This window comes from Triturus cristatus, chromosome 12, assembly GCF_964204655.1.
Source record: "Triturus cristatus chromosome 12, aTriCri1.1, whole genome shotgun sequence".
NCBI lineage: Eukaryota > Metazoa > Chordata > Amphibia > Caudata > Salamandridae > Triturus > Triturus cristatus.
The window spans coordinates 424,316,667-424,388,755 of record NC_140595.1 but is presented as its reverse complement, the minus strand read 5'-3'; positions in this window follow the sequence as shown (position 1 = coordinate 424,388,755).

The window sequence follows — 72,089 nt, the reverse complement described above, 5'->3', positions numbered from 1 at the left end:
AACGTTCTAGTATGGTGCTGTAGGTTGTCTGTGGGGTCTGGCAGCAGTGAGTCTGTTGCAAAGGCTCATGGTTTGTGTGTGTGGGCCCTTTTTATTGGTCCATTGGTGGGTGTGGCTGTGTTTGAAGTTTGGGTGGGTGTGTTATAAGGAGTGGTTGTGTTTTGGGCCTCTGTTTGGGATTTTGGCAGTTGCAGGTCAGTAAATGTGTTGTTTTTGTGCTTGTTGGACAAGTTTTGTGGCATTGTGCCATTCGAATGGTGTATTCTTGTGTTGTTTTGCTTTGTCCTGGTTGTGTACGTGCGTTTTTAACGTGTGTACGGTGTGTACTTCGGCCATTTTGTTGTACAGTGCTGTCCTTGTGTCTGGCTTGGTACGACTCGTACAAGCGCAATGTTGTGTGAAGGTGGTGGTGTTGGGGCCTGGGGTGCGCTCCGTACTTAGAATGTTGGGGTGGGGGTACGCTCCATACGTACGCGGGTGAGGGTACGGGTCGTACATACACGGTTGGGGTGGGGGTACGGTACGTACATACACGGTTGGGGTGGGGGTACGCTCCATACGTATGCGGGTGAGGGTACGGGTCGTACATACATGGTTGGGGTGGGGGTACAGTACGTACATACACAGTTGGGGTGGGGGTACGCTCCATACATACGTGGGTGAGGGTACGGGTCGTGCATACACGGTTGGGGTGGGGGTACGGGTCGTACATACACTGTTGGGGTGGGGGTACGCTCCATACGTACGCGGGTGAGGGTACGGGTCGTACTTACACTGTTGGGGTGGGGGGTACGCTCCATACGTACGCAGGTGAGGGTACGGGTTGTACATACACGGTTGGGGTGGGGGTACGGTACGTACATACACGGTTGGGGTGGGGGTATGCTCCATACGTACGCGGGTGAGGGTACGGGTCGTACATACACGGTTGGGGTGGGGGTACGGGTCGTACATACACTGTTGGGGTGGGGGTACGCTCCATACGTATGCGGGTGAGGGTACGGGTCGTACTTACACTGTTGGGGTGGGGGGTATGCTCCATACGTATGCGGGTGAGGGTACGGGTCGTACATACATGGTTGGGGTAGGGGTACGGTACGTACATACACGGTTGGGGTGGGGGTACGCTCCATATGTACGCGGGTGAGGGTAAGGGTCGTACATACACGGTTGGGGTGGGGGTACGCTCCATACGTACGCGGGTGAGGGTAGGGGTCGTACATACACGGTTGGGGTGGGGGTACGGGTCGTACATACACTGTTGGGGTGGGGGTACGCTCCATACGTACGCGGGTGAGGGTACGGGTCATACATACACGGTTGGGGTGGGGGTACGGTCCGTACATACACGGTTGGGGTGGGGGTATGCTCCATATGTACGCGGGTGAGGGTACGGGTCGTACATACACGGTTGGGGTGGGGGTATGCTCCATGCATACGCAGGTGAGGGTACGGGTCGTACATACACGGTTGGGGTGGGGGTACGCTCCATGCATACGTGGGTGAGGGTACGGGTCGTACATACACGGTTGGGGTGGGGGTACGCTCCATACATTCACGGGTGGGGGTACGTCTCGTACATACACAGAGGGCTGGGGGGGTGTTGGGCGCGTATGCGGGTAAATGTCTCCATGGTTGCTATGGGAGTTCAGTGCGGACGGTGTTTTTTCCATACGGTTGTAACATCGGACGCACGGGATGGATCGTGATTCCGCGGTCTGACTTCACTTTTCACATTTGTACGGTAAATCGTCCGAGGACGTGTCGGACACAATTTCCGACCCGAGGACGTGTGGGGAATAATTCCCAATGCGGTTCGTATGGACTTTTTACCATGCGAATCGTGATTGGCAGTTTGTACGCCACTTGTACGATTCGTACGATAAAAAGACCGGATACGAGTCGTACGGGGAAATTTTTTACCGGATCGTGATCGGCACCTTGGTGTCCCTGTGTATAGTCCAGTTCAAATCGGTTGCAGGGGCTACCTGCCCCTGCTCTGGCGTGAAACTGGACAAAGGAAATGGGTGCAACCACCCTTCTTTCCAAACCCACCCATAGGTGGGGCCTTAGAGTTAGTTCATCCCCTAAACTTAGTATAAGTATAGGAATCCAGTCCCTAAGACTTTAGATTACCCTGGACGAAACTCTGCATCATATATCCTGGACCTTCGATGTTATATCCTGACTAGAAGACTGAAGAAATCTCCCTTGGGGTCAAGGAGTGACTCCCCTGCTTGGCAGGCACCAAAGAAACACCTGACAGGTCTGCATCGCTGAAGCTCCCTACGGATGCCAAAGCGTTTGCATCACTAGAGGTGGATGTCCAGACATCCCCGAGGCTACCCTGAGTCCACAGGAAAGCTGAGGCCCGTGGGTGACGTGGAACTGTGACCCCGGGACACCGTGAACTTTTGCAGCATCACTATCTTCCTGGTCCTCCTTGAAGTTGTGCTTTGGGCTCCGAGTAGCCCCAGCCTTGAGAACCTCCTGCACCAAAGATTGCTAGCCTCCACTCCACGAGTGACCCGTGGGCCAGTTTCAAGTGTCGACCGTTCGAGGCTCCTTCGCGATCGCTAGCCCATTGGCTAGTAGGTCTCCACGAAAGCAACTCCTCTTCTAAGTGGGCTTTCCTGGTTGCTCCAGACGTGCCCTGACTTTCCCTCACTGGGTGAGTCCCTCAGACCTTGCTGGTCTGCACCGCAGTCCTTTCTCTGAATTCCTGAGACTTGCCATTGCCAAGGCTTGTTGGGTCCAATCTGGTCGCCGACGCAGCAGCATAAGACAAACTTCGTGGGACTGCTCGAATCCGGCTCGTGGACTTCGTTGACGCCTCCTGGACCTCGTGGCTGAAGAGTCAAAACACCCATCAACTCACCTGAAGCACCCGACATCTGTGGGCATTGGTCCATCCTGCCTTCGGTCACTGGCTAGTGACCCAGACTCTGTCCCCTCTGCTTTCAGGTTCCTTACATCCTAGATCCAGGCTTGGATCTCTTCGGACACTTCTCCTCTTCACGGCAGCAGCAGTTCTTTGCAGGCTTCCATTGCAATCGACGACGCAACCTGACACCAAAAGACACCTATGCACCCGGCTTCCCTGGGTGAGGTAACTCGAGTACTCCAGTGCTCCCGTGGGTGCTAGCCCTAGAACTTCTTAAGTCCAAAAGAGTTTGGTCCTGACTCGATTCTAAGTGTCCCTAATCTTTAAATTTCCAACCGCGACATTGCCCATACAAGATAACGGGAACCAATGGTTGTGTTTACGCACTGCATGCAGTACCCGTGGGTCCTCTGTGTCACTACCTTGGGTGGTTCCTTGGGGTCCCAGCGATTCTACAGGCTCTAGGCCTTGTGTCTAGTTCAGTTGTGGTTCTTATACCACTTTTTTGGTATGTGGTTTGGTACGCCTGAGGAAATATGAATTTTATGATCAATTGTGTCCCCTATCTTAGACCCCAACGGCTCCATGTACATGCTACAAGTACATGTATGTTCCCTCCACATCCAGCTATGAAGACGCAAATACATGTGCGTCCAACGTTAACATGTCCTCTTTCAGATCCGCCATGAATGGGTTGGATATTCCGTTCCTAAGTATGCTTGGCCACCGACTTTTTATGGTGCACCTTTCTTATTTCACAGCTCTGGCGAGTAGGCCCTGAATTCTGCCATCGAGCCTTTTTCTGCTTTCTGCCTCTGAAAGCTCCAGCCTGGACTCGCATCTGTATCCATGACCTTTGTTTTACTCCCTGCACGGCTAACGGTGCCCGGCTCAGCCTGTTGCCTGCCAAGACTCTATTCAGCCTTCAAGTTATCTGCTCCGCTCCTCATCCAATACATTCCTGTCTAGTAGTTTAGGTAAACATCTTTCCAGCTACAGAGCAAAGGGCCCGGCCTCACTGTCTCCGTGCAAGTAATTCATAGCTCCTGTTACCATGGAAGGCCCATGCCCCACGCATCTCATGTAGACACATAGACGCTTGTACACGCACTAGCAGTCAGTATAGAATAGACTCTGTCCGAGAGACCTTTCCTTCCCGATAGTATAGTTCTTTAAACACAAGATATTAGATACGATTTAGGATTAGGTTGTCCTGACATCCCAGACTTCTGTCTCCTCATGAAGGGCTCAATGTCAAGTCCCTTTCACCCTCTAGTTACACGTCAATCACACGTCATGCGGCTGCGCGCGCATCTCTGCCAAGTATTTCTGCTGACATTGCAGGATTCTCTTATGGATCCACCCACTTATGATATCATCTTAATGACGTCTCTAGTATACGCCTTTATGCACGCCTATTGTAACGCCTTTTCATTACGTATGTGTATTCTTATCTTTCTTATCAGCTGTTACGCCTACTGCATCTGTCTTTACTGTAAATGCATTTTACTATATTTATGATTGCCTGTCAATAATGTATTGCCTATCCCTTCCTGAACCTTCGTGGTGATGGGATACGATTGCCATGGTTCGAACCATAATTCCTTGTAAGGAATAAAGCCTTTTTAGAACCTCAAATACCACGGATTCTGCTTCTTATTTTTCTGAGTTATTCTTATAGACTTTACCGCATAAAAATAGTACAGGTAATTTAAATATTTACCACATAATTGGTGCCCGAATAGGGACACCTTCCCCATCTCACGCGCCGGAGGTGCGTTGCAGGCCCGGTCTCCTGTCACAGCTGGACGGACAACTACGCGTACCCGCAGGATTTCTTGTATCTCCCTCCGGCCAAGCGGGAGTGACTGAGGCTGCGATCAACACCCAGACGAGGCGGTGAGGAGTGCGAAGGATCCCGACCAGAGCCTAGCTGAGAGAGCAAGATCCGAGGTATACAGAGGCCCACCAGGTTCCGAAGTTTCCGAAGTACCTATGTCACGAGTCGAGTCGAGTCCAGTCCGATCCAGTCCAGTCCAGTTTCCGAGGCCTTCCGTTCCGTGCTTCCCGGTGAGTACCGTTGCTGGGGACGCATTTAGACGTGCACATTAGTTTGTGCCGGGCAAGACGGGTTTGGGTACACAGATCCGGTCTGCACTGTTTTAGCAGTGTATCTGTACTGTTTAGCAGTACATCTGTTATGTTTAGCAGTACATCTAGTACATTCAGTATTATCTAGTACCTCTAGTATTATGTCAGTAACTAGTTTTATTTTAATTATCGTTGTTCGTTCTAAATGTTAAATGTTTTAATATGTTTTAAAAAAAATGTCGTGGTATGAATGATTGTTCAATTTTCATTATTGTGTTTACTGTACTAATTATGTTCAAGTCCAAGTGTTAAAAGTTCGAGTAAGAATCAAGCAGCAAGGTTTTAAGATGCCGTTCTTTTCAAAATTAAGACAGATAAAAACTAGAAAAGGGATACTCGAAGAAGCCGTTCCCATTCCACCTAGGGACACTCCAGGGTACTTTATGTACCACAAGCATGGCCTAGATGCCATATTATATCTTGATTTATGGGTGGACTACACCAAAGATTTAGCAGAGAATCAGAGATGGCCCGTCGCTGGGACCTGGGATGCAGATTGCATCATGAGAATAGAAGAATTATTATGGAAAAAGAAAGCCAGACAGTCACAGAAAGATGCCATCGAATTATGGAGCAAAGAATCGCATAGACGCACAGAGAAAGAGTTCAGAAAGGAAGAGAAAAGTAGGGGGAAGTCAGACAAAGCCCGAGAAAACATATTAATTGAGGAAGGTATCAGAGTAAAAACAGAACAAGTAGACAGACAACGAAACACTCTTATGAATGGTATGTATCCTCTTCTGGCCGAGGGTTCACCTAAGGCCACCCCGGAGGTACCAAAAGATCTGCCACCTCCATTACTCCCGATTAAAGCACATCCCAAGACCGCAAAGGACATTTTCCTTTCTTCTTATTTAGACGATGCAGCACCCGAATATGTTAATATTGCGCATCAACGCGCATCACCTGTTGACAACGTTCAACGTCAAGATCATCCGCCTCCACCTCCGCAGCAACAAACTCCTCCTCACATTTCAAGTGTTCCATCCGTTTCTACAGTCCTTCCTGCATCCACACTCTCTAATTTACATCCAACAAATCCTTTTGGACTAGGCACCTCAGGAGGTGCGACAGGAGGTTTTACCACGCCGCCGCCAGTACCTAGATTGACTTATAGGGATTTAGCACTCCAACGTACACCTCAAGCTAATCACAAAATATTTAATGAGACTCTTCCAGATTGTAGATATGATCCAGTGCCCGGTAAACACGACAGAATGTTGCTGTCATCACTACGTATACGACGAGCTTCGATCTATTTAATGACACTACCAGGAATGGTTGCTCATCTAGACAACATATATCGCTTTGTCCAAACAGGGCAAGGTCCTGAAAGTATTGGCGAGGCCATGGAATACCAGAAAGTGGATATACAGAAACTACTGTTACGTTTCTTCATAAATTGCTTGATCAGAAATAGAGATAGGCCTGAGGTAGATCAGGAGGAAATACAAGTACTTACCAGATGGGGCCAGAATATATCAGAGGGAAAACATGATAAACAGAAGAGTATAGAAGTTATGTGCCGAAAGATCAGAAAAGAAGTAGAACGAATACATGAAAGAAGAATAGAGGAAGATAAAACTGAATCAGAGGGAGAGGAGGAGGAACAGTCAGAAATAACTACAGGACAATTAGAATTACCAGCTAGAGAAACGATAGCTTATGTAGGTAGAGGAAGATCTTTTAATAATGCGATACGTCCGACACATCCAGGATGTAACAGAATTTTTCAAACAGCTATATCAAATGCTAGGACCCCTGAACACTTATTCCAGGCCACTGATAAATTACTTCGAGAGCGAAGGGGGTACCATGTGCTTGATTCTATGGATGAACAAGAATTAGCCAGGTCAGCAGTACAATGGGCTGACAGTTCTGAGAAATACAGTGATGATGCGTTAGCACACACGTTTCTGAATCTTACACCAGACGAACAGCGTTTAACTGGTATATACATGATACAACACCTCCTTATACTATATAAAAGCCAACACTCCGATCCTGGTCCCCTACCTGATATACTGATAGAATTACTCACGAATAAATGGAGAGGTATGGGTACCGATCTAATTAAAGAAATTCTAGAACATCGGCACAGATACAGTGCCTTCTTATGTCCAGAGCATGATTCAGCTCCCTCCATGGAAAGAAAAATGTATTACATAGACAGACAGAATCCCTTACGAGAAGTACACCCAGTTAAAAATACGGATGATTCTTTTTCACGCGTGTTTGTGTACACGCCCATAACTAAAATAGAACTATTGGAAATGAAAAAATTAGTACCGAGCCATGATAAAGATCCAGCAGGTTTTCACCGTGAAATCAAAGACATGTTGCTCATGGGTGATTACACCTATCCTGACATTATGAAAATATTAAAAGTATTATTGCCTGCCGGTATTTATGAGAAACTCAAAGAAAAAGAGTGGGAGGTGGGAGACCAAAAGATTGATTGGACCGCATTAGAAAACGAAGAGACTGCCCGAACTGCAGGACGAGGGCTTGGGGACAAAACTAAAGCATTACCAGGATTGTTAGTGCAAGTACTGCCACGTTTATTAACTACAAAAAAGGAAGACTGGGGTGCAATTTCAGCCAGTAAACAGAAACCCGATGAAGACACTAGTGATTTTTATTCCCGATTTGAAAAATGTTTTGGTATTAATAGTGGCATAAAGGCAAATAGCGAGTCATATCCACATCTTTTTGTAACGAAACTAGTCGAGAATTCCCTGCCCCAAGTTAAGAATAGAGTATTAAAAGTCGAGAGCACTTGGCAAGCTAACACTCCTTCACAGATGTTACAAATGTTACAGTATCACCAGAATAGAATTAGAGAAGAACAAGAACACGAACACAGACGTATGAAAGACACGAAAATGAAAATGCTCGTTGCTCAGTCAGTTCCAGCTGACAGCAATAAAAAGGGTACAACACAGTCCAGTAATTCAGCAGTTCCTGTAAAAGGGACATGCAACTATTGTAAACAGCCAGGTCATTATATAAACGATTGTGCAGTTCTGAAACACAATATCTCTACGGGTAAAACCAAGGAGAGACCGCATCCAACGAGACAGGATCAGATCCAACAACCAGTACCTCAGAATGTACAACCTATGCCAGTTTCACAACAGACTGTACCAGTATCACAGTCACAGCCTATTGCCGCAACACAAAACACGACACAACAGATGTACCAGTATGCACAAACTGACTATCCAGATTATCAGCGATACACATGAAACAGCCTAGAGAGGAAAGTTGGCTTACCCCTTATTGAGGTACCTGTAGATCAAGAGGGACCTTATGTACATAGTCACGTATTAGGGAAAGATAGAAAGTTTTTAGTTGATACAGGGGCAAGCAGAACGACTATAAGTCACAACGAAGTTCCAGGGGCACCCCTCTCAGGCTCACAGAATATTTCCCTTGGTTTTTCAGGAAAGCCTATTATTAATGAAGTGTCGCAACCACTTCCACTTACAGTTGGTCCGCTAACACGGACTACAGACTTATTGCTTACTAAATCATGTCCAGAAAATTTGTTAGGTATAAAGACACTGAAAGCTCTAGGAGCTGTAATATGTTGTTCTCCGGAAAGAGTACGATTATTTTTGCGTGACTTTAAAGGTCACTACGTGTCAAAAGATATGGATCACCGGTTACAGAATCTACCTGCACACTTATGGGCACAAGGCCCCACTGATGTAGGTTGTATGCACATTACACCATATCGAGTCACACTCAAAACAGGAGTGGTATTACCACGAATTCGACAATACAAGTTACCTCCAGATGCCGCAGTGGCTTTGCTGCAAATCATTGACGAGCTCATTGCACAAGGAATGGTTGTGGAAACTGACTCCAATGTATGTAATTCTCCGATTATTCCGATTCTTAAAAGAACTGACCCGAAAGCACCCCCAGTATATCGATTAGTTATTGACCTGCGCGAAATAAATAAATGCAGTGTACCACAATACCCCGTGGTCCCAGATATCTCTTCATTACTAACAGCTATTGATTCCGAAGCAACTTTCTTTACTGTAATTGACCTCAAGAACGCCTTCTTTAGCGTCCCAATCGATCCGGAAAGCCAATATTTGTTTGGATTCTGTTTAAATGGACGAAGCTTCAAATTTACACGCGCACCTCAAGGATTCACAGAAAGCCCCAGCATCTATAGCCAAGCACTGAAAAGACAACTTGACAGTATCCACATGCCAGTTAACACTGCCCTGCTTCAGTATGTCGATGATCTGTTGATCACCGCGCGAAGCGAACCCGAATGTGAAAAAGCATCACTGACGGTTTTACATTTTTTGGCCGACAAGGGACACAAGGTGTCCCCTTCGAAGCTACAATTCTGTGTCCAGCAAGTTGTGTACCTTGGGCACTTGCTGTCCAAGGGCTGGAGACAGCTCACACCTGACCGCATCCAGTTAATTATAAACATGCCAACACCTAAGACACAAAAGGAGGTACGGGCCTTCATAGGCCTCACTTCATACTGTAGGCAGTGGATCCCCCAATATGCATTTTTAGCAAAACCACTCATTCAGTTGACAACCCAGGAGGCAGCGACATCGACTGTCCTCCCTTGGACTCAGGAACATACACAAGCTTTTGAAAGCTTAAAGAAAGCCTTATGTCAAGCACCTGTTTTAGCGACACCATGTTACAGTAAGCCGTTTACACTTTTTGTTACAGAACGTGAAGGTACTGCCTTATCAGTACTCACTCAGGAACAAGCAGGTTCACACAAACCGTGTGCTTACTTTTCTTGCACATTAGATCCGGTAGCTCAGGCTCTGCCTGCGTGCCTAAAATCAGTTGCAGCGACAGCTTTAGCGATCAGACAAAGTGATGCCATAGTATTGGGACATCAATTAACAGTACAAGTACCACACGCAGTAGAGGTTCTCTTGAACCGGACACAAACACAACACTTGACTATAGCACGACTGACCGGTTACGAACTAACATTGTTCCAGCCACACATAGAAATTAGACGTTGTAGTACATTAAATCCTGCCACACTTTTACCAGTAAGTGGAACAGACCCATTGACACATGATTGTATTGAAGTCATTACTATTACGACGAAACCCAGACAAGACCTGACAGACATTCCATTATCAGATCCAGACCTGACATTCTATGTAGATGGTTCATGCATGAGAACAAGTACAGGAGAGTTAGTGGCCGCTTATGCAGTCACAACAGACACTGAAGTTATTGAGACAAACTGTATTGACACTTTGTCAGCTCAAGCAGCAGAGCTCATCGCTCTGACACAAGCCTGTATTCAAGCCAAAAATAGGAAAGTTAACATATATACAGATTCACGTTATGCATTCGGAGTCGTTCATGACTTCGGCGTCCTTTGGCGAGAGAGAGGTTATTTGAATTCTCATGGTGCCAACATTCAACACGGTCCCCTCATTCAAGCTCTATTAGATGCAATACATCTACCTACTGCGATATCTATTATGAAGTGCAAAGCCCATACTAAAGTTACCGACATTATTTCCCAGGGTAACGACCTAGCAGACCGAACAGCTAAACAGACAGCTCAGAATCGGACTCATGCAACTGACATGACAAAGAAAATAGTTCCGACATCGACACACTGCATGACAGTTAAGGATCCCGCCCTTGATGTAATCGACATACAGACACATGCTACACCAGAGGAAATCAAGAAATGGACTGAACTAGGAGGGATCCAAACAGATCAGGGATGGATGACGAAGGGAAAATCTATATGGTTTCTCCCCGATTCCATGGTTCAAGTTATCATTAACACAATACATAGTCCAGCGCACCTAGGAGAAAAAGCTATGCTAGATAGTATTCAACACATTTGGTTCAACAAACACTTACGAGCAGCAGCCAAACAGAAAGTGCGTACTTGCATGATTTGTTGTCAGTTCAACCCAGGTAAAAGCATTCCCGTAGAACAAGGTGGATTTCAACCTCCCGACCACCCTTTTGAAGTCCTCCAGATGGATTATATCCAGATGGAACGTTGTCGAGGATTCAAATATGTCCTCGTAGTTGTGTGTGCGCTCTCCCGTTGGACAGAAGCCTACCCAGTCTCAGATTACACTGCTCCGACCACTGCCAAGCAGCTGGTTCGTGAATTCTTCCCACGGTATGGTTTGCCCCGTGCTGTGTATTCAGATAACGGTCAGCCGTTCTCATCCGAGCTAATGAAACACGTTTCACTCTTGTTAGGCTATCAATGGAAATTCCACTGTGTCCGGCATCCCGAGGCAGCAGGTCTCGTGGAGCGTCATAATCAGACTCTGAAAATACGACTTTCGAAAATCTGTAGAGAAAAAGGTGTCGACTGGATAGTAGCTTTACCAGTTGCTCTCTTTTACATGAGAATGGTAGCACATTCTCGAACAGGGCTATCCCCGTACGAGGTGATCTTTGGTAGGCCACCAAATATGTGGGGGACGCCTATACCTCGTAAAATCAATGATGTTGATTGTAATATGCTGACAGATTACCTGGCTTCCTTGATGTCTGCACTAAAATCTTGTCGTTCACAGGTAGCTGCAGCTTTTCCCGATAACACTGAGGTGAAGCCCCATGAAGTGATTCCAGGGGATCTGGTCCTTGTAAGAAACTTCGACAGGAGGAGCCCGCTGGAGCCTCGCTGGCAACAACCAAAACTTGTTTTACTAACCACAAGGACAGCAGTGAAGATTGAGGGTCGCAAGGGTTGGCTACATTCGAGCCATATCAAGAAATTTCATGGACCACTACCTGAACTGAACTCTCAGCCCTGCCTTCCCTCACAGACTGATTCAAAACTCCCCCTGGTTGAAACTACCAAACAACAAGAATATAAACTGAAACTAAGGTCTAGCAAGTCAGACAATTTGATTGTTTAAGTCCTCTCCAAGGTGAATCGGTTGAATTAGTCTCTGACATGTATCCACTAGACCGAAATAGAGAGAGAAATAGACAGAAACAGCTCAAGAAACATGAATACTGTAAATCACTTCGTAGTCACTGTGTGGTGACATTGTTGATTATGTTATTTCTAAGCTTTTTGATTATTGCTGCTAGTATACTGTTGCACATATACTACCCTATTTCTAAGCGTGCTTTCAATGTTACTGCCGAACATTCTTTTAGTGAATTGCCTCCACATGAGTTGTCCTACAGATTTGCGCTGCGTAATAACACATTCATTAGTATGTTACATCATTCCCATCAGACCAGTAACGCTACAAACTGTTGGATATGTGGCCGACTCCCTCCCTATCAGAAATACAAGGGAGTTCTGCCTCTCTTTCCGTATCCGTTCACACACAATGGCTCCTGTGGAGCATGGTTTAGTTTGATTAACTCTTTAGGTTCAAATGCCGTAGTTTACCAAGACAACAGGGTATGGGGAAACCTGAACTCAGTTTTACTTAAAGTCTGCTACCCTAACAAGGAGGGACTTCCCAAAAGAACAGGAACTGATCTAGAAAATGAAGTATATGGATTAGGTAACTTTACACTTAACCTCATGATTCTGAATGTTGAATCTGAAGCTACACCAGTCTTGCCTGCTATGTCAGTATTTCCAGTTAAAGGTGAATTATGTGTAAGAAAGAATGGTTCAGTATACATGGGTCATAGTAAATGCACTACTGTGATCGAATTCAGTGATCAAGGCAAGTCTACATTTAGAGCTTCCCGTCATTCCTACTTCATATGTGGTCATACCGCATATATACGTTTACTTCCAGATTGGGATGGTACCTGTTACATTGCATTCCTTTTGCCACCTGTTTTCCTAGCCCCTCCTGATTATCATAGGAATACCCATTTAGTACATAATAGACCGCAGAGAGATCTCCCGATTGTCGACTACACTGAAACGGCATGGGAGCAATACACAGATTTCAATAAAGGTTTCTTTCCCTACATAGGTGTTGTCACTAATAGTAAACTGATACGTAGATTAACCAGAACCCTTGAAGCAGTAGTGAATGAAACTACTTCCGCCCTAGGCAACTTAACAGAGGAGCAGTCTGCGATGCGGATTGTTGTTCTTCAAAATCGTCTTGTCCTTGACGTCATCCTAGCCGATAGGGGCGGAGCCTGTAGAGTCATCGGATCGAGTTGTTGTATTTTCATTCCACAAAACGCGCCATCAGTATATAAAGCCATAACTCGTCTCCATAAGATTGTAAGCCAGATACACCAGAATCCAGGCACCTGGACTTGGTCCGGTTGGCTTTGGAGCGTGTTGTCAGCCTGGGGATGGAGGATCCTATCCTTCCTAGGTATTGGCTTTCTCATAATATTCAGTTGTTGCCTGTGTCTCCAATGTGGGCCAGCGATTTGCGGCCTGTGTGCCACATCGTGTATTCCACATTCAAGTTTTCATTCAAGATCTTGTAAGAAGAAAGAAGAGCAAATGATGCTATATGAACAGATTGATGGATTAATGAAGATCGATATTTCATGAAGGGTCCGTAGGGGACAAGGAGGGAATGAGGAAATATGAATTTTATGATCAATTGTGTCCCCTATCTTAGACCCCAACGGCTCCATGTACATGCTACAAGTACATGTATGTTCCCTCCACATCCAGCTATGAAGACGCAAATACATGTGCGTCCAACGTTAACATGTCCTCTTTCAGATCCGCCATGAATGGGTCGGATATTCCGTTCCTAAGTATGCTTGGCCACCGACTTTTTATGGTGCACCTTTCTTATTTCACAGCTCTGGCGAGTAGGCCCTGAATTCTGCCATCGATCCTTTTTCTGCTTTCTGCCTCTGAAAGCTCCAGCCTGGACTCGCATCTGTATCCATGACCTTTGTTTTACTCCCTGCACGGCTAACGGTGCCCGGCTCAGCCTGTTGCCTGCCAAGACTCTATTCAGCCTTCAAGTTATCTGCTCCGCTCCTCATCCAATACATTCCTGTCTAGTAGTTTAGGTAAACATCTTTCCAGCTACAGAGCAAAGGGCCCGGCCTCACTGTCTCCGTGCAAGTAATTCATAGCTCCTGTTACCATGGAAGGCCCATGCCCCACGCATCTCATGTAGACACATAGACGCTTGTACACGCACTAGCAGTCAGCATAGAATAGACTCTGTCCGAGAGACCTTTCCTTCCCGATAGTATAGTTCTTTAAACACAAGATATTAGATACGATTTAGGATTAGGTTGTCCTGACATCCCAGACTTCTGTCTCCTCATGAAGGGCTCAATGTCAAGTCCCTTTCACCCTCTAGTTACACGTCAATCACACGTCATGCGGCTGCGCGCGCATCTCTGCCAAGTATTTCTGCTGACATTGCAGGATTCTCTTATGGATCCACCCACTTATGATATCATCTTAATGACGTCTCTAGTATACGCCTTTATGCACGCCTATTGTAACGCCTTTTCATTACGTATGTGTATTCTTATCTTTCTTATCAGCTGTTACGCCTAATGCATCTGTCTTTACTGTAAATGCATTTTACTATATATATGATTGCCTGTCAATAATGTATTGCCTATCCCTTCCTGAACCTTCGTGGTGATGGAATACGATTGCCATGGTTCGAACCATAATTCCTTGTAAGGAATAAAGCCTTTTTAGAACCTCAAATACCACGGATTCTGCCTCTTATTTTTCTGAGTTATTCTTATAGACTTTACCGCATAAAAATAGTACAGGTAATTTAAATATTTACCACACGCTCCTAGGGCCCAAACGTGTATTTGTGCTATTACTGATGATTGCTCACTTGTAACTTAAGTACTTCGAACTCCAGTCTCATAAAGAGACTAGAGGAGTGTATGTTAACCTAAATACATATATTTTAAATATATACCTGGTGTGGTTCTCCATTCATTTGGTCATGCAGGGGGTTATAGAGTGGTAAAACAAGCTGCTTTACATTCCTTTGAGACTTATCCTGAAGGCTGCTCTCCACAGCTACCACTAGGATAGCTTTCTTTAAAGGTTGTTTTTGACCTAATCATCAATAAGGGTCGTTTGGACTGGTGGAAGATGCCCACTCTAACTAGTGGACAGCATATACTAGACCAACTTCTCACAACTCTCTTGTGGAGGGCACAGCCACGGTTCCTCGTCCTCCTAAACATGGCATGAAATGTTCTCGAGAGGATCCCAATGTGCCAGGGACTTCTGACAGATCCTCTCAGGATGGAGCACTCGTTGATTCTAACAGGACAACTGAGCCTCGTGGCTTGGAGAGTTTCAGGGAGCACTGGTGTCTGCCAGGCTTTTTCCACAAGCTCACTTATATATTCAACAAGCCTGGTCATCAAATGCTTTAAAACAATATTCTTCAGCATGGCGCAAATGGATTAGTTGGTGTATTGAACGGGAAACTGATCCCAAGGAGGAGGAATTAAGCATGATAGTTAATGTTCTGCCGCAATTGGCGGACCCTGGTCTGGCGTATAGGTCGGTGAATAATTAGCGATCAGCTATTTCAGTAGGGCATTCTCCACTGGAAGATATGCCAGTTGGAGATCACCCTTTTGTTTGTAAACTGATGAGAGGGATTCAGATAAATTTTCCCCCCGAACCTAGATATTTCGTTTTGTTGGATGTGAATAAGGTCCTTAAATGTTTGAAAAATTGGCCTTGTAATGAGGACCTGTCCCGTAAATAATTGTCAGCAAAGTTGACGATGTTAGTCTGTTTGAGCTCTTGCAAAAGGCTTTCGAATGTCTTGGCATGTAGAGTATTTTCTCCTTCTTGGATGTCTTTCCCTATTTCTAAACAAACCAAGACTAATAATAGATATGTTTTGTATCCTTCTTTCCCGCATATCCACAATCTTTGCATGGTAAGATGTCTGAAGGAATATGAAGACCGTACAAGGGAGTTTCGTCAACACCTGAGTAGGCAATTGTCAATTGCCTTACACAGACAATTTGGCCAAGTTTCTGCGGGCACCTTAGCTATTTGAATACAATGTTTATTCACTGAGCCTTTGGTGCCCATTCTCTGAGGGGCGCTATGGCCTTAAAATCATTGGGTTACAGATTGGAGGATATCATATCGATGGTGGGTTGATCGTCCTTGTCCACATCGAGAAATTTCTACCATAAGCCTACTGTGGATATAACATCTGTTGTGGGACAGCTTGGAACAAAAATAATCAGAGCCTCCGGTCCTGATATAGAATGTAAAATGTTCTAGCTTACGCATCAAGAATTTTCAATTCTGATAAGGACACAGAGGTGAGGATTATCCCACTTAAAGATTCATGTTGATGTTTTTTGTGATAATGTTATGTTGTTATGTTATAGGTATTTCTAAGCGCTGCAATTACCCGAGGGTGTCCTGGCGCTAACCACTATTCTCTGAGCATTTAAAATAGGAGGCAATGTTACAGGTTAAAAAGCCAGGTTTTCAATCCCCTCCTAAATGTATGGAGGTTGGTGGCATTTCTCAAATATAGGGGAAGGTCATTCCAGGCCTTTGCTGCATAAACAAAGCTTCTCCCCCCCATGAGGCGCTTTTAATGGATGGTACTATCACCAACTTGCCTCCACAGGAGCGAAGGTTTCTTCTGGGTGAGTACCACCTCATTTGCCGTTTCAAGTAGTCTGGGCCTGTGCCTTGAAGTGCCTTGTAAACAGTGCATAGAGCTTTAAAACGCACTAGTTTCCTAACCGGCAACCAATTAATTATTTTGATTTCCTTAGTAATAGGGGCAAATTTGGGTGTGCCAGTAAGCAACCTTGCTGCCGCATTGTGCAAAAGTTGCAATTTATTCAAAAAACGTTCCTGTATGTTTAAATAAAGGCTGTTACAATAATCAAGCCTGGACAGAATGAGTGCAGTAACTACAGTCCGCTGCCTATCAGCCAACAAAAAGGGGAGAATTTTCTTAATCATTCTGAATGCATAGGAGGTAGTTGATGCTAATAAATATATATATATATATATATATATATATATATATATATATATATATATATATATATATATATATATATTACCTACTGGCGGTCGCCAGTAGGTAGTTATAGTTAGGACCACGTTTCCATAGGAAAACCTCAACATTCTATTTTGAATAACTTTGGCGCCGGTCGACGAATCCTCGCGAATTTCTCAAAATAGGTGGGGCGCTACGCTCCGCTCCTACCCTGAAAGTCTCGGGGGGATCCGTCAAGCGGGGGCTGAGATAAAAGGGGGGTCCCAAAACGCGTTTTTCCCATGCATTTTTCCATAGGACCTTTAGAACGAGCTACAGCCCGAACGGCTGAACAGAATTACTCAAAATTTGGCAGAGAGGTAGTCCCTAGGTCAAGGAAGTGCCTTTTGTAGGTTTGGTGTAAATCTGTTCAGTAGATTCTGAGAAAATAGCCTTTAAATCAATATATATATCTGAGCCCGCTTACGGTACGCTTACCGTACGCTTACGGTAAGCGTACGGTGGCGTGCGCGAGCGCGATTCTGATTGGCTCTTAGATCTTAGTAAACATTCGAATCGGCCGAAACCAGGAAGCGGCGGCCGCCATTTTGTGTATTTCACTCTGAAAAAAAAGAGTGAAAACAAGGAAAGGGGGCAATGAGGAGAGTTACAGACCCCCTAACAATTGTAAGGGGGTCAAAAAAGGACAGAAAAGTACAAAAAAAACATTTATTGATTTTAAAAAAAATCACGGGGTACGCGTACGGTAAGCTTACGGTAAGCGTACGGTAAAAAAAATAAAAAAAAATAAATGAAAAGCAGATTTAAGAGTTTAGAAATTAGGGAGCTCTAAAAAGAGCTGTTGTGTTTATGAAGTCATTTTTTTAGTGGTACCTACAAGTAAGTACCGATGCAGAGTCTAAGGTTCAAGAGGAAGACTCTGTTCCCTTCATCATTGAAGTGCACACCATCTCCTCTATAAATGTCTTGCATGTCATAACGCAAGTTGTTGTGGTAAATGGCACCCATACCATAGTCACGGAGGAAAGCAGAAACAGATTTGTTGACGTGCTTTCTTGCTTTGTCAATCTGTGGACAGAAATGATTGGACCAGTTCCATTTTTGCCTTTGGCATATGTTGGAAAACACAAAGGCAGTTTTAGGGAAAAGTGTAAACAGTTGTGCAAAGGTGTCCTTCATAAGCATTTCCAGACCTACCCCAGTCAAAGTGCCTAGGTCATTGCCACCACAGTGCACTATTATGAGGTCAGGGTGTTGGATTTGAATGAAGGATTTCACCAATGGCATCAATTGGTGCCACTTTAACCCTCTCTGACCAATCCATTTAATGTCTACATTTGGCAAAGCAAGGTCTCTCACCATATCTGTTTTCTCTGCAAACTTTTCACTCCAGAAGACATAGCTGTGCCCTACAATCCACACTGTGAACATCTTCAAAGGAGAACTGGATGCACTCAGGAGGTGTCTTTCAGTAGAATGGCAATATGAAAAGAAAGACAGTTTGGAAATGGAGGCATACATATTTTTTTAAAACAAAAAGAACTGATTGGCTGTTTCATACCATTCCAGAATAAAAACTAGGCTGTATGTGAAAATTAATAGAAGCATGTTTTGTATTGGTACAAAAAAATGTGTAACCAAAGAACAGTACTATTGATTTGCTGTTAGGTTTGAAAAGTCAAGCACTCTTGCTCTGTGGAATTGAAACATTGTGTGTCGAACTTCTGACCTAACTGCACACAGCAGTGTTGCATGAGCTGTTGCTATGGTAGCAGGCAGAAGTCAAGTTGGGGGAAGGGTACTAGGCAGAAGTCAAGTTGGGGGAAGGGTACTTTTGGAAAAGGGTTCGTTTTCAACCAATAGAAATGTGTGAATACATGTGAAAAAAAGGGGGAAGCACTGAGATTTGAAACTTACATGTATATGTGTGGAAAAATAGAGGGAAAGTTTGCCATTATCTGGTTCTGCTGAGAGGAGAGAGGTGAACACAACAGTGATCCTGGCTCTGATAATCTGCTGTTTGAGTGTCACATTTCTTTCACAACTAACTAATTTTAAAGGTGAGTTTACAGTTTGAGAGGGGATGTATGTGGTAACTTAAGAAATGAATAATAGAAATGGGAATTGTTTTTGTTGTAGTTACACATGGTGGTTTCATAATGTGTCAGTGTGTAAAAGTGATTTACACTTGCCCCGAAAAAAAAAAAGAGCAGTAAGTGTGCTTTCAAATTGGCAAAGAAATTTCGTTTTGGGACTAATGTGAAAACATGACTCTGTGTGCATAGAAGAATTATAGGCAGAGATTTATTGCGTCTTGCTCTGGTGATTTCACAGTTGCATTAGATGGAAAGGGGGAGCGAATTATTGGGGGAAGAAGCAGAGGCTTCGCACACACCCATGTCCTTGCCGTGTATAGTCATGCACAGTATTTACAAGCCAGTGGGGTTTTCAGGTTTAAGTCTGTAATGCAAATACATTCAGCATCACTAAGGCTGGTTGCCCTTGCTGGAGTGTAGGCAGTCACAGAGAATGCACATGGTGGTGGTCTGAAAAAAAAACAGCTTGGACACGTGCAATTAAATAAATCAAAAATAGTGGTTTCATAATGTGTCAGTCTGTAAAAGTGATTTCAAATTGTAAAAAGAGATTTTCACTTGGCCCAAAAAAAAAAGAGCAGTAAGTGTGCTTTGAAATTGGCAAAGAAATTTCGTTTTGGCACTAATGTGAAAACATGACTCTGTGTGCATAGAAGAATTATAGGCATAGATTTATTGCGTCTTGCTCTGGTGATTTCACAGTTGCATTAGATGGAAAGGGGGAGCGAATTATTGGGGGAAGAAGCAGAGGCTTAGCACACACCCATGTCCTTGCCGTGTATAGTCATGCACAGTATTTACAAGCCAGTGGGGTTTTCAGGTTTAAGTCTGTAATGCAAATACATTCAGCATCACTAAGGCTGGTTGCCCTTGGTGGAGTGTAGGCAGTCACAGAGAATGCACATGGTGGTGGTCTGAAAAAAAAACAGCTTGGACACGTGCAATTAAATAAATCAAAAATAGTGGTTTCATAATGTGTCAGTCTGTAAAAGTGATTTCAAATTGTAAAAAGAGATTTTCACTTGGCCCGAAAAAAAAAGAGCAGTAAGTGTGCTTTCAAATTGGCAAAGAAATTTCGTTTTGGGACTAATGTGAAAACATGACTCTGTGTGCATAGAAGAATTATAGGCAGAGATTTATTGCGTCTTGCTCTGGTGATTTCACAGTTGCATTAGATGGAAAGGGGGAGCGAATTTTTGGGGGAAGAAGCAGAGGCTTAGCACACACCCATGTCCTTGCCGTGTATAGTCATGCACAGTATTTACAAGCCAGTGGGGTTTTCAGGTTTAAGTCTGTAATGCAAATACATTCAGCATCACTAAGGCTGGTTGCCCTTGCTGGAGTGTAGGCAGTCACAGAGAATGCACATGGTGGTGGTCTGAAAAAAAAACAGCTTGGACACGTGCAATTAAATAAATCAAAAATAGTGGTTTCATAATGTGTCAGTCTGTAAAAGTGATTTCAAATTGTAAAAAGAGATTTTCACTTGGCCCGAAAAAAAAAAGAGCAGTAAGTGTGCTTTCAAATTGGCAAAGAAATTTCGTTGTGGGACTAATGTGAAAACATGACTCTGTGTGCATAGAAGAATTATAGGCAGAGATTTATTGCGTCTTGCTCTGGTGATTTCACAGTTGCATTAGATGGAAAGGGGGAGCGAATTATTGGGGGAAGAAGCAGAGGCTTAGCACACACCCATGTCCTTGCCGTGTATAGTCATGCACAGTATTTACAAGCCAGTGGGGTTTTCAGGTTTAAGTCTGTAATGCAAATACATTCAGCATCACTAAGGCTGGTTGCCCTTGGTGGAGTGTAGGCAGTCACAGAGAATGCACATGGTGGTGGTCTGAAAAAAAAACAGCTTGAAAAAAATGTAAATATGTATACTGTATTATAAATTGTTAAAAAAATATTAATACTTTTTTCTTTTTTTTCAGATCGATATAGAAAATTTTCGAAAACTACAACCATTTTTAAAACTATTTTTAAAAAAAACAAATGAATAAATATTTTTTTGAGTGAGTATGGTAAGTCAATAATAATAATTGTAGTCTCTCAAGGACCTTGTAATATGATAATTGATTTTTAGTGTTTTTTTTAAAAAATAAAAAAAAGGTACGCGCACCGTACGCGTACGGTAAAAAAAAAAAAAAAAAGGTTTTAAAAAACATATGTAAAAAAAAGATGAAAGATAAGGTTGGCTCTTAAAAGAACCGTTGTGTTCATGCAGGGACAAAGGAAAGGAAGCATGGGAAAATCATTCAAAGCTACAAATGTGCTGATCTATTTTGTTGTTCACTAGGGAAACACTGGTCTCCCTATGACAAATTAGACCTTTACAAAATGTGCAATGAATATCAACCTTCCGAAATCGAGGGTTCATTTCCAGAGGGCCAGCAAAAGGAGATTCTCCCCCCACAGATGAAGGGCTCACCTGACCTGCAGAAGAAGGAGTAAGCCCTGCAGGTGATGGTCCAGGCTGAGCTGCTGTGGATGTACTGGCTCGTCTTTCTGAAGAGTTACCTCCAAAAAGATGACCATGTGTCCTTCTGTGTACATCCTGGAGGTGTCTCTTCATGGTGTGATTCCCAAAGGAATACTTCCTGTTAGGATTACCTCTAGAAAGTACACGCTGACACAGCTTGCAAGTAACTAAGGGTGCATTCACCTTTTGCTGGCCTTCTGGAAAAGTAAAATAATCCCAAACATAAGAAGGCTTTACTTTCCTCGCTCTCTGCCTCAAGACAGTGCTGCTGGTGCTAGCCTCACTCTCAGAAGAGCTCTGCTGTTCTGCCATCGTATCCCAAAGACAAACCAGCTCCTTCTCCCAAGGGATCACAAGCAGAAATGAGGGGAATGGGTGTGGTGTAGGAGAGTTCTAGAACTGAAAGTACTTTCAACCAATCAAAAGTTGTGTTTCAAGATCACATGACCTACCGTACGCTTACGGTACGCTTACGGTACGCTTACGGCAAAAAGTACGCATGCGCGTAAAAAAGACACGCGCTTGCGCGCATGCGCATAACAGTCACTCCCCGGCACTTCCGCGTAACGTGCGCGTGTGGCGTAAGCGCGCACGCGACCCACGCGCAGTACGCGCGGCTACGCAAAGTACGTAACTATACGCAAGCAGCGTAGATAGATTACGGACGTTGCGTAAACCGTACGCTTACCGTGAGCTTACGGTACGCGTACTATAAAAAAAAAAAAAAAAAAAAAAAAATCTGGAAATAAATTTTACATGTTTATTTTAAAAAATATATATAAAAAAAATATTTAAGGATTTTCAAAATTTAAGCATAGTCTTTATAAAAGGTAAGAAAATTAAATTAAAAATATGTTTGAAAAAAATGAAGAATAAAAAAAAAAAAAAACATTTAAAAAACCTTGCAAATTCACTGAAAAAACCATGGGTTTCACACACGTTATAGTTAGGAATTAGCATTTAAAAAACCTGGCAAATTCACTGAAAAAACCATGGGTTTCACACACGTTATAGTTAGGAATTAGCATTTAAAAAACCTTAGAAATTCACTGAAAAAACCATAGGTTTCACACACGTTATAGTTAGGAATTAGCATTTAAAAAACCTTAGAAATTCAGTGAAAAAACCATAGGTTTCACACATGTTATAGTTAGCTGGACATTTTACTCGTAAAAAACCAATGAAATTGCCCCGTTATAGTTAGTTCAGCTAACTATAACTCGCGCGCCCGCAATGCACTGCTGATGACGTCACATATTACATCACTCATGACATGGTCAGTGACATCACTCATGACATCACTGATGACATCTCAAATGACATCACTGATGACATCACTGATGACATCATCCTTGTGATAGAGTGGCAGACCTCCTCTCACCTTAATATAAGCTTTGATACACACATTCAAAAATAGAGACTAAAAATTTCAAAACAATGGACATACCAATACCAGTTACAACAACCTCTTCAGTAATTCTAAGATCCACATACACATCCACTCATTCACCAACAGTCCTATACAGTCACTCATACATGTACTCACTCATCATATGTACTCATACACCTATACATCCTGTTACATAATGCCACTCATCCATAGAGTTACTCACACACATAGTCACTCATGCTAATAAAGAATCAAACATACATTCACCTGCATATACAGTTATACACACACCACCACACTTACTTCTACGGAAACTTACACATACTTAGTCTTTTAAACAATCACTTATAGAAACACATACTTATTCATACAGGAACTCTTTCAATCTCTCCCTCTCACATATACTCACATATATACACCAATAGTCACATATACTAGTTTAAAACATATGTAGTTACTCCTGAAGACACTATTGGGACAGTCATTCACTCACTAACACACCCATACACACACTCATCCACCCATACAGTCCTGCACACATGCTGTCTTCAACACATACAAACAGTGAGTCACTCATTCATGCACCTATGCACTACGTAATACCCCCCACCGAACCATACAGACACTCAGACTGATACTCAAAAAAACAACTAATAACCTATATAGACACCCATGTAGCTACTCACCAACCCATGCAGCCACTTATACACAAAGTGAGAGATACACTTAATCAGTCAGTTACACAATCAATTTTTCAAAAACAAATCATCCATTTAGACACTTATATACCCATTTATTCTTCCATCGACCTTGAGATATACATATATAAAACATATTTAATTTTCAGAAAAACACACATTCACTGGATGATGTCATCAGTGATGTCATCAGTGATGTCATTTGAGATGTCATCAGTGATGTCATGAGTGATGTCACTGACCATGTCATGAGTGATGTAATATGTGACGTCATCAGCAGTGCATTGCGGGCGCGCGAGTTATAGTTAGCTGAACTAACTATAACGGGGCAATTTCATTGGTTTTTTACGAGTAAAATGTCCAGCTAACTATAACATGTGTGAAACCTATGGTTTTTTCACTGAATTTCTAAGGTTTTTTAAATGCTAATTCCTAACTATAACGTGTGTGAAACCTATGGTTTTTTCAGTGAATTTCTAAGGTTTTTTAAATGCTAATTCCTAACTATAACGTGTGTGAAACCCATGGTTTTTTCAGTGAATATATATATATATATATATATATATATATGACGAGGATTCCGCCTGGAGCACTCCTGCACACCAACTATCCTGAAGGAGAGCGGGAACAAACGGAAACCGACCCCGATAGCGAGTGAGTAGATTGTTTTATTAAATTCACAGCACCGCCTGCATGACGCGTTTCAGCCTCACCAGAGGCCTTGATCACATGACGCCATGGGAGTTGTGATCCCGCTTTTTAAAGTGCAAAATGCTAATTAATAGAATGACACAATTGGCTGATTCAAACCCTGCATGAATAGACATAGAAAAGTTTCTTAAACATTGGATAACATCACAACAGTGCAGTAATGTCAAAAGCATCTGCGTCAAACAGTGAAATTACTGAAAAACAAATTTCATATGATAAAATTATTATATGATAAAATTATTTCATCATTACTGGCAAGTAACTCATGTTAAAATAACTTGAAACAACATTTTTTGTTGTTTTTTGATTTCGTGCAAGTGTAACAGAAAGCGATAAAGTTGTTTATAACAGAATTGAATATTGATGCTTTCCTAAATATACAAAGCGAACAAACAATTTGCAATATTAAGCAGATTACATCAAACCCAAGTGGGTATAATCTAACAAATTTGAGTTAGACGCACCCTGGCAATTTGAACACTGATTTGTCAACCAGCACATCTTGCACAATTACTCATACTTGCCTTAGAGACGCAGTGCAGCCTACAAGCCCTAAAGTAACATGTGAGGTTACTGTGAAGTGCATATATAGGAGCCCTTGTTCTAATCCATGTTTTAACCAATATTCTGACAAGTGTCGAAATATGTCTAGATGCAGAGAAGACATAAAATACAAAGTATATCAAAAAGATGTGTCATCTAAAATTATTAAAACCAACAGTGGGTGGAGGAGGTGTGACCGACAACGCAATGCAGCTTAACACATAGGGAGTCAAATTTGATACAACCCAATTTAAAGGCAAGTAAAGAGGTCTTCACTAGAATTAAGGCCCTGCGGTGTCTTCGTGTCTAGTTCAAGGATATACCTCGTTTCTAGGGCACGAAGCAATGCTTCTCTGTTGCCACCACGTCTTAAAGGGAGCACTGCATCAATGACAAAGAACTTTAATAGTTCACTTTTGTTATTGTGTAGTTCTTTGAAGTGGCGTGCCACCGGATAAGATGCATCACTACCATTGATTGCCCGTATATGCTGGAGTATCCGTTTGTGGACCTGCAACTTGGTACTGCCCACATATTGCAGGCCACACGGACACTCCAGCACATACACCGCGTACTCGGTCTTGCAAGTGAGTGGTTTTATGATGGGACGAGGAATCTTGCAGAACGGGATCGTGAACTGCGTCTTGTTAACTCCCTGTCTACACGCTTTGCAGCTGGGGCATCTTTTGAAGCCTTTACAAGACTGCAACCAGGTTGTATTGGAACCTAACTCAGGACTAGATTTAACTAAAGCATCGCTCATAGAGCGAGATTTCCTGAAGGTGATGTTTGGACTAGCTGCCATTAGATCCCCAATGACAGGGTCATTACAAACCAAGCTCCAATTTTTCTTCAGAATTTTTCTGAGTGCTTGGTGTTGACGATTGTATGTCCAGATCAATCTAACTGGTTCCCTGGTGTGAATAGGTGTAGCAATTGATCCCTTGTTGATCAGGGTCTCCTCTCTAGACAAGCAGTTAGCCTTGCGTATGGCATTGTCAATCGTTGAAACAGAGTAGCCCCTCGCTAGGAAACGTGATTTACTCAAATTCTGTGCCGCTAGGCAATCAGACTCTGTGCTACAGATGCGCCTGATACGCAGCATCTCCCTGTAGGGAATGCTGCGAATAAGATGCACAGGATGGTGACTTGTGGCATGGGGAACCGTATTACCCGCGGTGGGTTTCCTAAAGAGGCGTGTATTGAGTTTGCCATAATCAATAAAGATTTCAACATCCAAGAAGAACACTCTATCTTGACTAATATCTGAGGTAAAGCTAAGATTAAGGGTGTTAGAATTGATAACCTCGATAAAGTCAAGGATCTGCTGTTTTGTGCCTTGCCAAACCATGAAAATATCATCTATAAAACGATACCAATGGATTACATGTTTTGACAGGATATCATGATGTTGACCATAGAGGACCAGCTCCTCCCAGTAGCCCATATGGAGACAGGCATAACTGGGAGAAAAGCTGGCCCCCATGGCAACACCTCTGACCTGCTGAAAGAATTGATTGCCAAACATAAAGAAATTGTTGTGCAGGCAAAAGGAAATCATAGCTAACAACATTTTGTTGTGATTGACCATATGTAGAGGTCGGGTCCCCAGATAGTGCTGGACAGCTTTTACACCATCAGAATGATGGATACTGGTGTAGAGGGAGGTTACATCCAGTGTAACCAACCAAAACGTGGGGTCCCACTTAAACCCGGCTATTTTCCTTAAAAAATCGCTTGTATCCTGCACATATGATGGCAAAGTCTTAACATGTTCCTGCAAAAAGGCATCAATATATACAGAGGTATTCTCACAAAGTCCACCTCGTGCCGAGATGATTGGCCTGCCTGGTGGCTTCTCAGAGTTCTTATGTATCTTAGGAATAAAATACATGACAGGAATTACTGGAAAGTCATTTTTAAGAAATTTCAGTTCATCTTGACTTAGTAATCCTGTGCTCCTCCAGGCAACAAGATGGGAATAGAATTCAGTTCTGGCTACCTTCACTGTAGCTGCATCACAGCGTCTGTAACAAAGGGAATCATTAAGTTGACTATGGGCTTCCTCCAGATATAGGTCCCTAGGCCAAAGCACTGCATTACCCCCCTTGTCAGATTGACGTATGATGATGTTATTATCGGCTTGCAATTTGCTGACAAGTTGGAAGTAGCAATTGTTCCGTGCTGTGTATTTAAATTTTTCACGCAGGGTAGATGAGTATAGTTTTTTGATCCCTGAGACAGAAAGTTCGTGAAAAATATCGATGTTATCATGCAGCATCAAAGGCGTGAAGGTAGATTAAGGTTTGAATTTGGTATGACCAGGCACATTCAGGGTTAGGTGTTCTTCCGTGAAATCAGAACTAGAGCCCTCATACCTCAACTGCTGAAGGTCTTGCATTAGATCCAAATCGTTATCAATCAATCCTTGTTGCACATCCAACATAGGTGTAAGACATGGTCTCTGAATGTTAGGATTGAGCAGAAAGTGCTTCTGCAGCATTAACTTACGGATCAATTTATATAAATCGATCCGGGTTTTAGAGTAGTTAAAGTTGCTACCTGGGCTGAACGAGAGACCAAGATGTAAAATGTTGATCTCAGCTGGACTAAGTTGCGTGCTAGTAAGGTTAACAACAGATGATGATTCTATGGACTCTGTAACTTGATGTGGTACTATAGTTACTTGTTCCATCTCTTGTTGTTTTTCCTTTTTGGCCTGGTGTTTGCGGTGTGCTTGTCGTCGCAATCTGCGCTTTTGGTTGAGTCTTTGGCGCTGTTGGGATTTTGCCTTCTGGGTCTCAAGGAAAAAAACATAGGTTTCAGGGGTGTTATAGTTAGCTGGACTTTTCACTTGTACATTTGAGATGTCATCAGTGATGTCATGAGTGATGTCACTGACCATGTCATGAGTGATGTAATATGTGACGTCATCAGCAGTGCATTGCGGGCGGGCGAGTTATAGTTAGCTGCACTAACTATAACGGGGGAATTTCAATGGTTTTGTACAAGTGAAAAGTCCAGCTAACTATAACACCCCTGAAACCTATGTTTTTTTCAGTGAATTTCTGAGGTTTTTTAAATGCTAATTCCTAACTATAACATTGCCTGAAACCTATGGTTTTTTCTGTGAATTTCAAAGGTTTTTTAAATGCTAATTTCTAACTATGCCTACAGAGATAGGACATGTGAAGAAAGAAGAAAAAATGCACAGAAAGAAAAAAAAGAAGTGCAGAAAGAAGCAACAAAAGTCCTCAAAGACGAAGAAAAGTGCAGGAAGAAGGATAACGTGCAGAAAGAACAAAAAGAAGAGCAGAAAGAAGCCTTGTTGCAAACTCATCCTGTACCCTCAACTTTTTCAGATGGATACTGGTGGTAACTGAGTCTGACTAACCAGTCCTAGAGCCAGTGCTATGTTAAAAGACACTTAGAATACAGTGAAAACACCTACATACACTAGGGAACATTATGCGTTGGGGTCCCCCTGTGATTAGCATGACCTCCTCTGTAAGTCCCTAGTATATAATAGGGCATGGGGATTAAAACTACCTCTTAAAACAGGCCACAGGGCGTTTTTGCACACGTTACCTCAGGCCCCGTCCCCTCCCTTCACCACTGTGTAAACACGCCCTGTGTCCGTTTTTAGTTGGGAGATTAAGTTCATTTGAATCCTGAGGGTCCCTAGGGTCCAACTAGCCCACTAGGTACCTCCAGTAAGTGCCACAGAGCTGCGTTGCAGAGAGGTGTAAAAAGGGGCTTGGCCTGGACCACCTCTCTGCAATGCAGCTCAGTGGCGCTTACTGGAAGCACTTGGTGGGCTAGTTAGCCCCCAGGGGCCCTCAGTATTGAAGGGAAATTATATCCCCAATTTAAAACGTGCCATAGTGCGTGTTTGCACACGTCACCTCAGGCCCCGTCCCCTCCCTTCACCACTGTGTAAACGCGCCCTGTGGCTGTTCTAAGTTGAGAGATTAAGTCCCCTTGAATCCTAAGGGTCCCTAGGGTCAAACTAGACCACTAGGTACCTCCAGTAAGCGCCACAGAGCTGCGTTGCAGAGAGGTGTAAAAAGGGGCTTGGCCTCAGAACACCTGTCTGCAGCGCAGCTCCCTGGCGCATACTGGAGATGCCTGTTGGGGGCGCGTTTGCAGAGTGCTGCACGGAGGGGGCATGGCCTCCGGCACGATGCCAGTCTTTTATTTATTTTAATTTTTTAAGAAGGGGGGCTGTGTGGTTCCCCTTCTAATTCTAATTTATTGGCCCTGATGACCCCTTCCCCCAGGGCCTGTCTCCTAATTATATTTTTTTGACCCCAATCCCCAGGGCCGGCCACTGTTTTTTATTATTTTAAAAAAATATATATTTATAGACACACCTAGGACATGCTGGACAAACCGTACGTACCTATCACCATGACGATTTGCGTGATATTCATTAAAAGGTGACTATGCATACAATGAATCCACGTGGAATGTACTTACACCACTAGTGAAGCTCTGACATGTCTGATGCCCTACCGTGCCTAATCCCGGTAGACACCCTTGTCGTTTATTTATACAAACATGGGTAGCTATTGACGGGCACATTTAATACACATGCACACCAAGCCATTCAAAGGGGATTCGACAAACATTCGATCAAAACTATGCAATAAACCCCCTTCACGGTTAATAAAACACACATCCACTGCCGGATGTGTAATACTTTTTATTTTACTCTCTGGAAAGGGGACAAACATCACTTGAGAGTCACAGCGCGCTCCTGACAGAGCCCAATGCTGTGTTACACCCACCATTGCCTGCTGAGTGCCACACACCTCTGTGTTGTATTCCACTAGCTAGTGCATATGCTATGACACTCTCTAGCCCATGTGCACTGTAACACCACCCCGTGAAGATGTCATGCCACACTTGTCTTCGCACGGGTTATATTGCCCCATCTAACGTGCCTTCCTCGATGCCTATGTTATAACGCACAGTGCCATGCCATACATATTACAATCTGGGATCCATATCTTTGTCACAGTGCATATGCAACGTTACACTCCCCAGCACATATTTTATATGACAACTTTAGAGACTAGTTAGGTTACACAACACTGCCCTGTGCATATTACACTCCAAGGCGCATATCGCATAGCACGCGCTAGTGCCTGTGCTATCTCGCGCTCTCCAATGAATCTGTCATTGCGCACAATGTATTGCATATTATATTTCACGTCCGGTTCATCTTATATCACACTTTTTGGTGCATAGTTTATACCATACACTATATCTAGTTTTCATTTTCAATCGTGCTCTCAGGACTATGTTCTATATAACACTGTGTTCACCTACCCTTTTCACGGGCATTATATTTTGCGATAGGGCGTGGAGGGTCTGTGGGTGTTTCTGCCAAGTGAGCCCGGAGTCACAGTCACAAACGTCCTCTTCTTCCTGAATAAAAGTGAGATTATGCTGCATACTTGTTCATATTTTAAGTAGTTCGCACAGACACAATGTTTTAAAAACAATAAAATTCCTAATACCCGCCTTCTCTGAACAGTTAGCTTGCTGCTCCACCCCCCTCCTCCCTATCCTCTGTTGTGTGAATCCATGGACTAGCCTCCTCCCTCCTGCCATGCATGGTCTGATGTGCTGCCACTGCCCTCAATTTAGTATGATGCACCAGTCCACTACTCCTGCCCTTCATTGCCCAATTCTATGCCCCATCATTGACCTCCTGCTTAAACTCTGTGCTTAGCTTGCCTCCCCTATTCTCCTTCCCCCTGCCCTCCGATGTCTTTGTGCATGCCCCTGCTCCATCCTTTTTGCCCACCATGTTCCATGGACCTGGCACTATCTATCTACTCTGAGTGTTCTGTTGAGCTGCCACTCCCTTCCCACCTGCCTAGCATTGTCAGATGACTGTAACCTGTCCCTGCCACCTCCACCCTGCCTGTCCAAATGCCATGCCCCTATCCTCTTCCTCCTGTCCTACATGGTCCATTGTACTGCCACACCCTTCTGCCCTCCCTGGTCTGTTGTGCTGCAACTGCTCCTCCTGCCTGCCCCGTGTGGTCTGTTGTGAGGCCCCTTCCCCTGAACTTTCTTGTCTGTGCACAGGTCCTGACCCTCCCTTCTATCCTCCATCGTCCTTTGTGCATGCCCCTGCACCCTCCTTCTTGCCCATCATAGCCATTGTGCTGCCACTAACCCTCCCACTTGCCATGCATGGTCTTCTGTGCTCCATGGCCCCTCCCACCTTCCCTGTGTGGTCAGTTAGCTGCCCCTGACCCCCTCCCACCTTCCCTCCATGGTCTGTGAATATGCCATCACAGTCTCACTGTTGCTCTTCATGGTGTGTCTTGCTTCTAGTGCCCATCCTGCCTGACCTCCATGGCTATCTTGCTGCTCCTGCCCTGCCCCCTTGCCCCCAGCCCTCTGTTTACATGTGCAGACCCCTACTCCCTCCCTCCTGGCTTGTCTGTTCCATTGTAATGCCCCTGATCCATCCCTCCTGCCCTATATGGTCTGTTATGCTGCAGCTTTCTCTCCTGTCTGTCCATTATGGTCAGCTAGCTACCATTGCCTCTTGCCCCTCTGTTCTCTGTTGTCCATATGCATGGTCCTGTCCCCTCCCTCTTGCTTTCTATGGATTGTTGTGCTGCACTCCCGTCCTGCATGCCCTGTGTGGTGTATTGTGCTGCTGCAAACCCTGATGCCTGCCCTGGAGGATCAGTTTGGTGCACCTCTCCATGTCCCTTCTGTCCTCTGTTATCCAAGTCCATGTCCCTACCCCATTTCCTTTCATGATCCAATGTACCATACTTGCGAACATTTTGAACTTGGTAAGAGGGAGATTTTGAAAAAAAACTAGGGTATTGATTTTCCCCTTTGAGTTACATTGAAAAAGAGGAGATTGTAGACAGGAGACAGATCAAATAAAGCCCATTTGAGCTTAAAAACATTGGACGTTTCCTGGCTGAATCGGGTCTGTTGGCATGTATGGTTGTACTACCATTGCCTCTTCCTTCTGCCCACAATGGTCTATTACATTGCCACAGCCTCTCTTGCAAGTCCTGTATTGTTGGTTTGTTGCCACTGCCCCCCTTTCCACTGCCCTCCATAGTCTGTTGTGCTTCCACGGCCCTTCCTGCCTGCTCAGTGTGGTTAAATTTTTGCCTTTGCACCCTCCTACCTGCCTTCAATTTTCAGAGTCCGTGCCCCTGGCCTCTGCCTCTCAACAGTATCCTAATGAACAACTAGATTGCTAACATTCAATATTTATTACAAAAGTGTGGAACGCCTGACATCATCTTGATGTAATCAAAACTGTAATACCTAGAGCATTTCCTTTAGAAATTACATATATGAGAGGGTCTTATTGGCATCAAAATTATGGTTAGTGCTCTAAAAGACTAAAATAAGGACATATTTTATGAGTTTTCAAATAGCGACAAAGCACTTTTAAATTATTTGTTATCTTTATGTTTTTTTATCCAGTTGACCACTTGATTAAATGTTGCACTTAGGGGAGAGGATGTGGTGTTACTTCCAGAACTGCAGACTTTGCAACTGGGGAACCAGGTTGAAATTTCTGCTTCAGCTCGACATTCTGTGATTCTGGTCAAATCACTTAGTCTCCCCATGTCTACAACCAAAATTAATTTGTTCTTGTGTGATGTAACCAATGCTCATGTAAAGCACTCCAATACCTGACAAGTCTGCACTATATAACACTGCAAAATCACAAAATAATAAGTGTTTGCACACTTCTGTCATTGGGCTATATTTGGGCTACATCTGGGTGATTTTGGGCTACATTTGGGCTCTTTTGTCTCCGGTGGCCATCTTGGGAGATTTATTTGTTATGAAGTTTCCTAATTTCCTCATGTACTGCAGTCTCCTCAGTAGGAAATGCTTTCAGCTTTTTACTTTGATTCCATCATGAAGGTATTCAGATATGTCACACATTTGCCATAAATTCTCAATGTTTCGCGAGGAATCGTCAACCGGCGCCAAAGATATTCAAAATAGAATTTTGAGATTTCCTATGGAAACTAGGTTGTAACTATAACTGTCTACTGGCGACCGCCAGTAGATAATATATATATGTATGTATATATATATATATATATATATATATTCACTGAAAAAACCATAGGTTTCACACACGTTATAGTTAGGAATTACCATTTAAAAAACCTTGCAAATTCACTGAAAAAACCATAGGTTTCACACATGTTATAGTTAGCTGGACATTTCACTCGTAAAAAACCATTGAAATTCCCCCGTTATAGTTAGTGCAGGCAACTATAACTCACGCGACCGCAATTCTCTGCTGATGCTAATACTGTATTTAGACACTTATTTGCCCATGTCTTCTTCCATTAAATTTTAGCTATACATATATTGCAAATATTTTTTTTTCATAAAGACACATATGTCATCAGCAGAGGATTGCGGTCGCGTGAGTTATAGTTGCCTGCACTAACTATAACGGGGGAATTTCAATGGTTTTTTACGAGTGAAATGTCCAGCTAACTATAACATGTGTGAAACCTATGGTTTTTTCAGTGAATTTGCAAGGTTTTTTAAATGGTAATTCCTAACTTTAACGTGTGTGAAACCTATGGTTTTTTCAGTGAATTTGTATGGTTTTTTAAATGCTAAGTTACTTTACGCCGTTCGTGGCATGCGCGCCCACTTCACGCAGTTCGTTCCGTGCGCGCACGGTGCGCTTCGCACACAGTGAGCATGCGGTGCGCTAAGCGCACCGCGCGCCCACTTTACGCAGTTAGTGCCGTGGGCCATGCCTTGGGCCATGTACGCACGATGCGCATCGCGCATCGTCCACACACGGAGGACATATTATGCGCTTCGTTGTGAAAGGTTATCTATTAGATGATCAAATTAGCTCTATGCCATGCACAAAAGGTGCACTTCGGGCACCTTTTGCACACGGGGTAAGGAAAATGTGGATAGTTTTTTTTTTAACAGTTAGCTTGCTGCTCCACCCCCCACCTCCCTATCCTCTGTTGTGTGAATCCATGGACTATCCTCCTCCCTCCTGCCATGCATGGTCTGATGTGCTGCCACTGCCCTCAATTTAGTATGATGTACCAGTCCACTCCTCCTGCCCTACATTGCCCAATTCTATGCCCCATCATTGACCTCCTGCTTAGCCTCTGTGCTTAGCTTGCTGCCCCTATTCTCCCTCCCCCTGCCCTCCGATGCATTTGTGCATGCCCCTGCTCCATCATTTTTGCCCACCATGTTCCATGGTCCTGCCACTTCTATCTACTCTGTTTTTTTATTTTTTTTATTTAATATTTTTATTAAGAAGCTTGGAACAAACAACATTGTTTAACAATAAAAAAGAACAAAAACATGGTCTCATTACAATACATAATACATTCCTCCACAGTTAACTTCAAAAGCAAATACAAGGGATGGTAAGGTCAAGCACAAGAAAAAGAAATTAAAGCATAATACAATAGGTAAATTCGTGTTTAGCCAACCCAATTTTGACTATTCCTTAGTCCATTTTTCCAAGGGGTCCCAAATGCGTTGCCCCATCTCACGCCTTCTTCTACCCCATCTTAAAAAATAGCTGATTCTAAATTATATAGAGCCAGAATCCTTGCTCTCCAATTTAAGAAAGTAGGGGCATCCGGGCTTATCCACTCCGATGTTATGGACAGCCTTACCACAGACATAGCTGTAAACTAAAAAGCAATTTCATACCTAGTTCTCTGCTTCAAACGGTTGCTCTCACAACCAAATATAACAAGCTCTGCCGAGAGAACAACTGAGATATTGAGTTTGGAATTTAAAAAAACTTTTATATCATGGAGAAATATATACAGTTTGGGACAAGAAAAAAACATATGTAAATCATTAGCAGCTGCCAGCCCACATCTCGAGCAATGATGACCTCCTCTACCTCCCCATTTAGCAATTTTGGCCGGGGTATAGTACAAGTCAAACAGTGCCATTTAGCTTTGGGACCGTAAGCTTCCTGATATAAAGATGCTGTTTGAAAGTTCTAAAGCCTGAGAAATATCTAGATCTGTTTTACCTAACTTCGTTTCCCATTTAGCATTCATTTAATTTCAATAGTCTTTATTTTCGATCAATTTCATCATAAAAAGACATTACAATGTAAAAATAAGCATTACATACAAGATAAAAGATAAAAACGGTTCCAAAATGACACAAAAGAAATAAGATCATGATTAAACACAACACTGGTATCTAGTGATTCCTATTTCTAATAATCCAAACCCAACCCAAGAATTTGGCCACGGCGACTACGATACATTCACCAGTATCAGATCTTAAGATTCTTAAAGCCTCAAGCCCCAGTCTAGTGCCCAAAGTGCGACGTATAGGTTTGAGCCATTTAGCCCGGGGGCTGCATAGTCCGGGCAGACAAAAAATATATGACCCACAGATTCAGCACAGTCTTTACACCAGCGACAGGAGTCACATACCTCACCCTTCCATTTTTTAGTAAACAGTTTGGTGGGTAGGGTGCCAACCCTCAGTTGATGATAAAGTTTCCTGTCACTGGGCCTGGTAATAATGTCCCAATAGGCTTCTAAGAGTGGGACTTTTTTCCTCACAAGAAACCTGCCTGTCAAAGACTCTGCTGGAACAAGGGATAGTTGTTTCTGAAGTACCATAGACCAGTAAAGGCTTTTAAAGAGTTTTTTAGGAGGAAAAGTGTTATTAGCAGGGTCAGTCCCAGGCCCATGGATTCCAATAGCAGACTAACTTGCTTGAACCACACAATGTTACCGGAGCCCAGAATAGAGCAAACATCCAAAAATGCCTTTGCATAGGGGCCTAATTCCGGTACGGTCCATAGTCTCCTCCAAAAAGCCAATGGTTTAAACCTGGCAATATCTTCAAAAGAATAACAACCAAGATCCAGCAGGAGCGGTTTCACTGGACTTGAACAGGGGAGACCAGTGAGGATCCTCAAAAATTTGTGTTGTGCCTTGACCAAAGGGGAAAGATCAGCAAAACCCCAGAGTTCTGCACCATAAAGGATCGCAGAATTAATCCTGGCATTATAGATTTTATTAGCAGGACCTATCATTTTCATCGGGGACTGTTTCTGTTCTTTAACCAAGCACCCAGAGAGCTGGGCAAATTTGAGAGATAGGACATCTATTTGTGGCCTCCAATTCAACTTGTTTTCGAAAACAACCCCCAGATAAGTCATAACTTTGGCACGTTCGAGTAAATCATTGTTCATGGTAACATGACCGTTCACACTTTTCCCTTTGTTAAAGACCATGTACTTAGTTTTTGAGACGTTAACTAGCAGGTCGAAGTCAGAACAAAAGTTGGCAAATACGTTCAAAGCCGCCTGTAACCCAGACTGAGTCTGGGATAGTAGTAGGGTGTCGTCGGCAAACATGAATAGTGGGATTTTTATACCGCCCAGCGTGGGGGCGTCAGTGGATGTAGATGAAAAGTACTGCACAACTCTATTAATGAATAACAGAAAAAGAGTAGGCGCAAGGACGCACCCTTGCCTAACACCCCTATTAACTTTGAATCTGTCAGTGACCTGCCCTTGATTCCCCCATCGTACTTGTGCAAAGTTATTGTCATGCAACCTAATGACAATATTCAAAAGGTCAGCAGGCATCCCTAACTCTGCTAGAGCCCCCCAAAGTTTAGTCCTATTGACTAAGTCAAAGGCTGACCGGAGGTCAACAAAAGCGGCGTACAGAGTACCGCCACAAAGATAGACCGTTTTCCAGACGATCAGTTGGAACTTGAACGCCTGGTCGATGGTACTGGTACAGGGTCTAAACCCGGCCTGCAGAGGTGAGATGATATCCTCCTGCTCAATCCATGACTGAATTCTTGCCAGGATCATCCTGGCAATAATTTTTTGAACGGAATCAATTGAACTAATCGGGCGGTAATTCCCCGGGCACGAGCGATCACCCTTCTTAAAGATGGGCAGTATCTCGGCGCCCTTCCAGGATTCAGGGATGACAGCCCCTTTGGCTATAGCAGTTGCCATGAATGCAATATAGGGCACCCAATTACTATGGTCAAATTTAAAAAGATCCACGGAGACACAATCTATGCCCGGTGCCTTGCTACTAGGAACCTTGGTTAAAGCCATCTCGACCTCTTTACAATCGAATGTAAGGTTCTGGAGGGTGGACATGTCCTGTAAGATGGGAGGAACAGTCTCTTCAACCAGATTAGTATCCGAGAACTGGCACTCAAAATGCGACACCCAAGATTCGGGGAGAACATGGTTTGAGGGAGCCTGCGAACTCGGAGAGTTGCCCCACTTCACAATATGCCAAAACATGGTCAGATTTCTTTGTTTACTAGCGACCAAAAGGTCGTTCCAATGTTCGTTGTCCCAATCTTGTTTAGCCGAGACTTTAGCCTTACTGTAGTCTTTCCTGGCTAATCTGATATTGGCCTGATTTTTAGATTTAATGGTGGATTTCGGTTTGCCATAAGACTCACGGCATGCTTTGTTATACCAAGGATTTTGCTTTGGTAAAAACAATTTCTTAACCTTACAGGGTTTAGAAAAAAGAGCCTTGAAGCCTAAAAATAGGTTTTCGTGAATATGAGTAGACTCGCCAACGACAGCCTCTTGGCTCTGGAGAGAATGAAGGGCTTCCAACGCACATTAAACTTTCGAGCTAATTTCGGTGAGTACTGCACTATCGATAGCAACCTTTTCCCAGCGCACTCTCCGTTGATTATTAGTTAGGAGGGCGTCAGCAGTAACTATCTCGGATGGTTCACTTCTATGGGCTGGGCAAAACAGAAAACTCAGAACTAAAGGATTGTGGTCGCTCTCGGGGCGATCAAGAATCACCATATCATTTAAAGTGGACCAAAACTCCACTTTAATTAGGGCATAATCGATTCTACTACAACGACGACCATCGGCAAAGGTATCCTTGCCATTTTTGTCAGAGAGGGTCCGTCCGTTGGCTGCCCTAAAGCCACGCCCCATACACAAGCTCATCCACTGAATAGCAGATTCAGTCCACCTCTTGATGGGGGGGAAGGTCAAGAGGTGGAATATTCCAATTTGCGTCCACTTCCAGTGTAAGTGAGTCCCAAGCAGTGTACAAAGGTTCGAAACAGCAATTTAGATCACCCACTATTATCACATTTGTGCAGGGGTTGACTGTTTCCAAGAACCCGTCTAATTGTAGAAAAGTATTAGTACCTCACCCGCCTGGTAGGCCCCTATTATATACATTTATAATCAAGATATCAGGATCATCATTAAGTTGCAACGAGATGATCAAAATGTCGGGGCTATCAATGGCCAGTTCGGTGAGACTATACTTAAGGATTTGCCTCACCCATATGCAGAGACCACCCGAAGGATGACCCCTTATCCCACTAGAGGCCCCTTTATAAAAATTAACATAACCAGAAAAGTAAATCGGGTCCACAGCCCACGTTTCCTGAAAGACCAGGATATCGAGGTTATTCGCCCAGGCAGACCACTCCTCCATTACAATTTTACTTCTTAGACCGGCAATGTTCCACGAGGCCAATGTAAGAAGGGGGGAAATAGTTGTAACAGCTGGCAAATGGGCAAGTAAAGAACCCTGTGCGGCAGAATGGTTTACAGTGTTGCCAGGTTCCAAACACTCGTGCTCGTTGGGACAAGGATCTATGTGTGAAATTAATGATCTATCATTGTGCAACGCGCGAGTAAGAGGTACCGTCTCGGTTTCGATGGGTGTGGGGTTAACAAAGTGTTTGCCCTGGGGATTATCTAAACACTCCAGTGCTGGTAGAAAGGAATCAAAATTGCTAGGGGGCACAATGAGAGAAACATATGCAGTGTTGGAATACGTGTCACCCATACCCAGGTGTACCACCCTGGGCCCGCTACAACTTACGGTCCCCGTACTGGCAGAACATCCAGGGCCAATAGCAATTTTACTCACACAACCCAAATTAGTAAAATTAGTTGACAGTCAATCAACCCCTTCCATACTACTCAACGGGGCAAAATGATTAGACAATGGGAGATGGAAATCCAATCTGGATGGACAGCGAAAAAAGCCCCTGTTGACCCTTTCCCAACCAGTAGACAAATCGCAACGTGTGTCGCGAAAGTCAAAAGAAAAGAAATAGGACAAATCCAAGGTGTGTATTCCAGTAACGCTCGAGGTATTAGGATGGGAATATATATGACTCACCACTCTAGGGTCCCGAAAGTTAATGATTATACAATCTCCCTCCACTTTCTTTACTTTGATACCCAACCAACTCACCCTACGTACAGACAAAATTTCCGCACTTAGTCTAGGTGGCAAAGGCCTATTCACATTTAGCCAGTGAATCACCTTATTCTTCAACTCGCTGTGGGACTCAATCTTTACCTGAGGGAGCCTTGGAACACCAGCCAATATAACAGTATAGGGTGAGGACTCAGGAGGAAGATTGATACATGGAAGTTTTAAAAACGGACCTTCACCCTGGGAAGAAGTCTGCCCTGTTGTATTGTTGCTCTTATTGATAACAACATTACTAGCTAGTTTATTGGACATAACAGCGCCAACAGGTGTATGAGTAACTTCCACGACATGATCTTTGTGGGCAGGTGGGTAGGAAGATACACTAGCCGGGGAAGTAGGACCATTAGAAACAAACCCTGTTTTGACGGCTGAACCAGGAGGTGGTAAAATCTCGGAACCTGGCGGAGTCGCTAAAGTTTTCTCCGAAAGAGTCGTGTTTGTGAGCACAGTACTCTCCAGTTTCCCAATGGAAGTGGAGAGTTGCTTGACTCTCTCGTATAGTGGTAAGAAGAAAGATTTAAGCAATCGGTCCAGAGACTCAAAAAAGCCGGTAGGCAGAGAATTGACGTTAGGCATAATAGGGGAGGGCTGACTGGGCATAAGACTCCCAACAACGGGAGGGGTACTACGAGACATATGGGATTGGGGATCGTTACATGGGTTGGCAGGTTTAAACGCTTTGGGCACTTTGGCACGTCTGCCCTTGGATGGCACTCCCACACGTTTTCTTTTCCCATTGGTAGACTGGGGCCTGCTACCCATACTCGAAATAACTTTACGTGGCTGCTCAATAGGAGGCAAAGAGGGAATAACACTAGAATTGACAGATAAGCGACTGGGTTCTAAAATGTTTATAGTATCAGGAATGATTTCCAAAGTGCTATGTGTTGTGTCCAACATCCCTTGCACAGTACTAGGCAGCAGATCAGAAACGGGTTGAGGCTGCCTGCATTCAGGAGAGACGGCTGCCATGATGTTACCAAGAGACGATCTCTTCGCTGATATTTCTAAAGACAGTCTTTTTTATGTTAAAATGATCTCGTGTTCAAGGACACGGACTGCTCTAGTGATGAAATTATCGAGAGTCCCTGATACACAGCCCCCTGTACTGCCCTGCACAATCTTCCTTCCAGACCTTAAGGAAGTCATCTTCGTACGTGACAAGCGTACAATAGGGCAGCCAGTGGCAATAACAAAGGTCCTTAGGATACAATATATTACAGATACCAATATTCACTTTGGGTTTAGGAACATTAATGAAACATAACAACTAATGCACACAACTAATAAGGGACATGGGTACAACAAGAACTCACAACTATACGGGCACTTGTACCACACAGAGAGTGCCGAGGTTAGAGGGATTGCCCGTCCCGTCCACTACTGGCCACGAACGGCCACAAACGGTCCCGCCCTTGTCCCGGGCTTCTCGTGTAGAGAGTCATCTGGGGTTAGTCCTGAGGAGGGGCGGAGTCACGGCGGAAGAGGCTGCAGCTGAGGTCCGAAGGGCTGCTGGTCCTCGCAGTCCGTAGCGCTCACAATCCCCCTGAAGCAGCAAGTGGCTGTGAGAGTCCTGTGAGTGGCTCCCGCGGAGCGGGGGCCACGAGCTGTTATCAATGTCCTGAGGAGGGGCGGAGTCACGGCGGAAGAGGCTGCAGCTGAGGTCCGAAGGGCTGCTGGTCCTCGCAGTCCGTAGCGCTCACAATCCCCCTGAAGCAGCAAGTGGCGGTGAGAGTCCTGCGAGTGGCTCCCGCGGAGCGGGGGCCACGAGCTGTTATCAATGTCCTAAGGAGGGGCGGAGTCAGGGCGGAAGAAGCTGCAGCTGAGGTCCGAAGGGCTGCTGGTCCTCGCAGTCCGTAGCGCTCACAATCCCCCTGAAGCAGCAAGTGGCGGTGAGAGTCCTGCTAAAACTGATTGACTGCCTTCACAACATCCATTGTTTGAAAGAGCATTCTGTAAGAGTATAGCATCTGGGAAACCAGAGAGTAAATGTTGATACAGCGTGCCTATTCTAGAGTGTTTTAATATCAATTCCATGAGTAGATTTTTCTTGAAAAAACCAACATTTTGCCCCCTTGCTTTCTCTACAAAACTACGAATCTGTAAGTACTTAAAAAAACTCATGTACATTTAAACTGAATTTCTCCCTCAAAAAACTCAAAAGAAGCCAATACTCCCTCAGTTCCAAGATCTCCCAGCGTCCTTACTCCCTGTGAAAACCACCTGAATAAGATTAAATCTTGAAAAATGGGAGGTAAAAGTCCTGCCGCAGCAAGGGGTGTGTAATTATAGATTTTAGGAATCAAATATTTACGACGAATCTTACGCCAAAGCGAGAACATTGCTATTATAACCTTGAACTTTGTCTTTTTGTAGTAACTGGGCTCCAATACACAAACAAATATCCCCCTAGCTTCTTCTCCCAATCCTATTTCAAAGATAGAGGGCCTGCGGTATGGCAAAGTGTTGAACAAGAGCTGACCAATAGTACAGCATTAAATTAGGTTTTGCCCATCCTCCCCTCTCCCTCGGAAGATACATCCATTTAGCTGCTCACCGAGGGCGATGGTAACCCCAAAGGAATCTATGACAACACCTTTCAGCTTGAGCTAAGCTTGCATGAGAAAACTCCAATGGAATGGTCCTGAAGAGGTATAAAAACTTTGGTAAGACCAACATCAGGGGCGTAGCTAGAGCTTGTGGCGCCCGGGGCTATCCCTCAGATTGCAGCTCCGGGGGGGAGGGGGGAGGGGGGGGGGGTAAGGGGAGGAGAGTGCTGGGGAAAAAGGACCAAGAGACACGTAGTATCGCCGCTAATAATTACCTTGATCATGCAAGTTACATGCACATACATGACACGATCCAAGACTACATAGTTGAATACACTGGTGACCGGCAGTACAAAGGAGAACACACAGACTGCCACCCTGCAGGATTTCAGGAAGGGCCTAAAACCATGGTTATTCGATTAAAGTCCCTCATCAGCAGCACCGCCCCACCCTCCAGCACCTAGATACCCTTACAGGTGATAAGTAGCGCTATACAAATCCTGTTTGTTTGATTGATTGAGACCCGATTTCCACACATCGTTTTTGCGCTATATTAGTTTTATCTGTAAAACTGTATGTCTTTGCAAGTTTGTGCTGACTGTACGTTGGGGCACATGGCCTCTGTTTATACCTTCCCTCAGCTCACTCCTTGTACTTGCCAGCCCTTATCACTGACCTACTCCTGCCCAGCAGCTTCAGCTGACACCACGTGCCGGTGGATTTGAGGGTGGACTCTCATCCAACCCTCTAGCTTACTATTTTTCTCCTTCTTTTTGTGCATACTGTGGAAAGTTCAACATGTTGCTTTGTACAAATTGTTACCGATTTGATTATTCAAAACTCCAACGAAATTAATTTCTGTGCCTTGGTATTTCCTCTATCAGGTCATTTAAATCTGCCATCATGCCCTGGGAAGCTGCAGCAAAAGAACGACTGTGCTGCGAATTACATTGCGAAAAACTCCACTCTTTGCTAATAGTGGGAAACTGCAAACAATGTTAAAGAATCTGTGGGAAGGAGGTATTACATGCTTTGCAATACAAGGAAGAAAATGCCCTGATGTGTGACTCAAACTAGGCACGGGACACCATGAGATGTCTAACAGCATAGGGTTTCCACGGTGCCAACCTGCACTCTAAACACTTCCTGGCAGCTCTCCTTCTAATGTTTTCCTTTCCCCTTCTATCCTTGTCATCTTTTTTCGAACAGTAAGCTCTTTCTTGCGCTACACCACCCCCATTCCAGCTTTTCCTGGCTCTTTTTATCTCCTTCATTCTCTTCTGTACCGCTTTCACTGTACTGTAATACCTTTGGACCTGGGCGAAATTTAAATTATGCTGGCAAAATCTATATCATTTTGGAAATTTCGCCTTAACTTTGCTATGTAAAATTTCCAAACTTGGACCATGTTGTGTAATCGTCATAAAATTATAGCACAGGGGTACAGGAAGAATTCGAACAACCACAACATGAGCAGCTATAGTTTGCAGTAATCAGTTTATTTTGCACTTTTTTAAAATGCAAAATACGTTGTTGCATCAAAAATTGAGGCTAGGATGCATTTTGCGCTCAAATATAGCACTAAATGATGGGTTTGCATTTCACAAAATGATACATAATTTTCTGGAATGTTCCTGATATTTTGCGATTTACACAAAAGCAAATTAGGTACATTTTGCACACCCCTAAAATAGTTTCCTTTCACCTCCTTTTCTTTTTTTTTTTTTTTTTTTTTTTTTGTTTTAAAAGTTTTTATTGAACAATAATTCGATTACAAGCACGGGCCTACAACCACCAGGGCCGGCCGCTAAGTACAGAATGAAATATACATTTATCAAAGCTGCAGTCGGTTCCCGGGGGTCGGCCCCGTAGTGAGTCCGGATAGTTCTAGAGGCACAGGAGACTTAGATCAAACAAACACAGAAAACTAAAAGAAAAACAAAAGGCGAGGCATAAAGACAAACGGCGCAGGTCAGGCTTCCTCCGGGGAACTCCAGGTCAGACCATTAAGCAGCACACGAAAGGAAGGAGTACCGGGAGGCTGGGGACGGGGGGGGGGCCAAGGGAACTGAACGTCCATATGTAGTCATTCCAAAAGGTGCCCGGAACCGTCAAGGGTCAGGGGGACATGGCGATATCGGTGTCCACCCGGGGGGGCGTACAGATACCCCCGCGATAAGCATTCCATTGCCCCCAGATTCTGCCCCATGCCCCCGGCTTACCACGGGCAACATACACAGTCTTCTCCCTGAACATACACCAGTCCATATTCTCCTTCCATACTGACACGGTGGGCGGCCGCTGGGCACCCCAAAGCTGCGCTATATCTCTCTTGGCAATCATGTTCCCCAGGGCCGCCCACCGAGTCTGAGCCGCGCTATAATCATTGGGCTCCCACACATTCAGGACACAGCGACGCACCTCCGGCAGCAGCACAACCCCAGTGACCTGTCCCATAACCGTATGTACCCGGCGCCAGTAGTCCGCCACCTCGCGGCACTCCCACAGGATATGGAGAAAGGTGGCACTGAGCCCACAACCCCGCTTACAGAGCCCATCGTCGGAATATCCCATCGAGACCAAGCGAGGACCCGTCACATACACCCGGTGAAGAATCTTAAGCTGTACCAACCGGACACGGGCTGGAATGGCGACCTCTTTGGGGGACGACAGTGCAGACTGCCAGTCCTCGTCGTCCAATTCCACCCCATCCCCCGTCCAAGCCTCCCGAAGGCGCACCAAGAGGTCAGCCCGATGATTAATCAGTTTCTTATAAATTAAAGAAATAGTGCTGTCCGGGACATGTCCGTCAAGTATGCGGTCCTCGAGGGGCGAGGAAACCGGGATCGTGGTCCCCTCTCGAAAGACCGAGAGAAGGGCGTGTCGAACCTGGGCATAGCGGAAGAACTCCCTGTCCGTAAGCTCATATTCGGCCTGAAGGGCCGCGAAAGTCTTAACCGCGCCCTTATGCCACAGGTCTCCCACTTTGCTGATACCAATCGTGTCCCACTGGTCAAACCCCTTCGTAGTCCAGAGGCTCCCCAGGCGATCGGAGGCAAACAAAGGAGTAGCACATGTCAGTCGCTCACCCCAGCCCGTGGCCGCAGTGGCGGCCCTCCAGGTCCGCACAGCAATCTTAGTAGGACCCGTAAGGGTCCGGCCAGCCGAGCGGGAGTACAGCGCCCTGTTATAGTCCCCGCCGGGAAGCAGGAACTTGTCCATCTCATACGCCGGGTTCAGGCCAGGCGCATACGTGGCATGGTTGATGGCCGAAAGCTGCGCGGCCCAATAATACCTGCGAATGTCGGGAAGCGCGATGCCCCCGTCATACCAGGGGAGAGTAAGCTTAGCAAGAGCAATACGCGCCCGCCCGTCCCACACCAGCCTCCTCTGCAGGCTCTCTACCTCCCGAAAGTAGGCCACTGGGATGACATCGAAGGAATTCTGGAGTGCATAGAGGAACCTGGGAAGGGACATCATTTTGAACAGCGCGGCCCGACCCAGCGGGGACAGGGGCAGCCTGCACCACCGGGCCGTATCCTCTCGCAATCGCCGAAGCGGACGCAGGAGATTCAGCTCATAGCGAGCCACCGGGTCCAGCGAAACGTATATCCCCAGGTACTTAAAGCCGCTCAGTGATACCTGGATCGGAAGCCGAGGCGGTAGGAGTGGAGGACCACCGGAGATCGGATAGACGCAGGATTTAGACCAATTGATCGTGAGACCCGAATTATTCCCAAAGGAAGTCAGAACGTCAAAGAGGACGTTGAGCGACTGCCGCGGTGAGGTGAGATATAGGAGAATATCGTCCGCATACAGCGAAACCCGATCTTCAAAGCCCGGGGCCCACCGGATCCCTCGAAGCGAGGGCTCCCAGCGGAGCCAAGCCGCGAGTGGCTCCAGGGCGAGAGCGAAGAGCAAAGGGGACAACGGGCATCCCTGCCTCGTGCCCCTGCCGAGGGCAAAGGGCCGAGAGACCCGCCCGTTCACCACCACCTGAGCCATGGGTCCCGTGTACAGAAGCTTCACCCAGCCAATAAATCCTTCTCCAAAGCCAAATTTAGCCAAGACAGCCCAGAGGAATGGCCACTCGATGGTGTCAAAAGCCATCGTGGCATCCAAAGAAACCAGCACGGCCGGTTCGGAGAGGAGCTCCGCCCTGGCAAGGGCGCCATGAAGACGCCGCAAGTTAAGAGCGGTGTTACGATGCGGGATGAATCCGCATTGGTCCGGATGAATCAGATCGCACACGACGCTCAACAGACGATTGGCAAGGACTTTCGCCAGGATCTTAGGCTCCGCATTTAGCAGTGAAATAGGCCGGTAAGAAGTACAGCGATCTCGCGGCTTGTCCTCCTTGGGGATAACGACTATCGTGGCCAAACGCTGATCGGCCGGGAGGGAACCCGCCGCCAGAGACTCACGGAACATGCGACTGAGGAAGGGCGCAAGCTTGTCAGGGCGCAATTTATATAGCTCAATGGGCAGACCGTTGGGACCCATAGCCTTGCCCGAGCGAAGGGAGCGGATCGCGGTCGCTATTTCATCCACCGACAAGGGGGCGTCCAGCCGCTCACGGTCCTCAACGGACAGGCAGGGCAAGGCGATATCCCTCAGTAGAAGGCGAGAGTCGTCCTCATCCCTGTCAGTCACTGGGGAGTACACAGCCCGGAGGTGGTCGGCAAAACATTCCACAATCTCGTCAGGCTCCGTCACACACACACCATCCGCAGCACGCAACTCCGGGACCACACGATTCACTCTCTCCTTCCTGTCCAGCCACGCGATCAACTTTCCCGCCTTGTCCCCGGCATCGTACAGTCGACCCTGCTGCTCCCTATACATAGTTTTGGCCGCGTCAGTGACCAGGGACCTATATTCAAACTGTTTCAGGCTGAGGGCATGGAGCCCGTCCGGAGTAACATTCGCCTCCAAGGCCGACTCCCGCCCCAAGATGTCAGTCTCCAGCCTCACCACTGCCTCACTCTTGACCCTCTTAGCCACCACTATCTGGGAAAGGGCGTGTCCGCGGATCACGGTTTTAAAGGCTTCCCACAGGGACATTGCAGAAGACACCGACCCCTCGTTATCCAGGAAGTATTGGTCCATAGCCTTAACCAGGCTGTCACGAGTCGTAGGGTCTCGCAGGTACCATGGGTTAATGGGAGCGATCCGCCCTGCAGACCGCGGCCCGGTGTCAAAAACAAGCCACAGCGGAGAATGGTCGGAGATACCCCGCGCCAGGTGCCTGACCTCTCGAATCCGACCAGTCTGCGCCGCGGGCATAAGGAAGTAGTCTAACCTAGAGAGACTCCCATGCGCCCCCGAGTGAAAGGTGAATTGACATTGGGTCGGATGCATTAATCTCCAACTATCCACCAGGCCGAAGGTCTCCAGCATCCCACCCAGCCATGCCTGGGCAGCGGGGAGGGTCCTTGGTGGGTGACGATCCAGTTCACCCGAAACCACAGAATTAAAGTCCCCGCCCATGAGCAGGAGGCTGTCCGGAAGGTCAAGCAGCATTCGACCCAAGTCAGTGAAGGTGGAGTTCTGGAGGCCCGGGGGGACGTAAACTGAAACCAGGGCAAGGGGCTGCCCCTCCCACCTCCCAATCAAACACACATAGCGCCCTCTGTCATCCGAGACTATCTTAGTGATCTCCACCGGAAGTGAGGTTCGCAGCAGAATGCCCACCCCCCTGGAACCAGTTGTGAAACCAGAATGGGCCACGAGGCGGTATCCCCCCCTGTTCATTGCATGACAAACATTGCCAACCAGATGCGTCTCCTGGAGAAACACCACATCAGGAGTCAAACGACGCAAATATTGCAGTACTACACCCCGCTTGATACGGTCCCCCAACCCATTGACGTTCCATGACATAAGCCTCAACCCGTCCCCCCCCATCCCCCCCAATAGATCAAGGGTCCCCCAGCCTGCAGCACAGTTCCCAAATGTGGACAAAAATCAGTACCTCGCCCTGTAAACAAAAAACACACAGCAAAACAAACCCTCCTCCCCCCCAACCCCACCCCAGGACCAACTCCCCCCACCCTGCACCCCTGCGGGCCAAAAAACCCCCCCAACTTGCAGTGTGCCTGTCGCCCCACTAACCCCATTCTACGAAAAGAACCCAGAGGAGGTAAGGGACCCGTCCCCGCCCGCCCCCCTCACTGGTCCTGGTAAAACACAATATGCAAATGAAATAAGACCCGACTGTACAGTGCAAAAAGGCAAAATCAAGGACCAAAAGTCATTCTAAAGGGGACCCATCACCTGCGGTGCCCGCAGAGGGTCCGGGACGGCCACCTCCGTCCGGCAGAGAGTCCAGCCAGTCACTTGCAGCCACAGGAGAGTCAAAAAAGGCTGTCCGATCCCCATGTTCCACTCGGAGTTTTGCAGGGTAGAGCATCGAATACTTTAGGCCCAGCTCACGGAGACGACGCTTCACCCCTTGGAATCCCATCCGTTGTTTCTGGACCAGTTGCGTGAAGTCCGGGTAAAAATTGATGGTCGAGTTCTCATGACGAACCGGGCCGTGGGTCCGTGAGGCCTGCAGAATAGCGTCGCGGTCCCTGTAGTAGAACAGTTTGGCCACGATAGGCCTCGGGGGGGCCCCCGGCCGCGGCCGACCGCCCGGAACTCGATGGGCCCGCTCCACGGCAAAGAACTTACTTAGGCCAGCCGAGGACAACTGTTTCAGGATAAGTTCCTCGACCACGAGGTCAACCGGGCGGCCGTCAGAGGACTCCGGTACACCTATGACGCGGATGTTGTTGCGTCGGGCCCGTCCCTCGAAGTCCTCAAGCCGCCGGGCCATATGGTCGTTAACCACCCTGATGTCTCCAAGCGCGGCCCGCAGATCCGACACATCCGCACCGAGGGTGGAGGTCCGTGCGTCGAGAGCCTGGACCTTCTCGTTAGTTTTGGAGAGGTCGGCCCGGATCAGGGTGACATCGATCGCGACAGTGTCAATCTTACGGGCCAGGGCCTCATATTGCGTCGCGATGGTTTCCCTGATGCCATCAATGGCGCCCATAATGTCCTGCAAGGATAGTTCCGTAGTGGCGGTCGCGCCTCCTTCCGCAGTATCCGAGGGGAGGCCAGCAGCGCCAGAGGGCCCCCTGCCCTGGGTGTAGCGGTCCATGTTATTGCTCTGGACTGCCCCCCCGCGGAGGGAAGCCTTGGTCTTGCGGCCCTCGGGACCCCCTTTGCCCCCCATGTGAACACGGTCACCCGAGGGGACCTCCAATCAAGAGGTGTAAGGCACCAGCAAGAAGACCACAAAATGTCGGTATAGGGGGTCCGAGGCGATAGGCGCTCTAGTGGCAGATGAAAGAAACCCTCATGCAGAGGCCCAGGAAGCACCTCTCCACCCCGAGCGCACCTCCCTGCCGGTCTCCTGAAGTGCAAAACCGAAACCGAAAGTGGTGGATCGGCAGCTGGCACCGCGCTGAAGCCGCTGTTGTTCAATTGCAGCCCGGTCCCTCGGGTCACCTTCACCCCGGTCACCTCCGTCGGGTGGGTCCCAAAAGTTCCGACGACGACAACTCAGGATTCCCAGGTCCGATTTGAGTTTTGAAAAGAGATATACGCTCAGCTGGTCTTTATCTCCCAGATTCCATAAGCCACGTCAGGATATTCTCAGGATAAATTCCGAGGAGCAGAGAGGGTCCGGGGAGCCCTGTGCTCACGCGACCATCTTGGATGCGCGCTAGGCTCCTCCCCCCTCACCTCCTTTTCTTAATGTTTCCTTGTTCTTGGTTCGTCTCTTCCCTTTGCTACTCCGATCTCTAATCTCCTGTCCATGCGTGCAGGGAAGGATGGGACAGACCTACCATTTCTGAACTCCCAGAATTTACTACTGTTTCGTTGATCTTTTTCTCATTCGTTCCTCCCCTCCTCCGACACTGTTTACTGCCTCTCCCTCTCCTTGGTTTCCTTTCCCCTCTCTCTTTCGTTTCTCCTGGTACATTGTGCCTCTGGTTTCCTTTCTCAGTCTCTCCTGCATCGCGCCGCGCCCCCTCCCTGTCTACCTGCCCCCAATCTGCGGAAAATCCCCGATCCCTGCATCTCTGATTGGACACACAGAGTGAGTACAGAGGGTAAGTAGTGAATTCACATTCAGAACACACAGGCCCTATCTGTACTTTATTAACTGTATCTTCCTGTACATATAAAATCCCAATAAATCCTTTGTGACATTAAAGAGAACACACAGGCTCTTCTTAAGAATATCACGTAAGCAGTAGAAGGTGTTTACTTCTGCAGAAGGGACATCAGTGGTCCTCAAATCTGATAAGGGCATCTTTTTTCTTTGTTGCTCTAGAAACATATATCACAATAGTGTCCAACATATAGGAAGGCTTCTAGGAGTTATAAAGTGACACTTTCTATGCAATTACAATACACTACAAACTCCCATTCTCATTGCTTCGGTCCTCTCACACTCTTCGTGAGCTACCCCCTCCCGCACATAATAGCACAGCCAATGCCCCCCACAGCTCTCTCACCATTACATCTGCACTTCCGTGCCCCTCCTCGAAAGTCTAGCAATAATAGGTCCATAGAAGATTCTGTTGCTACCTGAGTCAATGCAAACTCATACCTGCCAACTCACACGGTGCCACCGCGTATGACACAATTTCCTACGCATGGTCACCCGGTGAGGAACCAAAATCACACAGTGGCAGGGAAGACGAGCACACTAAAGTAAACAGTGGATTTCCAGCTCCTTCCCGGAGGCATGAGTAGCCGGCTGCGGGTAGGTAAGCGCGCGCTGACATCATGCAAGGCTGGCACAGTCTCACTTACTTGGAGGCAGCCCCCATCACTAACTGTACCCAGGACTGTACCCAGAGGGAAGACTCACGTGCTGAACATGCGGGACCCTGCACCACAACAGCTGAAACAAACGCGACTCTATTATTAAAAGAAAAAAATGTTTCCTACCTTACAACGCGAACCAACTGAAAACTTTGGGAAAGGGAGGCCCCTGCACTTCGAGGAAATCCAAGCCGATAGTGTGTGGCAACTCTATGCTACACCACCCTGCTGCCGTGGCTGCCCTGAAGGTGTCGAGGTCAGGGAGGGAGGGAGGACAATCAAACTCCCGCCGGCGGCACGGACAGCTCCTGGGGGGCAGGTCCATTAGCAGGAAATTGAAAAAAAAACACATAACGGTGCCTGCCTCACGCTGAGTACGATAGGTGCAACATTGTCGGAGTCTGCTCACGTGACCTGATAGACTGGCGCCAGCGATCGGGTCCCACTCTAGCAGAGGGTGCCAATTTGATACTAAATGCCGAGCTGTGATCCTCGGCATATAGTGTCCCAGGCGGCCGCCAAAAGGTGTCAGTGGCATAATAGGGAGTGGGTGGGGTGGCAGGCCCACTGAGGGCAGGCCCCGCAGGTGTCACTTACTGTCTCTGATACATGCCAACATATCAGAAGAGCAAAGTGGGAGTTTAAAAAAAATAAATCGGGAGAATGGGGCCTTGAATCAGGTTACTGTCATGTATGGGCTTTGGAAGTGTGCTGCTGCAGGATCGGGCATTTGAAACGCAAATGCATGTTTTTTTCATACCTTTCAGAAGCATGGAGCGTGATGGAAGGCAGAGAGAGGGTGATACAAGTGTTGTGCACTCACTGGCCTGAAAGGTTGCTGGCATTGCATACACCACCGCCCCCACCCCCCTGTGTGTCAGCCCGGGCTGACATGCTGAGACAGCTTCCCGTGAACACACACAGCCGCCCCCAGTACTTCACAGGTCTTTAAAAGACCATTCGCTGGTTAATGAGGCTTTGTTGGTTTTTCACCCCTTCTAGAGCCCCTGCATTGCCACTCTGACTATTGCTGGAAGAATTAGCACGTTACACGATACAAGCCCTGTCAGCTGAAACCCCGAGGAATCTTGCTTGCAGGAATCCGGAGGCAGGAGACTAGCGTTAACATCGGTATTCTCCCGCCTGAATCGGGAGGGTGTCTGTTCTTGATCTGGTGACGTCTGGCCTGGGCCGTAGTCTGATTGACTGGTGGCCCGTTGCGGAGGCCTTTATAATTTATTTGGGGACTTGGGACACTGACTGACACTACTGTAAAGTGTCAGACAGTGAGTGTCCCCACTCCCCAAATAAATTATAAAGGCCGCCACGACGGGCCACCAGTGACCGCCGCCGCCCCAAAAATAGTGCCGCCTGGGGCGGTCCGCCCCCCCGCCTAGCTACGCCACTGACCAATATTTTCAATACATTTCCCCTACCGTATAGAGACAGATGGAGATTATCTATCCTTGTCAACATCGAGTTAATTACTTTAATTACAGGCAAAATATTCAAATCTGGAATGTTTTCTACTGCAGCCATTATTTTAACCCCTAAGTACCCCGCGGTCTGCACCACCGGGGCATCAGACGGACCCATAGATGCTGACTGAATCACTTGAGTTTTAGTGACATTGAGTTTATAACCAGACAAATGTCCATACTGTTCTGTAAGACTCTTGATAGCAGAGAATGCCAGTGCCACATTGCTAGTCAATACTACAATGTCATCGGCATATGCTAATGCCTTATACTCTGCTGTAGGAACCCTGACTGGAGATATTTCTACACATTTCTCTATTTTACTTAAAAGCGGGTCTATATACAAAGCAAACAGAAGGGGCGAACAAGGGTAACCTTGTCGAGTGCCCCTTCCATTGCAAAAAGAACTTGATCGCAATCCTGAGACTGAGAGAGTCGCCTCCGGAGATATATATAACGACTGGAGTGCATGGAGAAATTCCAAACTAAACCCCTTCCATCCCAGAACTGCCCACAGAAACCCCCAGGCGACCCTGTCAAACGCCTTCTCGGCGTCCAACAGGATCGCTCCAAGGGGAGAGTGTGTGGTTTGAGCCAAATCTAAAAGAGCTATTACACGCCGAACATGGTCAGCTGTGTCTCTACCTGGGATGAAACCATGCTGTCGTAGGGACACTAAAGGAGAGATCACAGCTGCTAGTCTAGTGGCTAGAATTTTCGAATATATTTTACTGTCCACATTTATTAACGATATTGGACGGAACGATGCAGGGTCCAATTCAGGTTTGTCTTTTTTTTAATAAGAATTATAGATGTTTGTCGCCAGGAATCTGGTATATGTCCTCCCTGTGCTCCTCTAAAAATAGTCAGCATCTCTGCTTGAATTTCCGAACAGAACAACTTATAAAACTCAAGAGGAATGGAATCCGGACCTGCAGCTTTCCCACTGGCTAGAGACTTAATTGCCAACTCGACCTCCTCCCATTCTATAGGAGCTGAAAGAATTTCATTTTGCTGAGTGGTAATGAGATCCTGTAAAAAGTCTTCTATTTCTACCTCCATGTTGGATAGAACATTGTCCTGTGAATACAGACGGCAATAAAACTGCCTAAAGACCTCAATGACCCCCTCTGGTGTGTCCTGTATACAGCCTTGGGAGTCCTGGATCTTTAAAATGTGATTAGCCAATCCTTTTTCATGCAACCGGTTGGCTAGAACCCTGCCAGCTTTTTCCCCAAATTCAAACATCTACGATCTAAATTGTACGTACTTTGCCGGAAGATCCTGCCAAAAAAATTCCAACAGAGAGGTCCTTACTCTAGCTATCTGTGACTGAATTTCCAGAATCTCACGACCCTCTCTTATAGCGCATACCAACTGAGTCTCTGCGGTCCCCAATTCCTCAATACGCCGCTTAGTCTGATCCTGAACTAACTTTCTCCGAAAGAATGAGAAACTTTTCGTTTCCCCCCCTTACCACTGCTTTAAACGTGTCCCAGACTATTGTATGTACAGCTGTATCTTTATTGATTTTTAAAAATTCCCTCATCCAATTTTTCATATGATCTATATAAGACTGTTCCAGTAATAATTTCCTCTCAAAAGTCCAAGTCCTTGGAACCTTTTGGGTACCCCTCATTGTGCATTCAATTATTAAAGGATTATGATCCGAAAGTATCCTGGGTAAGACTGAGATAGATGTGCCTTCTACCACCTGGTCAGATACAAAAACATAATCTAAACGAACCAGCTTATTATGGGGGACTGAAAAGAAAGTATAGCCATCTAAGTGTTTATTATTATAAAATCAAGAATCAATCAGACGGTGTTCTTAAACCAGAGCTTGGAGAGCCCTAAAATCACCTAAGAGGTTAATATTCATATCCCCACAAAAACATACAGGATGAGGCCAAAGTGCCAATTCCATGTTTAAATAGTGTAGAACTGCTGGATCATCAGAGTTTGAGCAATAGACTGTACAAACAGTCATGGGGCTGCCATTAACCATCAACTCAGCTATTGCCCATCTACCATTACTAACTTGTGCAGTTCTACTGCATACCCCAGATCCATGTCTCAAAAGAATTGCGACCCCTCTAATCCTAGCAGATTGTCGAGAGCACACAACTAAGTCAAACCCAGGAATTTTTAAATATGCCCGATCATTCCAAGATACATGCGTTTCCTGCAGACACACCACCTCAAGGTGGAAAGCCTGGATAACCTTCGAGAATAATGCCCTCTTTTTGGCATCATTGAGGCCACAGATATTCCAAGTCCCTTTACGAATTTTGCCCTGTGCCATCTATGTTGAAAAAAATAGAACCAAACAATAAAAATAACAGCTCTTCCTCCACAAATATTTGCATTTAACAAGAAAAAGACATGCTGTGTAAAAACCATGAGTACTTTGTTAGTTCCAGCTTCTTTTTTAATGTTTTTAACCCCAACCCTCCCTAACCCCCCTTGATCACTCCCTACCCCCCTCCTGCTCCGTCCCTCCTACCTCCCTCCCCCCCCACATCCCCCCAAATGAGGCATAAGGACTCTGTCCTTTCGATGGAAAGGCTGGTTAACCACCCGTCCCCTCCTGTGCAACTGCCAGAACCAAAAGCCAAAACAACAAGCCCTTAATTGCACATGCAAAGATATATGAGCACCGCAACCGTAGCGCAACAAGAGAACCAAAAAACTCAAGAAAATATTTTTTTTTTTGGGTTACAGCAAGAGACACAATACTTTCTGTGTGGTGCAGTGCTTCCCTAAAAACAAACACATTCCCCTAGGACCTCTGGACCCTCCATTGAAAAAGACATCAAAATCAAGAGCAGTGAAAGAGAACTGTATCCTTACAATGAATCCAAATACACCTTAGCCTGAATTTCTGAGTCAAAAAACTTTATCTGACCCTGAAAAATGATTTTTAGCTTTGAGGGAAACAACAAAAACACCTGAGCTCCCTTAGACTGCAATGGTCCAATTAACTGCCAGAGCTGCCACCTCCGTTCCACGGTCGCTGGACATACATTAGGCCTGACAAAGAACTCACACCCCCTTCCAACCCTTTTTTTATCAGGTCTTGCCAGATCATAAACCTTCTCTCTTGCTAAAAAACTCGAAAAGCATATTAGAATTGCTCTAGGCCTACTGTCCTCTTGCCCAGGTCGTTGCTTGATCTTGAATGGAAAACGATGGGCTCTCTGTATTTCCTTTTGCCAGTCCCATTGTTGGACTTCAGGGAATGCTTCAATAAACAATGCTATAATAAAACTTCTAGCATCCGAGCCTTCCATCCCTTCAGGCACCCCCAGAACTCTCAGATTGTTCCTCCGAGCTCTATTTTCAAGATCGGCAAGCTTCCAATGTATGTCGTCCCTTTGTGACTGAATTGCGTCAGTTACATTCCTCTGGGCTGACATATCATCTTCCAGAGTAAATATTCTCACTTCTGCTTCACCAACTCTCGTAGTGATCTCAGGGCACGTCTTAACTACCCTCCGAATGGAGTTTTGAACACGACGGCATACCCCCTGCAGTCAAACGTTCTCATGGTGAGCTTCCTCGCGGGGTGCCATTAATGTCTGATAGATAACTGCCAGTGTTATCTCGCCTGACGGTGGATTAATCCCAATACCATTATGAGTGTCATTTTGGATAATAGTTTTTCCCTCTGGATCCGGTTGAATAGAGAACGAATAATCCCAAGCCAAAGAACCTGTATCCACCTCCTGAGGCAAGAGCCCCTGATTGTTATGTGCTCTGCGGACTGTATCCAAACCTTTAGAGACTGCATCAGCATTTAAAACCTCATTGCTGCGCCAATCACCTAGGTCACTATCGTCATCCGTCCAGTCTCTACTCAGAGCGGTATCACCGTCTGAGGAAGCTGTATGATCCGATAGGGAAAAGAATTTATCGCCCTCAATATCCAGTATCTCATTCTGGATGAGTAACTTTTCCCCCTGAACAGTCTGCTGTTTAGCGATTTGACATGAGGGTGTAGTAGCAGAGGGGATAATTCGCAATAGGTCAGACTGGACTACAACTCCCAGCATCCCCTTTGGTCGAGACATAAAATCCTTCTGAACTGCATTAACACAGGAATTATTGCCCCCTGCAAGTTCTCCAACCTCTGCACCCTCCTTTCTCTTCTCCGCTTTATCTTTCGCTGTGGTTACATTAATGACTACCCCACTGAGAGGATCTAAAGGCAAATGCGAGAGAGCTGATACTGTCTGATCCTGGCCCAAGGTAATGACATTCTGCATTTTATCTGGTTGTATCTGACCGCAATCCAAAGTGGAGATATTCTGCATATTGTCGTTATTCTGAGCCACTGACGTTTTATATATTCTATCTATTTTGTTTTTAAACATCTGTGGTACTGTCTGTCTATTTTTAGACTTGGCCCCCAATCGTTTAGGCGTCTGCTCATTTCCCTGCTTACTCGCCTCCACATTGCCACCTCCATCGCTCACCCGGCATCCCGTCGTGCCTGGGGACTGCACCGCAACTCCCCCAGGTTTTTCTGTGCTCGTTGTATTCTTGGGAGCCGCGACACGCGTTGCGGGAGCAGCACCCCGCGTCTGGGTCTTCGGAGGCATCTTCGCGGACAGCAACCCCGGCAAAACTACCGCAACAAAACGGGAAGCAGAGCCCTTGAGTCGCCCTGACAAGCAGAGAATCCAGGCAAGACGCTTCCTCCGATACTCCGAAAGCAAACAATCCGCTCCTCGCATCGCCCGCAGTGGAACCGGCTACAATACAGAAAGTCAAGGTTAGTTTCTCTCAGTGGGTCCTGGAGTTCATTTCTTGGCAATTGCAAGCGGAGGGGATCAAACGCTAAACCAGCTCACTCAGCCGAGCTGTCGACCGCCATCTTGCCTCCCCCTCCTCTGCATTACCAGCCAGAGCCCACTTCTATCTACTCTGAGTGTTCTGTTGTGCTGCCACTCTCCTCCCACCTGCCTAGCATTGTCAGATGACTATAACCTGTCCCTGCCACCTCCACCCTGCCTTCCACATTCCGTGCCCCTATCCCCTTCCTCCTGTCCTCCATGCACCCTTCTGCCCTCCCTGGTCTGTTGTGCTGCAACTGCTCCTCCTGCCTGCCCCACGTGGTCTGTTGTGAGGTCCCTTCCCCTGAACTCTCTTGTCTGTGCCCAGGTCCTGACCCTCCCTTCTATTCTCCATGGTCCTTTGTGCATGCCCCTGCACCCTCCTTCTTGCCCATCATAGCCATTGTGCTGCCACTAACCCTCCCGCTTGCCATGCATGGTCTTCTGTGCTGTCATGGCCCCTCCCACCATCCCTGTGTGGTCAGCTAGCTGCCCGTGACCCCCTCCCACCTTCCCTCCATGGTCTGTGTGTATGCCATCATTGTCTCACTGTTGTTCTCCATGGTGTGTCTTGCTTCTAGTGCAAATCCTGCCTGACCTCCATTGTCATCTTGCTGCTCCTGCCCTGCCCCCTTGCTCCCAGTCCTCTGTTTCCATGTGCAGACCCCTATTCCCTCCCTCCAGGCTTGTCTGTTCCATTGTAATGCCCCTGATCCATCCCTCCTGCCCTTTATGGTCGGTTATGCTGCAGCTTCTCTCCTGTCTGTCCATTATGGTCCACTAGCTATCATTGCCTCTTTCCCCTCTGTTCTCTGTTGTCCATGTGCATGGTCCTCTCCCCTCCCTATTGCTTTCTATGGATTGTTGTGCTGCACTCCCGCCCCGCATGCCCTGTGTGGTGTATTGTACTTCTGCAAACCCCGAGGCCTGCCCTGTAGGGTCAGTTTGGTGCACCTCTCCATGTCCCTCTTGTCCTCTGTTATCCGAGTCCATGTCCCTACCCCAATTCCCTTCCATGATCCAATGTACCATACTTGTGAACATTTTGAACTTGGTAAGAGGGAGATTTTGAAAAAAAACTGGGGTATTGATTTTCCCCTTTGAGTTACATTGAAAAAGAGGAGATTGTAGACAGGAGACAAATCAAATAAAGCCCATTTGAGCTTAAAAACATTGGACGGTTCCTGGCTGAATCGGGTCTGTTGGCATGTATGGTTGTACTACCACTGCCTCTTCCTTCTGCCCACAATGGTCTATTATATTGCCACAGCCTCTCTTGCCAGTCCTGTATTGTTGGTTTCTTGCCCTTGCCCCCCTTCCCACTGCCCTCCATAGTCTTTTGTGCTGCCACTGCCCTTCCTGCCTGCCCAGTGTGGTCAAATTGTTGCCTCTGCACCCTCCTACCTGCCTTCAATTTTCAGAGTTCGTGCCCCGGGCCTCTGCCTCTCAACAGTATCCTAATGAACCAACCTAATAGGCACAGTATCACACCAGAATGAAGTCATACAATGTATAATCCTGATTCATATAGCGATCTTCCACTTGATAAAATTATGTCCATTCAACCATGCCAAAATAACACAGAAAATTACAAATAATGATCCAATTCCATGTCGAGATGTCAATGGTTGAACTTTTATTCCAAAATCACGTAGCAGCCGACACGTGTTTCGCCCGCAGGGCTTTTTCAAGGCTGCAAAGATTACATAAAACAATCAGCACGATTTCCCTAGTTGTTATTCAAATATATCATAAAAATCACCTATAACTTTATTCACTTATTGACAAAAATAATATCACTTAAAAACACCCGTGTCAACAGCCATCACCATAGAAAGACAACACAGACAAGGTATACAAAAAAGAGGGGTTGTAGTTAAAAAATACCTCCTCTGAATTAGAATTGAAGCTACACCTAAAATTGTGACATAGAATGATCACACAATCACAAAAAGTTTTTTTTTTGTTCCTTTAGTATAGTGCACTGACCCTAAAATAGAGTTATACAAAATGTACTTCCAACATTAATTCTATAGGGTGAGACAATCGAATCTCACCTCCAAAGTCAATTTCTCTTTCATGTACATAACATCTCTTGCAAAGAATTGTTTTTCGTCGTTGTAATCCTGTCTCACGAATTCTGCAAAGTATTCCACATATATATATATAAAAAAAGGGGAGTATCAACCAAAGTTCCCCAACGGAAACCAACAAGAGAACGCAAGTCTAGAACCAATGAATAAACATGTATTATATATTATATAAGAAACAAATCTTACCCAATATAAACTATCAAATGCGTAATAATGGATCCAATCACCATCAGTCTAGGCTTTAAAGTTCCAAATTGTTTATCATGCCTGGGACCACATTACGTCCTCACTGTATAAAATAAGAACAAAGCACTAATCTATAAATATTTTGAATGTAACACATGGTTACCAATCAAGCATTCCTTTAAAAAAAAGGGGGAACCAACCACCCTCATCATGCCAACTAATACACCATAAAGCCAAAAAGCTTCACACTTATTTAATGGCCCCCCTAATACAAAGGCCGGCATTGTGTTCAACAGTAGAGGGAAAATTACCACAATTTGTTTCATGACGCACTGAAGTCAGAAACATAATTCTGTGACAGCGCGTCTGTTAGAAAATCGTATATCATGTATTTATCCACTCGTAATTAACCACAATAGCACTCACAATATAGATCAGTCAAAAAAGAACCAGTGCAGTAACGTCCAATCTATCAAGTAACACTCACCTGCTGTCCTGTATTCCGACAGCTTAGCCCCCTATTCTTTTCAGCGTTCGCGTCTATATATCCCGCTATAATGTTTATGAAGACGCTTGTGGGGCAGTAATCATGAAGGTAGGACTAACATTAGCTCACAATTGAACTACTACGAATTTGGCGGCCATTGTTGTGTATCCAACGGAAGCGCTCGCGTATTATTTCCACATGTTAGTTATTCAAATATTTCACCATGATTATCACTAAAAAGCAGTTTCCCAATAAACAGTCTCCTTGAGGGATTACCAGTTAAAAATCATAGTCTGGTCCCGAACGCGTTGGGGCCATACCGATCTAATTATAATCTATTTCCCCATTAATTATGGACCATGCCATTTACAAATGATAATTCCAGAGTGGTTGTTGTTCATTCTTTTTGAAATTGAACATCCCAGTTGTATCTTTATTCCCATCATAGTGTTTATACAGACCCTTATAGAGTAATAGTCACAGAGATAGTTCAATGGTTATTTAACATTAGTCCTATCGGAATCTAGCAGCCATTTCTATAGTCACAGGAAGAGCTAACAGTTTATCACAACAGTTTGATAAAATTGTTGTAAATCTATTTTTATCATTCAAGAACAATTTCCCCAAAGTTTTATTTTTCTTAAGAGATCACCAGTGTCGAATAAAACCATGATCATAAAAGTGTCCCAAAAAAATCAAACTTATTCTAATCCAATTTCATCATTGAATATGAAATATACAATTAGGTTTAAAATTCCAAAGTAGTTGAAATAATATAATCGTCCAATCAGCATACATCATATGACGGCTGCAAGAGAGACAATAACCAATGCCTTCAGCTTATCAACTACTACGTATAAAGATTCGTCCATATAGAACCATCCATTGTGAGATATGTCCATAAGACAGCCGCCTTAAATCTCTAATACGGAGCGCTAACAAGTGCACAGAAGGAGTATGTTGATGTATAAAGAACAGATTGGATTATTACCCATCACCATAAATCCATAGAAATAGAATCTATCAGAGGACAGCGAATATATTACTGAAATTCAAACATCTCTTTATCAATATTGATTCCATGTTCTACAGCCCTCAAAGTAATAATCCACTTGCTTTCCATCTGACGTAATTTGGTGGTTCTATTGCCCCCTCTCAGGTTCGGCAGCACTACTTCCAATCCATGAAAACCAATATTGACCATTTCTGTCATCTTATGCATCGTAATGAAATGAAAGGTCAGGGGATACTGGGCATTGTTGTTACGTATCGCCCTTATATTTTCCTGTATCCTCTCCTTTAATGGCCTTATGGTGCTTCCTATATACATTTTCCCACAGATGCATTTTATGCAATAAATCACAAATTTGGTATTGCAATTTATAAATGCATTCACTGTGTGAATTCTTTCTGTGTTGTATTTAAAGGTCATGGTTCTATTCATTGCAAAGCAGCAGATATTACAAGTACCACATTTGGAAAAACCTTTAAGTTTGCCAGATAGCCAAGTATTGTTAGGAGTTGCTGGATGAAATGTAAATGTAAATGTAGTGCATTTATATAGCGCTCCGCACACCCCCGAAAGGGTCTCTCAGGCGCTGTGCACATACCGCTGTGGAACCCTTCCTTTCCTTTCCCTGTGAAGTGCCCAATCCTGGGCACCCCCAAGGTGAAAGCCAGGCATCCTAGCGCTTTTGGGGCCGTTGTGGAGATTAAGCAAGCTATTGCCCAGAGTTGCAGAGTGAGATCCATGATTAGAATAGGCACCGAGGCGAGAATTATCGGGTCCGGGGAAATTGAGCCCAAGACCCGCCGAGGCGGTAATTGAACCCTGGTTCGTGCCAGACCTCTGCATCAGGGTGTGCCGCGCTAACCATTGAGCCACACTTCTCCACGAATAAAACTGGGGCATAAAGATTGTCTTAAGGTTTTGCCTCTTTCAAATGTGATATTCGGTTTAGGTCCAACTACTCCCAAAATATTTCTGTCATCTGTTAGTAACTGCCAATGTTTGTTCAGTATTTTGAACAAATCAGTGCTTATGGTGGAATATGGTGTAATAAACCTGATTCTCCTATTTGTGCATGTCTTGTTTTTCTTTCTAGTTCCTGCTAATAGATGTGTTCTATCTATCTTGTTAATCTTGTTACGTGCTCTTCTGATATCTGCATTGTTGTAACCTCTAGCCATAAATCTCTTCTCTACAGCATTGAGTTCCTCATTTAGTATACTGATATCACTACAATTTCTTTTGGTACTTATCATCTCCCCCAAAGGGATCGATCTTAGTTGTAAGGGAGGATGTGCACTATTAGCGTGCAATGTCGCATTGCATGCGGTCGCTTTTATAAATGGCACTGGTAGTAATTTGTCCTTATCGACTACAATGGTGATGTCTAGAAAATTAATCCGAGAGGTACTTTGTTCCTTTGTAAAAGTTAAATTGAAAGGATTGTCATTTATATAGATAAAAAACTCTTCCAAGGCCTCCTTTGTCCCAGCCTAAAACATTAAGATGTCAGCTATGTATCATCCTAGATACAATATATTTTCCATAAGGGCACTGGGACCCTTTCTCCAAAGGTGAATCAGTTCAAAATGGCCCATATAGAGGTTGGCAAATGAGGGCGAACATTTCGCCCCCATTGCTACACCCCTAATTTGGCGATACCATTCTCCATTATGTAAAAAAATTTTGTTGTTTAGGACCAACTCAATGAGTTCCAACAACATTACAGTATGTTCGTATAACTGTATTGGTCTGGTGTCCAGGAAATGTTGTACTGCATTTAATCCCAGATTTCCTGGAATGCTCGTATAAAGGGAACATACACCTAGGGTCACTAAATAATGACCCTCTATCCACTCCACATCAGAGATTTTGTTCAACACCTCGGATGTGTCCTTGATAAATGATGGTAAATTAACCACTAGAGGCTGTAAGAAAGTGTCAATGTATTCGGAAATCATCTCCGTGGGAGACCCAATACCAGAGATAATGGGTCTCCCTGGAGGAAAGACCCCCCCCTTGTGTATTTTGGGTAAGCAATATATACAGGGAATGGTTGGAATGTCAACGTACAAATATCTAAATTCAGTGTCTGAGATAAGACATTTATCCTTCCAATACATCAATTTATAATGTACTAATTCCTTAGTTGAATGTAAAGGATTGTTATCTAAATGGATATATGTTGTTGTATCAGACAATTGTTGGTCTATCTCAGCCATGTAGTCTGATTTATTCATTAAGACCACATTACCTCCCTCTACTGTTGGACACAATGCCGGCCTTTGTTGTAGGGGGGCCATTAAATAAGTGTGAAGTTTTTTTATCAATTACGGAATTTACGTACGCTTTATGGTGTATTAGTTGGCATGATGAGGGTGGTTGGTTCCCCTTTTTTTTAAAGGAATGCTTGATTGGTAACCATGTGTTACATTCAAAATATTTAAAGATTAGTGCTTTGTTCTTATTTTATACAGTGAGGACGTAATATGGTCCCAGGCATGATAAACAATTTGGAACTTTAAAGCCTAGACTGATGGTGATTGGATCCATTATTATGCATTTGATAGTTTATATTGGGTAAGATTTGTTTCTTATATAATATATAATACATGTTTATTCATTGGTTCTAGACTTGCGTTTTCTTGTTGGTTTCCATTGGGGAACTTTGGTTGATACTCCCCTTTTTTAATATATATATATGTGGATTACTTTGCAGAATTCGTGAGACAGGATTACAACGACGAAAACATTTTCTTTGCAAGAGATGTTATGTACATGAAAGAGAAATTGACTTTGGAGGTGAGATTCGATTGTCTCACCCTATAGAATTACTGATGGAAGTACATTTTGTATAAGTCTATTTTAGGGTCAGTGCACTATACTAAAGGAACAAAAAAAAAACCTTGTTGTGATTGGGTGATCATTCTATGTCACAATTTTCGGTGTAGCTTCAAATCTAATTCAGAGGAGGTATTTTTAATTACAACCCCTCTTTTTTGTATACCTTGTCTGTGTTGTCTTTCTATGGTGATGGCTGTTGACACGGGTGTTTTTAAAGTGATATTATTTTTGTCAATAAGGGAATAAAGTTATAGGTGATTTTTATGATATATTGGAATAACAACTAGGGAAATGTTGCTGATTGTTTTATGTAATCTTTGCAGCCTTGAAAAAGCCCTGCGGGCGAAACGCGCGTCGGCTGCTACGTGATTTTGGAATAAAAGCTCAATCATTGACAACTCGACATGGAATTGGATCATTATTTGTCATTTACTGTGGTATTTTGGCACGGTTGAATGGACATAATTCTATCAAGTTGAAGATCGCTATATGAATCAGGATTACGCATTGTATGACTTCATTCTGGTGTGCTACTGTGCATATTAGGCTGATTCAATCTTTTGGACTACAATGTAGTTACAAAGAAATTTTAATACTTCAGATGGATAAGTATTTAGCACTGTATTAGCACACAATACTATTGTTTAGATTGATACAATTGATATTCTATGGCATACATACATTTGATGATGTGCAGATCAATATAGCATATCCATCCATTTGCTTTGTGTAAACAGTATCCTAATGAACAACTAGATTGCTAACATGCTATATTTATTACAAAAGTTTGGAACGCCTGACGTCATCTTGATGTAATCAAAATTGTAATACCTAGAGCATTTCCGTTAGAAATTACATATATGAGAGGGTCTTATTTGCATCAAAATTATGGTTAGTGCTCTAAAATACTAAAATGAGGACACATTTTCTGAGTTTTCAAATAGCGACAAAGCACTTTTAAATTATTTGTTATCTTTATGTGTTTTTATCCAGTTGACCACTTGATTAAATGTTGCAATTAGGGGAGAGGATGTGGTGTTACTTCCAGAGCTGCAGACTTTGCAACTGGGGAACCAGGTTGGAGTTTCTGCTTGACATTCTGTGATTCTGGTCAAATCACTTAATCTCCCCATGTCTACAACCAAAATGAATTTGTTCTTGTGTGATGTAACCAATGCTCATGTAAAGCACTCCAATACCTGACAAGTCTGCACTATATAAAAGTGCATAAACAAAAAATTTAAAGTGTTTTGCACACTTCTGTCATTGGGCTACATGTGGGCTACATCTGGGTGATATTTGTGCTGCATTTAGGCTCTTTTGTCTCTGGTGGCCATCTTGGGAGACCTATTTGTTATGAAGTTTCCTAATTTCCTCATTTACTGCAGTCTCCTCAGTAGGAAATACTTTCAGTTTTTAACTTTGGTACCATCAAGAAGGCTTTCAGATGTGTCACACATTTGCCATAAATTCAGAATGTTAGCACTCTAGTTGCTCATTAGATCAATGTAGTAAAGCTACTGCTCACTGGGAAGTCTGCTGCTGGTATTCAAAGTGCATGTTTCAGTCTGCATGTCAGAATTTGTTTATGAAATAGAAGAGGATTTGAGAAGTCAAAATGTGCCCTTATTTTTCTTTCTACAGCAGTAATCATAACTTCTATGGCAAAATGAACCCTCTCATTTTGTTCCTTCGCAAATTAAATGCTTTAAGTGTTACCACTTTATTCCAATCAAGATGGCTTCAGGTGTGCCATACTGTTGTCATAAGTAAGACTGTTAGCGCTCTAGAACACTCTGGGACATTCTGTCATTGGGCTATACTTGGGCTACATCTGGGTGATATTTGTGCTACATTTGGGAGACTTATTTGTTATGAAGTTTCCTAATTTCCTCATTTACAACAGGCTCCTCAGTAGGAAATACTTTCAGTTTTTTACTTTGATTCCATCAAGAAGGCATTCAGATGTGTCACACATTTGCCATAAATTCAGAATGTTAGCACTCTAGTTGCTCATTAGATAAGTGTAGTAAAGCTACTGCTCACCAGGGAAGTCTGCTGCTGGTATTGAAAGTGCATGTTTCAGTCTGCATGTCAGAATGTTTTAATGAAATAGAAGAGGATTTGAGAAGTCACTCAAAATGTGCTCTAATTTTTCTTTCTGCAGCACTAACCATGCTTTCTATGGCAAAATTAACCCTCACATTTTGTTCCTTTTTAAATTAAATGTTTTAAGAGTTACTACTTTATTCCAATCAAGATGGCTTCAGGTGTGCAATGCGTTTGTCATAAGTAGGACTGTTAGCGCTCTAGTTTTTCTTTAGAACACTCTGGGAAGCTGCAGTAGAACACAAAGGAATCAACTGACAGTCTCTGCCCTAGTTGGATGTACATGTTTTACTGAGAATGTCAGACTTCATTCTCACATGATTGAGAAAGAAAATGTGAATTTACAGAAAATATGCTCTCAGTTTAGCTTATAGATCACCTTCCAAACATCTGTGGGAAAAGCATGAGAAAATAGTTTTCTCTCAAACATTATTCATGATATCCCAGCAGAAGGCTTTTTCTCATGGTAAAATCACCTTAGAACACACAATTCCTAAAATGAGTATGGTACCATCAACAAATGATTTATAATGTAACTAAAGTCTTAAAACCTTCTACTAACTGAAATGCTTCTTTATGAGGTGCTATCATGTATATTGGTCCCAAGATGGCTGCCAACACTTCTTGGATGAAGTGCTGACGGTCAATCAGATCTCACGATGAGATGTGTGGTTAGGCTCCGCCCAGATATATATGTGATTTTACTTTTCTCAGGAACTACTGAACGGATTTACACCATTTAACCAAAAGGCATGACTCTGAACCAAGGGCTACCTTTTTGCCAAATTTGGTGTATTTCCATTAAGCAGTTCGGGCTGTAGCTGCGATTAAAGGTTCCTATGGAAAATTGCATGGGGAAAACACGTTTTGGGACCCTCCCTTTTTCTCAGCCCCTACTTGACGAAACACCCTGAGACTTTTAGGATAGGAGCAGACCGGAGCGCCCCACCAGTTTTGAAAATTTCGCGAAGATTCGTCAAATGTGGCGCCAAAGTTATTCCAAATAGAATGTTGTGGATTTCCTATGGATAATAGTTCCTAACTATAACTACCTACTGGTGACCACCAGTAGGTAATACATATATATATATTCACTGAAAAAAACACAGCTTACAGGAACATTATAGTTAGGCTGACATTTCACACATACTAAACCAGAGAAATTCAGCCGTTGAGCTAACTATAACTCGCTCCGCCGCAATGCACTGCTGATGACGTCACATATTACATCACTTATGACATGGTCAGCGACATCACTGATAACATCTCTGATGACATCATCTAGTGACTGAGTGTTTCTAAAAAGTTTAAGAATATATATATATATATATATATATATATATTCACTGAAAAAACCATAGGTTTCACACATGTTATAGTTAGCGGAAATTTTACTGATAAAAAACCTGTGAAATTGCCCCGTTATAGTTAGTGCTGGCAACTATAACTCACGCGACCGCAATCCTCTACTGATGCTAATACTGTATTTAGACACTTATTTGCCCATGTCTTCTTCCATACATTTTTAGCTATACATATATTACAAATATTTTTTTTTCATAAAGACACATATGTCATCAGCAGAAGATTGCGGTCGCGTGAGTTATAGTTGCCAGCACTAACTATAACGGGGCAATTTCACAGGTTTTTTATCAGTAAAATTTCCGCTAACTATAACATGTGTGAAACCTATGGTTTTTTCAGTGAATTTGCAAGGTTTTTTAAATGCTAATTCCTAACTATAACGTGTGTGAAACCTATGGTTTTTTCGGTGAATTTGTACGGTTTTTTAAATGCTAAGTTACTTTACGCCATTCGAGGCGTGCGCGCCCACTTAACGCAGTTCGTTCCGTGCACGGTTTTTATCAACTTTAATAAGCCCTGTACATTTGGTGGCCTTCGGCCACCAAAAGCACAGGGGGTGAGGTCAATGTGGATAGTGTTTTTTTTATTTCGATTTTATAATTTCATGTTGCCAAAATTACGTTTTTTTTCTCTATTAATAAGCCCTGCACATTTGGTGGCCTGCGGCCACCAAAAGCACAGCGGGTGGGGTAAGTGTGGATAGTGTTTTTTTTATTTTTATTTTTTTACCGTAAGCGTACGGTAAGCGTACGGTAAGCGTACGGTAAGCGTACGGTAAGCGTACCCCGCGAAATTGCCGAAAAAAAAATAAAACCGTTTTTGCTCTTGGGGGATGTTTGGGGACTCCCTCAACATGACTATGTGGGAGGGAGTTGTCAAAACAGCCCCGTAACATGTTTTTGGCCATCATGTTTGATAAACAACACTCAGTGCGAGAGACAAAATGGCGGACGCCGCTTCCTGGTTTCGGCCGATTCGAATGTTTACTAAGATCTAAGAGCCAATCAGAATCGCGCTCGCGCACGCCACCGTACGCTTACGGTAAGCGTACGGTAAGCGTACGGTAAGCGTACCGTAAGCGGGCTCAGATATATATATTGATTTAAAGGCTATTTTCTCAGAATCTACTGAACAGATTTACACCAAACCTACAAAAGGCACTTCCTTGACCTAGGGACTACCACTCTGCCAAATTTCTAGTAATTCTGTTCAGCCGTTCGGGCTGTAGCTCGTTCTAAAGGTCCTATGGAAAAATGCATGGGAAAAACGCGTTTTGGGACCCCCCTTTTATCTCAGCCCCCGCTTGACGAATCCCCCCGATACTTTCAGGGTAGGAGCGGAGCGGAGCGCCCCACCTATTTTGAGAAATTTGCGAGGATTCGTCGACCGGCGCGAAAGTTATTCAAAATAGAATGTTGAGGTTTTCCTATGGAAAAGGGGTCCTAACTATAACTACCTACTGGCAACCGCCAGTAGGTAATATATATATATATATATATATATATATATATATATTCACTGAAAAACCATAGGTTTCACACATGTTATAGTTAGCTGGACATTTCACTCGTACAAAACCAATGAAAGTCCCCGTTATAGTTAGTGCAGGCAACTATAACTCACGCGACCGCAATCCACTGCTGATGACGTCAGATATTACATCACTGTATTTAGACACTTATTTATCCATTTTTTCTTCCATTAATCTTTAGCTATACATACATTACAAATATTTATTTTACAGAAAGACACATATGTCATCAGTGATGTAATATCTGACGTCATCAGCAGTGGATTGCGGTCGCGTGAGTTATAGTTGCCTGCACTAACTATAACGGGGGAATTTCAGTGGTTTTGTACGAGTGAAATGTCCAGCTAACTATAACATGTGTGAAACCTATGGTTTTTTAAGTGAATTTGCAAGGTTTTTTAAATGCTAATTCTTAACTATAACGTGTGTGAAACCTATGGTTTTTTCATTGAATTTCAAAGGTTTTTTAAATGCTAATTTATGTATGTATTTTTTTTTTTTAAATGGGATTTTCACCGTGCGCGCACTGTGCGCGCAAGGTGCGCGCACCTCACGAATTTTTTGATAGAAAATTAAAATGTTTTTTTTCACCCTTCGGGGTCCTTCAGGGACCTTCTGACAAAGGCTAGGGGGTCAGAAACTCTTTACCCTGCCCCCTTCTCACGTTCTTATATGTTTTATTTTATTTTTAGGGTTTTTCGCTGTGCGCACGCTGTGCGCGCACCCCGCGATTTTTTGAAAAAAAAAAAAAATCTTTTTTTGGCTCTTGGGGGTCCTTCAGGGACCCCCTGACAAAGGCTAGGGGGTCAGGGACTGTCCACCCTGCCCCCTTTTCACGTTCTCCACCTTTGTTTTTCACTGCCTCAGACTGCGAGAGACAAAATGGCGGCCGACACTTCCTGATTTCAACCGATTCGAATGTTTACTGACATCTAACAACCAATCAGAATTACGCTCGCGCACGGCAGTGTGCGCGCATCGTGCGCGCACGGTCCGCGCGTATAGATATTTATATGGTTTTAAATGCTATTTTCTCAGGAAATACTGAACAGATTTACACGAGACCTGCAAAAGGCACTTCCTTGACCTGAGGACTACCTATCTGCCAAATTTCAAGTAATTCTGTTCAGCCGTTCGGGCTGTACCTTCGACTAAAGGTCCTATGGAAAAATGCATGGGGAAAACGCGTTTTGGGACCCCCTTTTTTCTCGGCCCCCACTTGACGAATCACCCCGAGACTATCATGGTAGGAGCTGAACAGAGCGCCCCATTAGTTTTGAAAATTTCGCGAGGATTCGTCAACCGGCGCCAAAGTTATTCAAAATAGAATTTTGAGATTTCCTATGGAAACACGGTCCTAACTATAACTATCTACTGGCGACCGCCAGTAGATAATATATATATATATATATATATATATATATATATAGCAAGGTGTATTCGAAGAATGAGTGGGTGTATGAGTGTCTGTATGGATGATTTAGTGGGTGCGTGACTGGCTGTATACACGTCTTAGTGAATGTATGGGTGAGTGAATTATCTGTGTGAATGTGTGTATCAGTCTGTCAGTTGGTGAGCAAGTGGCTGCATGGGTTATTGATTAGTTTGTCTAAGTACCTGTTTGGGTGCCTGAGTGTCTGTGGGGGTGGGTGAGGGGGTGTGTGACTCCCTGCATGGATGTAGGAGTGGGTGAATCCCTGGGTGTATGGGTTCATGAGTGCATCTGCATGGGTCTGTATGGGTGAGTGAGCGTGCGTGCGTATAGCTGTGTTGGTGAGTGAACGAATGTCTCAGTGGTATATGGGAGAGTAAATGCACATGTGGAAGGCAATATATTATAGAGGGTGGTTTATCAGGGTACTAGCACTCCTAAGGGAAATACACCCTATCTAGGTGCCACGTATGTATGGTGAGGTGCTTGCAAGGTGCCTGGGCTACCAAATCAAATACAAGATTCCCGACCACACGCTCAGAGACATAAGATAGTCAGTCAATAATGACAATTGTGTCTGTTTCTTTTATTCTTCTTATAATCGTAGATCCATCATTCTCAGTCAACACGTGTTTCATCGCTTATCGTGCATCACATCCCACGACTTCTTCAGGGCTCTAAGTATAGGACGTTGTGCTTTGCTTCCGGTGTAAATTCCGACCCGTGGGCTATCAGTATTGCTTCTTCTTTATTGTAAAAACAATCATTGTCTACGTGTTCCCTAATATTGCATAAGCGAGTAAGCCAAATTCTAGTCAGGAACAACTAAAGGAAATTCTTTGTGCGCTCCCTCAATTCGGAAGTCACTTGTCTTCTAAATATCGTTTTCATGCTGTTTGTGGAAGCAAGTATGCTCCCCGTTTTCTCTCGCTTCTGCAAACTGCATGAAAACTATTCAGACAAAGTTAGTATATATAGAAGACAAGCTATGTTTAAAGCCCCAGGGCTGTGTGGGGGGCTTGAGCCCCCTCACAATATTTTTTTAAACAGCACCAGGGAGGTGGTGGTCTCTGGGGCTGCAGGGGGTGTGCGTGGCCCCACTGCATTTAATAACTATAGCCCTGGGAAAGTGACGGTCCCCGGGGCTGCATGGGGGTGCAGAAGTCCCGCCATGCATTTTGAAAAAATAAAGCCCTGGGGAGGTGGCAGTCCCTGAGGCTGTGGGAGGCTGCATGCCCCCCACATTTATTGACTATCACCCCGGGGAGGAGGCGGTCCCCGGGGCTGCAGTGGACCCCACATCAAAATTTGCCATTGCCCCCGGGACCTGGCCCACACAGGGGCTTAAAAGAGACGAAGCGCAGGAGACCGGGCTTTGTTTTTTTAAATTTTGTTACAAATTTTCAGTGATATTTGCGCACTCAGCGCGAATCCTGCTGAAATGGGTTTTTAATGTTTGTTTTTGGCCAGGACCCCCTGAGCAGGCCTAGGGGGGGTCAAGGGGTTTCTACCCTGACCCCATTTCTTCTTTTTATTTGTTTTTTTTTACCTCTTTTTCTTGTGACTCGGTCTAACCGAGTCACAAGATGGCTGCCAACACTTCCTGGTTTGAAATGTTGGCAGCCAATCAGATTGCAGGCACAAGATTGGGAGGGTTTGCGGATCCTTTGCGTCCCTAGATATACAATCAGCAATTCGGGCTGTAGCTGTGTCTAAAGATTCCTATGGAAATTTAGATGGAAAAAACAAGCTTTGGGACCCCCCCTTTTTGTTGGCCCCCACTTGATGACTCACCCCGGAACACAGCAACTGACCTGCCCGCCCCATTCATTTTGAAAATTTCGTGAAGATTTGTCAAATGGTGCCAAAAGTATTGGCAAATCAGAAAATGCTTGTCCTATGGAAACGGTCCTAACTATCACTACCTACTGATGTCCGCCAGTAGCCAATTAATATTATATAAGCGTACCGTAAGCGGGCTCAGATATATATATTGATTTAAAGGCTATTTTCTCAGAATCTACTGAACAGATTTACACCAAACCTACAAAAGGCACTTCCTTGACCTAGGGACTACCTCTCTGCCAAATTTTGAGTAATTCTGTTCAGCCGTTCGGGCTGTAGCTCGTTCTAAAGGTCCTATGGAAA